This window comes from Arachis stenosperma, chromosome 1 (assembly GCF_014773155.1).
Source record: "Arachis stenosperma cultivar V10309 chromosome 1, arast.V10309.gnm1.PFL2, whole genome shotgun sequence".
Lineage (NCBI taxonomy): Eukaryota > Viridiplantae > Streptophyta > Magnoliopsida > Fabales > Fabaceae > Arachis > Arachis stenosperma.
In genome coordinates, this window is record NC_080377.1 from 11114933 (window position 1) to 11172207 (window position 57275).

Below are 57275 nucleotides of genomic sequence, written 5' to 3' on the forward strand. Positions count from 1 at the left end.
TTCTGCTTATCCACTACTTGTTCTACTTGCTGTAAATGCTTCTCTATCTATGCTTTCCTTGCTTGAACTGTATGTGTATGTTTTCTAAGAAACCCCTCTTGACAGAGGTGTGAAGAGGGTTGTCCTACGGGAGATTCAGAGGATTAGAAGCGACAGAAAGTAGAATGTTAGGTTGAATTTAGATTCAGAACTTGAATACCTTAGATAACTTACCTAATTCTGGTTTAGTTGAATCATTAAAATGAAGTCTGAGTGTCGAAGTTCTAGGAATGCCTCTGGCTTTCCCGGGACCTTTTATATTAACTATGCGGGCACCTTTACCATACTGAGAACCTTCGGTTCTCATCCCATACTATGTTGTTGTTTTTCAGATGCAGGTCGAGAGACACCTCGTTGAGCGTATGGGTATCCTCGTTACGAGCGAAGAACTACTTTTTGGACTGTCATATTTTGTTTTAGGCTATCTATATATGTTTATAGAATCTCCGCATGTATATTTTGTGTTTTGTCCCTTCTAGAGGTCGACTTGGAGATACAGGGGTTTATTTTGTGGTTTGAGTTTTATTTTGGATTGTATATATACATAATTATATACTTTGGCCGGCCTTAGCTTCGCAGGTCGAGTCTGGAGCTTGCTATCTAAGTTTTGGAACTCTGATATGTATATATGTTTTCAGCTTCCTTTTGATTTTTCCTGTCCGTTTTATAAATATCCATGCGAGTGTGACACGATTTTTCTGTTTATCGTTTTTGATTAGCTTATCCTTCAAGGCTCCTAGATATGATTTCATCCAACTATATCTATGTACATATCCTTTTCTTTTAGAGGTCGTAATACCTTGCCACCTCTGCTTTACGACTTAAGCGTAAGGCTCTGTGTGGTAGGGGTGTTCGCGGTGCGGTTTGGATCGGTTTTGAGTCAAAAACTCATCCGATCCGAACACTAATTTTACTTGCGGTGCGGTTTGGATTGGATGATGTTTTAACAAAAATCCGATCCGATCCGATCCAATTTCAAGCGGTTTGGATTGGATTGGATTTGCGGTTTTGTAAATTAAAAAAATTAAATACATATAACAAGTCTTAACATCAAATTTTAAATAATTAACAATGACATAATAAGTCTCAACAATATCTTAAAAAACTAACGATAACATAACATAAAAATAAAATTATAGGTTAGTTAAAATAAATAATAAATAACATTTTGAACATAAACTATTTATTAAATAATAATAATACATGAATAATATAAAAATATATAATAAATTAAACATGTTATAAGTATAATTATAAATATAATAATAAAATAATAATATTATAACACATTGTGCGGTTTGGATTGGATTGGATCGGTTTTAAAAAGTAGATCCGAAATCCGATCCGATCCAGCGGTTTGTAAAAAATAAAATCCAATCAGATCCAAATTAGTGCGGTTTTAATCGGTTTCGGTTTGGATTGGATTGGATGAGCGGTTTTATTTGGATCGGTTTGGATTTGAACACCCCTACTGTGTGGTAGGGTGTTACAAGAACCGTCACCGGAAATTTGTTTATTTAGATTTTTTTAAATAAAATTATTATTGTTATTATGTGTACTTATTGATAATCTTTTTTAAAAATAAAAGAGTAGTATTATTATAATAAGAATAAAATGTAACTACAATTTAAAATTACTTAAGGAATAAAAAATTGTTTAAAGATCATATTTGAATAGAATAAAGTTCTACATTCAAGCAAAATATTTAATCAAATCTAATCAAGTTGTTATAACCGCTTTTCAAATCACGCGTCTTCTCCTTCTCTTTCTCCTTTTCCTCCTATTTTTTCTTTTTCTTCTTCTTCTTTCAAATTCGCACACGCATGTTCTTCTTCTTCTCCTCCCCCGATATTGCGTCATCTTTTCTTGTTTTTTTTTTTCGTTATCTTTCCATTTCGTTATCGTCATGACCAATAACATCAACATTTTGCAAACATCTTTATTGATTTTGATTTTCTTTGATGCTATCATTAAATAATTTCAATTCATTTCTTAGTTTATTTCGGTTCATTTGTGTATTAATTAAGGTTCACTTGATACTACTGATAAGTATTGACCAAATTTTTTATTCATTAAGTAATTTCGGTTCATTTCTTAGTTTAATCGAGGTTCATTTGGATCCAAAAATGAATTCGATGTGTTTTTGTTAATGATTGAGTCTTTTTGACTATTTGTTCAATTCTGAACTAATTTTAGTTCATTTGTGTGTTAATTGAGATTCAATTGATGCAGCTAATAACTATTTATTCAATTGCATTAGATTCCACTCCATTCTATTCATTTAGTTCAGTTTTGAACAAGCAGTAAAAAAACTCAATCATCAACAAAAATACATCGAATTTATTTCTGGATCCAAATAAACTAAGGAATGAACCAAAATTACTTAAAGAATAAAAAATTTGGTCAATACTTAATAGCAGTATCAAGTGAACTTTAATTAATTCACAAATGAACCAAAATTAGTTCAGTTTTGAACAAGCAGTAAAAAAGACTCAATTATCAATAAAAATATATCCAATTCATTTCTGGATCCAAATGAACATCAATTAAACTAAGAAATGAACCGAAATTACTTAAGGAATAAAAAATTTGGTCAATCTTATCAGTGAATCTCAATTAACACACAAATGAACTAAAATTAGTTCAGTTTTGAACAAACAGTCAAAAAGACTCAATCATCAATAAAAACACATACAATTTATTTATAGGTCTCAATTAAACTAAGAAATTAACCAAAATTACTTAAGGAATAAAAAATTTGATCAGTACTTATCAGTAGCATTAAGTGAACCTCAATTAATTCACAAATGAACCGAAATTAGTTCAATTTTGAACAAGTAGTCAAAAAGATTCAATCATCAACAAAAACACATCGAATCCATTTCTGAATCTAAATGAACCTCAATTAAACGGAGAAAAAGAAAAAAATGCAACACCAACGGCAACAATAAAAAAATACCGATTGAGAGAAAACATGTGAAGTAAAAGAAGGAACGCGAAGAAGAAAAAGGAGGAAAGCAAAGAAGAAGAAGGAGAAAAGCAAAGAAGAAGGAAGAACGCGAAGAAGAAGGAACGCGAGAACGAAAAAAGATATGTTTGCGTCATTGAAGCGCGTGTGTACATGCTAGTATAATTAAGTAATTTTTGTTGAATTTGGGCCAACTTAGTTTGATTTTGTTATAAAAAAAATTAAATGTGTAGTTGGACTAATTTAAATATTTTCTGTCACATACAAAAGTACAAAATCAGTGAATACATAACAACATGCACAGAAAACAAATAGAGTTAGCTAGAAGAGTATATAATGTAAGAAATCACAATTATTAAGCTTACATCTTCTTATTCTGACAGGTATAAGGCTGTAGATTCAAATCAAATTTGTAATAGACATGTTTATCAATCTTTTTAGCAGTATTGTTTGTTTGGTCATTCTTAATCATTTGTCACATTTAACCTCAATCATTTCTAACTGGTGAATGAATCAAGTGCAAGCCCATCTGTTTCCACATCTTCTATCTCTAAATTCATGTCAATTAGCTGTTTGTATGTATTAGAAATATAATCACACTTATAACACAGCTGAAAGACAAGCATAACAATCACCAAAACAATGCGTTAAGATTTATTCACAATTATAAAAGGATAAAAATAATTACTTTTATCATACAAAAGTGTAATTTTAACATACCTTACTAACAGTTTTTTCCTCCAAAGATTCTGTGTACAAGATTAACATCTTCATTTGATAAACACTTTCTAATCTTAGCAAGGGTAGCATGTATGTTACTTAAATTATTTTTTTATTAATTTAATATTAATAGTAATTAATTATAATAGGAGTACAGAAAGAATACATAAGGTTAATTACATTTTTTTTAATTTTTTGTTTTTATTTATTTAAAATTTTTAAAATGAGAAAAACTAATATTTTTCAAAAAAAAAATAATAAAATAAAATATTTTATAGTTAATTTTACGTACTCTTTATACTTCTATTATTATTAATTATCATTAATATTAAACTAACAAAAAATAATATAAATAACAATGCATAAATTTATTAGTATCAGTCTGCTTGCCCTTCTCAAAATCAAGTGAAAAACTGTAAATAAAATAGTGATGGATTCACAAACATACCCAAAGAGTTATTTAACTAATCAACAATATAATGGATGATAAAATATAGTATGCTAGTTTCACAATCATTAAATTTTAATGAAAAATAATGAATAAAAATTAAAAAAATAAAAAGGATACAGCTCAATTTGTCAAAAACCTTGTTCTGTGAGTATGTAACGGAGAATCGATGTTTTCGTGCAGTGCACAAATAGCACGGTAGCTATTCTTTGAATAATAATCACTACCTAAAATAATCCTAGTGGAGGATGGGAGATTGAGGATGAAAAAAAGAATTAATTTTTGTTGAGTTTTGACCAATTTAATTTGATTTTATTATAAAAAAATTAAATGCGTAGTTGGACTAATTTAAATATTTTCTGTCACATAAAAAGGTACAAAATCAGTGAGTACATAACAATATGCACAGAAAACAAATAGAATTAGTTAGAAAAGTATATAATGTAAGAAATCACAATTATTAAGCTTACATCTTCTACTGCAGATTTAAATCAAATTTGTAATAGACATGTTTATCAATCTTTCTGGCAGTATTGCTTGTTTGGTCATTCTTAATCATTTGTCACATTTAACCTCAATCATTTTTAACCTGGTGAATGAATTAAGTGCAAGTCCATGTGTTTCCACATCTTCTATTTCTAAATTCAGGTCAAATAGCTGTTTGTATGTATTAGAAACATAATCACACTTATAACACTGCAGCTGAAAGACAAGCATAACAATCACTGAAACAATGCATTAAGATTTCTTCACAATCATAAAAGAGTAAAAAATAATTACTTTCATCATACAAAAATGTAATTTTAACATACCTTATTAACTTTTTTTTTTTCCTTCAAAGATTCTGTGTACAAGATTAGCATCTTCATTTAATAAACACTTTCTAATCTTAGCAAAGATAGCATGTATATTACTTAGATTATTTTTTATTAATTTAATATTGATAGTAATTAATTATAATAGGAGTACAGAAAGAGTACATAAGGTTAATTACATTTTTTTAATTTTTAATTTTTATTTATTTGAAATGTTTAAAATGAGAAAAACTAATATTTCTCAAAAAAAAATAATAAAATAAAATATTTTATAGATATTTTTATTATAATTAATTATCATTAATATTAAACTAATAAAAATATAATATAAATAACAATACATGAATTTATTAGTATCGGTCTGGTTGTCCTTTTCAAAATCAAGTGAAAAAACTCTAAATAAAATAGTGTTGGATTCACAAACATGCCCAAGGAGTAATTTAACTAATCAACAACTCAGTGGATGATAAAATATAATATGCTAGTTTCACAATCATTAAATTTCAATGAAAAAGAATGAATAAAGATTGAAAAAATAAAAAAGATACAACTCAATTTGTCAAAAACTTTGTTCTAAGAGTATGTAACATAGAATTGATGTTCTCGTTCAGTGCACAAATAGCACGGTAGCTACTCTCTGAATACTAACCACTGCCTAAAATAATTCTAGTGGAGGATGGGAGATTGAAGATGAAAAAAAAAAATTAAAGTTGGAATATGTTATATTAGGTTAAAGAGTAATTTAAAAATTTTTAATAAATTTTTAAAATTTGGGTAGTTTTTATTAAAAAAAAAAACTTATCTTTGTTTTATTTATTTTTTTGGTCATGGTCCCAGGGTCTATTGATTAAGATGAGAATGTCAACGTGGATCAGTATTTTTTTATCAGGTTCTCATTCTATTTTTTTGGGCTTAAGGTTCGTAGTCTTTTTTTCAACAACCAATGTATTTAAGCGATGCAGGAAATTTGGGACAAAACAGGCATAGGCCCAATTATAAGAGACAAATGATTGACAAAAACTATGTTTTCTTAAGAAGATTTTTTTTTTGAAAATCATCTATTCTTGTGTTATATTAAAGACCCAAAAAAAAAGAACTACACAAAAGACTCAAAAAAATTACATTTACAGCAAATTTAAAATTAATAAAATTTTTTATTTAACTAAGTTGGGTTGATTTGTTATTAGCTCATTAGTCCGCTTAAGCAAGTGTCGGAGGTTCGAATTTCACCTTGTACATACAACTCATTGATTTGCAACAAAATCTTAAATGAAGTTTTGATCCGCGACGAATTAGTCATCGACCCGTTAAATTAGAAAATACCGTAAAAAATCAACAAAAAAATTTATTTAAATAATAAAAAAGCCTCGGACATTATCCACGTGGCATGTTCGCATGTGAGTATAAACTAAAATAGTAAAATTATCCAGCGTCCCCCCAAAAAAAAAAACTAAAACTATATAGTTTTTCATTAGTTTATCCTATAAAGCTTAATTTGTATTTATCAGTTTAATGGTTGATTATAAAAAAATATTTGTCAGTTTAATTGTGCCTCTTTTAAAAAACAATTGAAATCCATACCCTAAAAATTCCCAACATAATTGCCCTTTAAGTATAGAGAGATAACTTTGCCAATAAATAAATGTATCAATAATGTTTGAAAAATAATAAAAAATCATGCAAACAGTCTAAAGTTATTTTATTTAATATTTATATTAATTATCGTTAGAATAATTATATAATTTAGATATAATAAATATATAATTATAAATATTATATATATAAAATTATAGATGTTATATAATGTAATTTTAGATATTATCTTTCTAGTATTATCGTAAATAATAAATACAGAGAAATAAATAGTTTCTGACCAAAAAATAATTTTTTTTACCAAACTAGTAAATACAAAAAAAAAAACTTTTTTCGATAGACAACAAAAGTTCCTATGCTAAAACTGAGTTTTATATAGATTTTAATATTTTGAGATGAGTTTAGTAAATTTATTACTTTCTTATATATTTAAACTTTGAATATTTTGATGATTTTAGTAATAAATTTTTAATTTTTTATTTATATTTTTTATTTTCTTCACGTAGAAACTAGAAAGATAGCCTTTCATATCTGAAAAATAAAAGGACATAATTATACAAGTTTTAAATCCAAAAGACGTATAACTAATGAAAGGTTTAATATAAACGTAATATTTTCTTTCTCATTCCATCAATCATGTTATATTATCCATTCACCCAAAAAAGAAGTAAATAAATAATAAAAAGGGACTAATATAAAATATATAATTGATATTACAATGCAAGGAAGGAAAACATATCAATCACATTGGTATATTGGTTCATCAGAAAATAACATAATAGGTTACATGTAGATATAAAAGGTAATATTTTGTTCTCATTATTAACATGCAAATAAAACAATAATGTGCACTTTTGTTTAAAGAGGTAGATTGTTCATTTTCCAGTTGCCATTTGATGCAAGCAAAGCCAAAGATAAATGTGTGTTAAACCTATATATTTTAGAAAATACTAATGTATATAATAATTAGAAATTCTAATTACATATTTTTCACATATACACATAATTAATTAGTAAGAAACAATTTTTGTATCTCACAAATATTCAACTCAAATTAAATTATCATTATTAATACCAACATCACAAAGAATGTTCATGAGAAGTATAACTTGAAAGCACTAAATTGGACTACAACCATTTTATTTGTGTTCAACCCATTTAATATTTTAATTATATATAGTTATAAAATATGTGTGCATATGTATAAGTGAAATAAAAAAAAAAACAAAGAAATTAAAAATATACATTAATTCTTATCAAATGATCCCATATTGAATTTACTTAAACTTATACCTATGTTTTTTTTTCTTCCTTTTATTTACTTGTTTAGTGGTAATGTATCAATGATGAAAATAACACTACATCTAAACACACATCTCAACCTTGAAATGTTTTTCACAATACATAATGGCATATAAATAACAACCCAATTCTCCTAACCAAACCATGTCCTAGCTTACACAAACAACAACAATGTTGTCAATATTTTGGGCATTGGCATTGTCATTATTAGCATGCCAAAGCTACCACCCTATAACCTTAACCAATGCCCAAGCACCTTCAAAGTTACCAACTTCAACTTCAACTCCAAAATCACCAAATGGACCTTCTAAATCACCAATTACAAACACACACACACATCCAAATGGACCTTCTAATAATTCACCAATTACAAACACATATTCAAATGGTGCACCTTCTAAATTGCCAAGTGCAACTTCTCCAACTTCTTCTTCTAATACACCAAAGGTGGTAGCATCATCCCCATCTACTAGCAAAACACCAATCACAACCACATCTTCATCACCAACCAAATTGCCAAATTCACCACTTCCTAAGGCCAATTCTCCAACAACTTCTACTACTATTACCACTTCTTCCCCCTTCAAACAACCACAACCAATTCATAATCCCAAGCCCACATCACCAACCTCTTCTACTACTACTTCTTCCCCTTTGAAACAACCTCAACAACCAATTCCCAAGGCTACTTCTTCTCCTTTGAAACAACCTCAACAACAAATTCCTAAGGCCACTTCCCCTTTGCTTCAACCCCAACCAATTCCAAAGGCCACTTCACCAATCTCTTCACCAACTCCTAAGGTAATACCCACACGTCCAACATCTTCTGCTCCTATCAAACCGCCCCTGGTTCCTTTTGTTCCGGTTAAACCACGACCAATCCCTATTGCTCCAATTAAACCACTACTACCAGTACCCATTGCTCCTATTAAACCCCCACCAATTCCCATTGCCCCGATTAAACCACCTCCGATTAAACCGCCTCCGATTCCTGTCGCACCGGTTGAACCACCCCCAATTCCAATTGCCCCAATTAAACCACCACCTATTAAACCTCCACCAATTCCAATTGCTCCAATTAAGCCACCACCAATTAAACCACCACCAGTTAAACCACCACCAATTCCTATTGCACCCGTTGAACCGCCACCAATTCCAATTGCTCCAATTAAACCAATTTCAATTACGCCAATTAAACCACCACCGGTTAAACCACCACCAATTAAACCACCACCGGTTCCAATTGCTCCAATTAAACCACCACCAATTCCAATTGCTCCTACTAAACCACCAGCAATAGCACCAAAAGCACCCGCACCAAAGATCCCACCACCACATCCACCTAAAAAAGCACCAATTGTACCACCACCACTGCCACTTCCACCAACACCATTATCAACAGCACCAGCACCAGCACCACCTAAACACAAGAAGAAGGTACCAGTAGTATCACCGGTGCCTTCTCCAGCAAGTAACACTCCTACACCTTCACCATTGCCATACACCCCAGCACCTTCCCCTGATGACTATGCTCCTCAACCTCCACCACCACACAGGCATAGAAGAAGGAGACACAAGCACAAACACATCAAGCATCACCATCCACAATCTTCTTCTTCCTTTGATCTTGCTCCAGAACCATCATCATCATCAATCATTAGAAAGAGTCCACCCGCACCATTAGTTGATGATACTACTCCCATTGATACTCAAGACACACCATCCCCTGCTCCAAGTGCAAATGGGGTAATCTTTATCTTTCAAATAACCAACATCTTTAAATAAATAAGGCTCTTTTAACTTTGATAAAAAATTTAAGAATATCTCTGACATTTATTTATTTTAATTTTGTTTTAAAAAATTTTTATTTAGATCAAATATATTCTTAACAACTTATTTTTTAAAAAATTTAAAATTAATTCAGCAACAATTTTAAAAAAGCAACCTTTAACATAAGTCAGACGTAATTGTTATACATTATTACTGGATTGATCCTAAATTTTTAAAAAATTTAACTGTTAGGATATAGTTGATGTAAATCGAAAACTTTAAAGACAAAATTAAAACAAAAGAAAATTTAGGGATATTTTTGACAAACTGCAGAAACAAAAAATATATTTTATTCAATAAATAAATAAACAAATAAAAATACTAATTTCTTTTTTTCCCTTTGTTTTGACATGTAGAACGGTGAATCATCATACAATGATCAAGTGAGAAAGATGTTGGCAAGTGTTGGATTTGCTATTGTCATTTTGTTTTGTCTCAATTGATAATATGTTGCTTCAATCTCTAAGGAGCTCCATCTTTGCTTTGCAAATTAAATATAAAAAGAATGAAAATGATTTGCTATATGTATGATACTCAATAATATGAAGCTATACATATAATTTATTTATTTTTCTTTGTTCTTTGATTTATGTATTGTCATATTTTTCTCACAATTATTACTGAATATATGAGCCTCTTTTATCAAATAAGCACTCTTTTACTAGTATCAAAATATTAAAAATTCATTATATTATTATATTTTTTGGCAATTAATTATTATATAATTAATATAATGAAAGGCCTAACAATTTTAAAATTTTCCTAAGACCCAAAATAATGGCCCATCCCTGATTTCCAAATTGTTTGGTGACAAACTATTGATCTTATTTGGGCCTCTTCTGGCCCATCTAGGGCCAAAAACCTCAATCTTATTTGTGTTTTTCAGACCCAACAGCATAATAATAAACAAACAAAAAAGAATATTCTAACCAAAATAAAATAAAATAAAATAAAAAATACCATTGAATGAAATTTTAATCTGCAACGAATTAATTTTTATCTTTTCAAGTTGGGGATACATTGAGAAACCACTAAATAATAAAGAATAATTTCATCCATAGATTAGGAATCATGGTCTTTAGATTCATTGATCATGGTCATTGGATACATATATGGACTATTGATGTATAAAATATTTGGTATTATACTTATATATGTACACAGTACTATTGATCTACAATATTATTCATAAATATAGTTTATTTATTAAATTATTTCTTTATCGTTAAAGGTCAATTTTTTCATCAAAAAATGTGTAAATTTAAATAAACAAAATAGAAATGATAAGACAAGTACTAAAATAGCATTGCAATTGCACCTTTTTCTTTTCATTTAATTTCTATTTCTTGTTAATGAAAAATTGTGTATACAATTGATGATGATGATGATGATGTCCCTACAATCCACATTAAAAAAAAAAATTCTGATCAAGTTGATCAAATCATACATCAACTTGAATGAGGATAACTAATATGCACCACTGAAAATTATTATTAATTATTTCTCTTATGCTAGCATAACCCTACAATAATAATACATCAATCCAAAATATGCCAATTGGCATGCATTATTAGTAGTACTAGTCTTCCTCATCCACTTCATGAAAAGGAAGTGGTATTATTTTCACTGCTCTAAACTTGCCAGCATTATTTAGATGCTCATTCTCCAATCTGAAAATCAATAAAAAAATATATTTATTAAATCAGTTCAAAGGTATCTGTCACATAATATATGCCTTAGTTAACAAGTTCTTTTTCTTTTTCTTAAAAAAAAAAAAGCAGACTTCATATACTTGCATAAGTTTTCAAAAATAATCAGGTATTTAAAAAAAATTAATTATACAAAATATTTAAGCTTAAATACCTCTAAAATACATGTTCTTTTTTTTTAATTCCTCTAAAATTTTATATCATTAGTTTGTTCCGTTAAATTATGACATGTCAGATTAAATGCTGAGAAAATTAATAGCAAAAATTAAAATAAAGACCTTTAAAATTTTACTGGACAAAAACGAAAAGAAAAATTTCATAGGAATTAAAAAAAATTATTATTTTATACGGATAAAAGACTTATTAAATCCAAAATTTAATTTCATTTTTTTTAATAAAAATTGAAACAAATATTAACCAATTTACCTGTAGAAATTCCACATTCCTCTTCTAATAACTTCAAGTGCTGCTAAAAATATGCTTGTTACTCTGTAATCAACATGTTCAAAGCTTGAATGAAGAACTGTTTGCAACCATGCAAGCCTCAGAGTAAAATTTAATCCCTGCACAAACAAACAATTTTCCATGGTAAGAACATGTCATTTCATATTATGATTTCTTTTGTTAAACATTAGCAAATTATATTCTTTGATGTGAACTTAATTAGCCTCTTCGAATTAGATTAGGAATCTATCTTTCAAGTTGTATAATAATGATGGCCTTATCAGAATTTAGTTGGAGAATATATTTTATTCCCCACTTTGTAGCATTTTCCTAAGACATATTTTTTGGACTTCATATTGCATAGCTGCCATATCCACATTATATATACTAATAAATTAAAGGTTTAGTTTTTGTTCCAAACACACCTCAATTTAGTTGTTAAAATTTTAGTATTAATTATTTGTTTTTAAAATTATATTTATAGATTAATTTAGACCTACAGATATAATTGTTAACATGACATTTTAACAAAATGGTGAAAATTAATTAAAAGTTGAGTGGTTAAAAATTAAATTGACAAAAAATCTTATATAATAAAATTTTTAAGATTATGTCGAATTCTATTTCTGAAATAGAAATATAGAGACACAACGAAATAAAAATAGAGACGGATATTTTTATTTGCGAATTTATAGAAAATATATGAATTTTCTATGTTTCAAATAGAAAAATTGTGCCTCTATGACTATTTTCACAATTAAGTGAATTTTTGTATCGACTGAATACGTATTAGCTTTTAGGTTATTAAATTTAAAGAAAAAAAATAAATGAGTTCTTAACTTTTTAATTTAAAAACACATAAATTTTTAACTAACTGAAAATATAAAAATATTTTTTATTTTTTAAAATGTGAGACATTTAAATTTTTTTATCTAAAATATTTAAAGACAAATATATCCTTTAAAAAGACTTAAATATCTCACTTTTTAGAAAATAAAAAACGTTTTTATATTTTTAATTAATCAAAAATTTATTTATTTTTGAGATAAAAATTAAGGACTTATTTATTATTTTTTTTCTTGAATTTAAATAAAAAATTAAGAAGGATGTGATGTGTAATTATTACCATGGATATGTAGTAAATGGATTTCCTTGAAAGCATTAATTCATTCCTTAGCCAAGGGTTCTTAGAATTGACTTGAAGCAAACCCCAATCCTTAACAAAGTCCCAATACAATTGGTACATAGTTGCTGCACTTGACATGATCACAACAAGACATAGCCATCCAACGCTCCCATCTTTCTCATATGCAACCTTGGTGCCTGCTGCCAACATTGCTGAAACATACTTTCCTAGGTTTAGAAGGTGTCCGGTGTCGCCTTCGTCGAACCATCGTCTCGCACACTGAAAACCGGTTAAAATCAAATCAGTTACTTACATTTTAAGTCATCACAGTTAAAAAAAAAACTTAAATAAGTTTTTAATTTCCATAAATTTTATTCTAAAAATTTTCGATTTGCATCAAATATATTTTCAGTTTGGTGAAAACTCAGGTGCAGTTAATTTCACATGAAGTTGATAATTGAAAGCCGTTAAATGATTTGACTAAATTTTCATCTAACGTCTCTCAATTATCAACTTCACATGAAGTTGACTGCACCTGAGTTTCCACCTTTCGGTTTACTTACTTGCATTGCTCTCCAATAATAGGGTAGAAATGAAACTGCATAAGCAAGATCTCTGTAGTGAGTTGTTCTCATGCAATAACCATAGTCTTGTGTTTTGTAGCTCCCAGTTATATAGTAACATGCTACATACTCAAGATTCCTTAGCATTGGCACCTACATATAAAATTTAATCATCATATAAATAATTCTTAAAATCTCACATTCTTCTTTTTTGGGCATTAAGAAAAAACTATATATACCTGACTGCAAAGTTGATCAGCCATAAAAAAGTCCAACATGACAACCTAAGAAGAAGAGAGAATCCAGTAAGATTAAGGTTCTTAATTAGTATATAAAATTTTAATTAAATCCCTAGAGTTTTAAATATTTCTATTCAGTACCTTGTAAAGGGGTGACAAAATTATGTTCCTTATGACACAAAGGAAACGGTAACGGCTTGACCGGTATATAATGTTGAAGGGGCACACAAGTATTAGTAAGAAGGCCTGCACATCAAATTAAAACTTTAGCTTATGCCTAATATATAAGTTTTAAACACAAGAAAAATGAGAAAAAAAATAAAATAAAGAAAAATACCCTAAATTAGTCTCTAATATTTTTAATAAAATAAATTAATCTCTAACAAAAAAATTGACAAATTAATCTCTAATTTTATTATGATGATTTAATTATATATTTTATTGGTTCACCAAATTTACAACTAGGTCTTTCTATTTTTTTTTTCAATTGAACTTCTATACTGTTTTAATTTTGTAATTAGGTCATTTTTATGTCAAGAATATTAATATTAATAGAATATTTTACCCAAAAAATATGTGATCAAAGATCTAATTAAGTTTTTAATTATGGATATTTTCAATTTGTGGAGAAATATTCAGTTAATTCTAATATTTTTTTACATTAAAAAAAATCTAATTACAAAGGATAAAAATAGTGTAGGAACTCAATTAAAAAAAATATATGATAAAAATATAAAAACCAACAGAATCATTAAACCTTTTATAATATTAAAAAAAATGAGTTCCTAAAACATAAATAAAAAAATTAGTTCTCCCTTGTTTTAAAATTTTTATACAATTTAATTCCGAGTCATATTATATTTTAGAAAAATTAAGAACTAATTTATCTAATATTATAAAAAAAAGAGATTAATTTATCTAATAAAAAATCATTAAATGATAATTTAGGAAATTATTCAAAAATAAAAAATATACCAGAAAAAGAAGGCCAGGAATGGCTTGAACTTGGGAATAAGAATAGCCTTTAGTGAGGAGAGTCAAATGAAGGAACATGACACCAACCACAGAAGCCATGGCCATTGAACAGATCAAGAAGACATCTCTGTATTTCAGCTCCTTCGTCGGCGCCAGCTCGAAGATGAAGCCATAGTTTATACGAGTCTTTCTCCATGCAAAAATGTTGCATCCATAAAGGAAGAAATGCAGAAACATGAGGCTGAACATGCTGCAGAAATAACAATAATTCAACCAATAATTTTTTTTCAATAAACACCCTCTAGTTTCAAATTTTTGCTATCAAGTCCCTATACCGTTAAGTATAAGAATTTAATTAAAAATTAAATAAAAATATAGATAATTTATTCTAATATAAATATAATACGAGGGTAAAAAAGTAATTAACTTACCTAAGAAGTAAGAACAGAGTAAACAGTTTTTTTTTCAATAATAACAATAATTCAACCAACAATTTTTTTTCAAAAAACCCTCTAATTTCAAAATTTTGCTATCTAGTCCCTATAATTTATACTGTAAAATTATAAGGATTTAATTGGAAATTAAGTAAAATTACAATAATTTACCCTAATATAATAGAATGTGAGGGTAAAAAAGTAAATAACTTACCTCAGGACAGGGTAAACAGTTTCCATATAAACTGAATTTTGTTGTCCAACTTTGTAAAGTCCAGAAACATGAGCCATAATCACATATCCAGCAAATAGTGCCACAAAGCATCCAGTGAATAGTCCTGAGTTCATTTGAAATATTCAAGTTATTTTATAGTTGAATTATAAAAATTCGAAATATTTTTTAACTTTTTCTCCACAAGTCGTCTGGTTAAACGGGGCCACGAAATGTTTTTATGTCTAAAATAAAATTTAAAATCGAACTTCTAAGTTAAGACGTCAGATAATGAGATATTCTGATATTTTTGTAATTTTTTTATCGAATTTTTAAAATTTTTTTATAAATTTTTACATAGAAATCCATTTGGACTTCAATTTTAACAATTTTTTTAAAAATCTTCCTTTAAAAAAATGGTTTTTTTATTACTATTTAGGGTTGGGATTGACTTTCCTATATGAATCATCTTGTGTAGACATATAAGGAAACACAACATGTAAAGGTTTAAGTAAACATTATAACAGCAACAAATTAAAGGGTGAAACAAATATGTAGAAACAAGCCAATAAAACCCTAGTGATGCATCTCTTATTGGTTTGTGATTGCCCTTTAAGGTTCATTATATGATTTTGTTGGAACATGATACATAATAAAGAGTACTAATGGGACAATGTACTTTGCTTCCACCTAAAAAAATATTGAACCCAATTGTTTTTTTTTTCTTTTCTTTTCTAGCAGTATCTCTCAACTCGACAGGTCAATAACTAATTCGTCGCAAATCGGAACTCCATTTAATAGTTTGCTGCTGACCAATAGATTGCTACATGCATATGGCGAGATTCGAATCCTCCGACACTTATTTAAACAGACTAATGAACTAAGTACTAGACCAACCCAACTTGATTACCCAGTTGTTTTTTTATTCTTATGATAACTTAGTGGCTTAAAAGTGTCCATGTTGTGTTCTCTTTAGATAGATATGATCACAAATCAAATTAAAAATTTATTTTTTTAATATAAAAATCTTAAAGGCCCTTTTTACGGAAATGATTGAAAATAAAATAGGTAAAGTGAAAAAAAAAAAAGAAGAAAATAATTGTTGGCCTGAAAAGTTGCTTACCAATGAAGAAAGTTACAGCATGAGATTCTTTTCTCTGACTTGGTCTAAGGTATTTCATGGCTTTTCTCCTATCATCTTTGGCAAAGTTTTTAACAAATAGTTCCTCAACTTCATCCATGAATTTCACAACCTGTCTCATTGTAAAAGTGAAATCAAAATAATATAACATTATTTTTCATATTATATTAATCAATTTTTAATTAATGTAGAATCTTTCCTAAAACAGATCCAAGTATAAGCTATTTGGGACATGTTCTTCCACTAAAATATGGAATTTATTCATAAGTATATGTATATTTACATATTTTCTCCTATTTTTACCCTTAATAAAAAATATTTATTATATTTATAATTTTCACTGTTATTAATTTATTTTATTATGACTGTGAGTCCATGTTGTGGGTGCAGACATGAATTATGAGGATTATTGGCCACTTTAGATTGTCTCTTTTAACACTTTTTTTCTTTTCTGGTATGCAAAGATAACTAGGTGGCCAATGTGTTCTTAAAATGATTTCATATATTTTCATCAAAGTTGGATATTTTTGTTTTCAATTTTGAATTTGTGGCTGGTGTTTTTAGTTATTACCTTGTCTGAACTGTTGAAATATGAGCTTTCAACAACTTTGAGATATATTGGAAGAATTTGCTTCTCAGTAACCTGAAATTTAGAGGAAAAAATATAAACAAAATTAAGATTTTTTTTTTAACTACAAATTTTAATTAATATTTGGAGCCTCTAAGCTACTTTACCTTGTCAAATTTTTTCAAGATCTTCATAAATGCAAGCATGTTCAAGTTCCTGAAAATTAATATAGTAAAAAAAATGGTAAGAAAATTTACACGAATATTAGATACAATACAGTCCAGTATGTAAATATATCTTTCTTTTTTATAGAAAATCGTCGCAAATTTAAAAAGTTTAATGTAACAATGTTTACATTATAGTCTAAATAACTTGAGAAAATTGATATTTTACCTATAAACTTTGAGATAACCTAATCCCTTATGGAGTTCAATGAAGCCTCTTTTGATCATCTTTTCAGCATGGTGCAACTTTGTTTTGTTAAGATGAAGCTTATTATTATTATTAGCACCACCTTCTTGGCTACATTTTCTTGAAGATTGGTTTAACAAATCTTCCTTGACAAGGTAACTGATCGCCGAGAAGGTCCGAGCCGGCGTTGTTAGAGGAATGTTAATCCTTACATTCTTCCCTCGGAAGCTTCCGAGGCGGCCGGAAGGCGTATCTTCTCCTCCTCCTCCTTTCATCCGCGACGGTTTTTCAGCTGCTTCATTTGATTGAGGAGAATCTGGAAATGAAACCTCATTTTTTTCCATGTCCTCATTGTTGCAATTGTCTTGCATTTCTTCATGTTGTTCTCTGCTCCTAACAGAGTCTTCCTCTGTTTCCAAAAAACAGAGTATTCTTTAGATACACATAGTTTATAATCTTTAGTTATCCTTACTAATGCATCTAGTTTATTTTCCACAATAATGTGAAAACACAGAAGTGAACATATAATATAGATTATAATTCTAGTTATAATGCATGAATAATATAAAAGTAACATTCATGTATAAAGTATGATAACCTTTTTTTTTTAACAAAAATTATTCGGTTGTCTTTTATCGATCATATTAAACTTTTGATTAAATAGTCTAAAATTCGATATTTGTTACTTCTATTATTTTAAATAAAATATATTAAATTCCACTAAGAGATAAATGGATTATGCATTATCTAAACTTTTAAAAAGTTAATATTATAACAAGAGAAATAAAATAAGAGATTATCATGCAACTAATCCTAATTTTCACTAGCATTATTGTCTAATTATTTAAATAAGAAATATTAAATAAAACAAAGATGATAGCATACCACTAGAGAATGTGCAAGAGATAGATTGGTCCTCCTTGGATTCTTGTGAAGAGTTGCATCTACCTTGTTGCTTCTCCATGAATGCAAATTTGAGCTCAACAAGTATATCCATTTGCTTCTTCAATGAGTCTCCTCTTTCAAGAAACTCTTTCTCCTTTGTCCTATAAAACTTGTTAACCTTGTTGAGTTGTTGATCAAGGCATGCAAAGAACTCTTTGGTAGCATCAGTGTCAGCAAATTGTTCTAGCAACTCTGTCTCATACATGTCCCCTTTACAAGTTGATGAAGCAAGTTTCTTATGAACCTATTAAGAAAATAATAATAAATAATTAAATATTAATTAAAAACAAAAATAACAACAAAATCTTATCCCATTTGGTGGGTCGGCTTTACGGATTAGATAGTGCCATAATGCCCTATCATAGATCAAGTTAAAAAAATAAATACACATGACGACAACAACGATAATAACAGTAGCAGTCATATCCTACTAAGTGGGATCGACTACATGTAGGTAAAAAACAAATACACAAAAATTGTATCCCACTAAATAGGGTCGGCTGCATGGATAAAAAATGCGATAAATTTTGTTATATGCTGAGTGAGAAAAACAAAAAGAACTCATGATATTTACTTGAATTGGTCCATGCTCTCTATGTTGATGGGAAAACAAAGAGAAATTTCTTAGTGACGAAAAGAAGGACATGTTCTTAGGTGGTGAATTGTTATTGGTATTGGTAGTGTTATTAAGAAGGTTGATTCTTTTGAGTTCCTTCTTGAGTTGCCAATAATCAACAAAGGCTTCTTTCCATTCAGGTATGAGTTGGCCTTCAAATTGCTTAGAGAATTTCACCATCTTCTCTTCTCTTCTTCTTTGTTGTTGTTCTTCTTCTATGAACTCAAAGGAACAACAATAAGGATTGGTATGTGTATTGTTGTTGTTGTTGTTGCTTCTTGGTGAGTAATCAATGGAACTCCAAGATGACATTATATATTGTGATGAAGATGTTGGACAAGGAATATGAATCTGATTGATATGCTAGAACTTATGCTTTTGAAGCACATTCTATAATATACTTAGATCCTATGCTTTTCTCCACTACATATATAAAGCCTACTACTACTACTACTACTACTACTTAATTAGTGGCGGTTTGTCTTTTCCGCAGGAAAGTGATCGAACCCGGCTGCCGGATTATGATCACTTCACGGCCAACAATCCAACATGTTCTTGTGGAGGAAGATTTTGCAAATGGGTGTGGAATTTAAAGGTGGATTTTGGAAGTGGGGACAAAAAAAAATGTACTATTCAAAATGCATGTTAGGGTAAAGGGGTGTGTGTGGTGTGGCCATGTTCTTTGTCATGTAGGAGAAGATTGGATTAAAGTGTTATTAATTGAGACTAATAATAATAATTTCACATTAAACATTTTGAGCTAAATAAAAGATGGGTATTAATGAAAGAGATCAATCAATGGTATTTTATTATATAGATTGTACATTTGATAGTGTCCTATAAGTTTAGTCAAGAATTTGCTCATTTAAGCAAAGTGATGAAAAAGTTTATTGGCTTAACTCTTTGCTACCCTCACAAATATGAATTCTAATTAGCCCAACCTGATTTCCACTAACTGATGATAACTATTAACTAAAAAGTGATGTGTTATTTGTATTTATTTGATTTATTATTATTATTATTATTATTATTATTATTATTATTATTATTAATTACTCTGTTGGTCCCTATAGTTTCGTGAAATTTTCAACTAGGTTCCTATACTTTTTTTCTTTTTAATTGAGTCCCTGCACTAAATTTTTTTTTTCAATTAAGTCCTTTTTAGTAGTAATTGGCTTAATTTTATAGGGACTTAACTAAAAAAAAAGAATTGGTATAGGGACCTAAATACAAAAAAGTGTAGGGACCCAATTTAAAAAAAAATTGGTGCAAGGACTCAATTAAAAAGAAAAAAGTATAGGGATCTAATTAAAAATTTCGCGAAACTATAAGGACCAACAGAGTAATAATTAAAACTTATTATTATTATTATTATTATTATTATTATTATTATTATTATTATTATTATTATTATTATTATTACAAGAGAAATATTTTTATGTTTTTAAGGTATATTTAACATGTATTTTAAGAATATTTATGATTAATTTATTTTTCTTTATATAATTTTTAAGCATTATTATACATAAAATAAGTAATTTTAGATGTTTTTAGAACATATAGTATTTATTTATTTTCTATTTTTAGTCATTATTTATATTAGAAAAAGAGTATGTGTTTGTTTGATATACGAAATAAATACACCAAATATTTCTCCAACTAAAAAAAGCTTTCAATTACTTTGACAAGAGCCACTTTCTTCATCAATCAAGCAACTCTTTTTTAAAAAATAAATTAATAAACATACAACTTTTTTGCAAATTTAAAGTAGAGCCCCATTGCAGACGTACATAATAAAAGTATCATAAGTATTCATTTTATAAGTTTAATTAATATTTTTTGTGTTTCAGTTAATGATTAACGATTTCTTATTGGAAAGTTTTGACAAGACAAATTTGTATCTTTGTAACAACAAATCTTGAACATCCCATTCCCCCTTTTTTATGACAATAATTAATAATTAATTATTACATTAGTGGAAATTGCAAAGTTGCAACATCATTTGTATAAATGTATTCATTATTTTAAAATTATTATTGCATCCAATAAAGCGTCGGTATTAATAACTAATTTTACCGACGACATTGGAACGTCGGTAAAATTAGTCGAAATTTATTAATAGAACTTTTATCAATGTATATTTATTGACGGTTTAATTATCGATGTCTTAACTATCAATAAAATTCGATATTTTTATAGTGATTTTTTATTAGGTATATAAAAAAAATTGTTATTTATAACACTCAAACCAAATACTCTTTCATCATTTATAATTAAATTTCTGCATATAATATATTTGATTTTTTTATTTTGAAACTTTTTTTTTATACTTACATAATTAAAGTATGTTGATACATAATAGGGTTATATTAGACAAAAGTTTCAAGTTTAATTTGGTAGAATATTTATGCATGAGAAGGAAAGCACATTAGGCTCCCTACCCCAACCAACTTTGATACGATTTCATATATATAGAATTAATTCTTGCATGTAGAATAATAATAATAATAATAATAATAATAATAATAATAATAATAATAATAATAATAATAATAATAATAATAATAATAATAATGGTGTGTATATTAATTAAACTAGTAGCATATATTAATATAACAATATAGTGGCAGTATTCCATGTTCTATTCCTTAGTTCAAATCCCACTACTCCATTGCCAACTTGTGAAAATTATATGATTTGATGGGATTGAGACATAGCATATAAAAAAATAATAATAATAAATAAAAAATGATCATTTCAAAATCTATCTTCTGCTCTTTCAGACACAAACACATAATGATACACTCACAAAGTGTGTCATGTTTCGCCATTTCTTCTTAGACATGGTTCTTTAATATCCATTATAACTGATCAATTTTTTTTATATATTTATTACAATGGATATTTGTCTATATTAATTTAATTTTTTTAATTAATTTTGAAATTTTATTGGCTATACATTATATAAAAAAGTTTCACAGCATTATATATTTATATATATGGTTTTTTCAACAGTACTAAAGATTATTGGTGTGTCTCCAAGCATATCATAGGTAATCTGATTCACACAGAGAAGAACTGTCTTCTCTAAAATTGGAAATCTTAAAAGTTATTACTGCACCAACATGTTTAGAACATGATTTTACGTCTCAACACTTTATAATTTAATTTAATTTAATTTAATTTCTTTATAAGTATGCATAATTAATTATGATAAATGCTGAATTATTAATTGTAATAAATCATTATATAATTTTATAATTTTGACAATACTTTTTAATATTATCAAAATTAAAGTCATATATTTTACATTTTCAAAATATCTTTTATTTTTTAGATATTTAAAATATTAATTTAATTTTAATAATATTTTTTATTATTACTAAAGTAATGTATATAATTATTGTAATTAACATATAATGATAATCGCTGTAACATATATATAATTATTTAACTTAATGGAATATGCTAAAGTATATTCACTCGTTAGTGAGGTGAGATGGATGAAACTTTTTTTTTGTAATATACTTACTATTAAAATGGATTTAATTATCAATTAAAATTAGTATAAAAACCAATTAAAAACTTTTAAAAGGTAAAAATTAATTATATATTTTTGTAAAATTAAATAATTAACAGAATAGTTTATCATATTAAATTTATATGGTGGCTCATAAAGAGAGATTAATGTAGTAATTAAAAAAGCTGCTATATAAAACAAATCCAACTTAACATTTAACAAGTACACTTGTCAATCAATTATTAACTAATAAACAACTTAAATTATTATGACATGATTCTAAGTAACTTTTTTTATATAATTAATTGCACCATATCTTAATCCCCAAAATATTGATTGGCATCTATATACATGTATGGCAAGGCCAATATCTCGTTGATATATATGAATGGAAGCTTATACATATTAGTTTAATAATTACACTACTAGCTAGAATGATAATATAACGATAACGATATTATTTCGATATATATAGGCTTGTAGATAGGATTAGAATCTAGTTTTAGGCTAATGTTTTGTTATCTTATAAATTATTTTTGTAACTGCTTTAAACTATGCAATTAACTATTTGATGTGACTCATATTTAAATTTTTAACCAATTTTAATTCAAATTGTTGTCATCGAATTAGAGTATTTTATGACTAGTGTCAAATTTGACATCAAAATATTTATTATTAGTATTTTTACCTATAATAATATTATGAAAATAAAAATATTTTTAAATTATATTAATTTTTTTATGATATTATAAATTATAGTACAAAAAATTTTACAGAATTAAATTATTTTTATAAAAAAATTATAGGAGACAAAAGTCTCCATCAATTAAGAAGATCATAATTTTCGTAGATAAAAAAATTAAATAATATAATTTTTAGTTATTATTTTCATATAAAAGAGTTTAATTTTTACTAATAATTACTTTTAACAATTATTGTCTAAAATTTAAAAGAATTTAACATGTATACTTTTATATTTGATTAGATATTAAGTCTGTTGCATAAATAAAAATAATTAATTTTTATGATTGCTATTTAAAAGTAATATTTTTTTCTCTCTGTATATAAAAATATAATTAAATATTAGCATAAAAAAATTATATTAATAATTATAAAATTAACTCAAAAATATTTTTTTAAATAATTGAATCTTATTCCAACTTTTAATCACAATATTATATTTTCTCCAAATTATATATAATAAATATTTGAAGGAAGATAAGTGAAAATATATAATAAAAAAATATGCGATAAAAATTTAAAACTAAATAAAAAATATGCATATAATAAAAATAATTTTTATTTGAATTATATTATTTTATTAATTTTTTTGTAAAACATAAAGATAGAGAAAAATAGAGAATGAACGAAAAGAGAGAGAAAGATAAAGAAGAATGAGAGAGAGTTTGCTCATTTCAGAAAGAAAAATTTTATTTTAATTATAATAAAAAATATTCGGTGATACATCTTGATTTGTCAAATTATTAATATAAAATATAAATTATAAATTATACATAGAGTAGAAAGAGTAGAAAGAGTAGAAAGAAATATAGAAAAAGAGAGAGTAGATAAGACAACTTAAAAAGAGGGTTTATTAATTTAAAAAAAATATTTTCTCTCATTTAATAAGGGAGTGTTATTTGACATATTTTCGTTATTAAATTAGTTAGTAATATATAATATAGAATATTTTAATTTTAATTTTAATATTTTAATTTAATTTAAATGCAATTAGAAAATATTATGTTGCATATTTTGTTTGTCAAATTTATAATTAGTCATTGATAATGATATATAAGAAAGATAAAAGAAAAAAAAGAAAAGATGGGAGAACTCTTTGATTTTAGAAGAAAATATTTAATTTTAGTTAGAATGTAAAAGTAACATGTGACACATTTTAGTAGTTATATAATTAGTAATATATAATAAATTTTACTATATTTTTTAATAAAAAAAAGTCTAAAATTTCTTATTATTTATGATCTTCGTAGAGAAATACCACAGTAATATATATTAGACATAAAACATAGATTTGTATAACAATTTTTTTCTTTCAAACTTTTTAATATTCTAATTTTTATTTTCATTACCTTTATTATAAAAAATTCCCTCTTTATTAGGACAAATATTGATTTTTAATGACAAATGTGTTTATATTTTATAATTAGTATTTTAACAACCAAATAAATTACATATATATTTGTATTTCTGGATATATATGTCTTTATTATATCTTGAGACAGTAACAAACATATAATTATCTATGTATATTATTCTATTTACTTAAATTTTAAAAAAATAATATTATTATATATTTTCAGAACTTCTATAATTTACAATATAAAATTTTAGATAAAATAATTTCATCATAACAAATAACTCTAAATAAAGTAGATAAAAAAATGCCAAACGAGCTATAATTCAAATAGTATAGTCTTTTCATATTCATTTAGAAATTGTGGATTCGAGTCTCATTTTTAATTAAAAAAAATTGGATAGAAAAACAAAAAAAATAAAGGTTAGAGAGGAAATATGTGGCTTTATATTAGGTATATAATGGAGCCAATTAGAAAGCATGAAAATGAAGTGTGAGTAGGAAAGCATAATGAATATTTGGTGCGCCCTAGCAGGCCATGGTGTCCTCTATTTCTTTCTTATTATTTCAATCTTCATATCATTATTCACACACTCACTTAAATGCTTATTTATATTCTACTACGTTTTTTCACACACACGACCCCACATGCCCTATCTATCATATCTTGACCTTTATTTGTTTCAACATAGTTTGGCCCATTATTATTTCCTCTAAAAGATTTCATCTTTTTCTTCTTCAGGTTTTATTTCTACCAAAATTCAGTGGGAATTAAGTCAGATACTATATGTCTCGCAACACAGTTACAACTACATATTATATATATATATATATATATATATATATATATATATATATATATATATATATATATATATATGCTCAAATTAAACACTCTAGTCTCTAACATATATTTTGGAAATTAATGAATAGATAATACTTTTAAAATGTGGGGATTTCTTTAGGTATGTAATATTCTTATAAAGTTGATTGTGCTTTTTGAATTGGAAGTTACTTGAATTTAAGTTTGAATTATATTTGAATATTAGATAAAGTATTATTTTGCTCGATAATATTTAGGTTAAATTTTAATTTAATTTTTAATATTTAAAATATATTATTTCAGTCTCAGCAAATTTTAAACATTCTATTTTAATATTAAAAAAGTTTAAACGGTTTAATATTGTTCCACACACCATTAAATTTGGCATCAACAATTAACATATTAAAGAATCAATAATGTTTGATTTCAACATATAAGTAACATACATTGATCAGATGATTATCGATATAAAATTTTTTTCTTTAATTTTATTTCGAGCGTTGATGATTGATTGCTAAAATTTGGAGTTTCTACAAAAAGGAAATCAAGAAAAAGAATTGTTACAAAAAATTTTTAATTATGTTTTTGTAACACATGAACGAAGATATAACTTGACTAATAATATTGTTAACGACGATGTTACTCATTCGGTTAATTATCCATGTCATATTTAACGTTATATAGGATAATATTAAACATATTTAAAATTTTTTAGGACAAAAATAAAACGTTTAAAATATTAAAAATCAAATTAAATTTGATACAAACATTGAAGACCAAAATATTAATTTATCCTAGAATATTTATCATCATTACAAATGTTATGTACATAAATATTTTTATGTTAACTCTTTCCTATTTTGTTCTTTTTTTCTTTTTAACATTCTATTTTCTTTTCTTTTTTTTTTTTCATACATTCTAATCTATATAGATAGTTAAAAAATCTGTCCAAACGAGTATCTGTAACAAAGCTAAATATAAATTCACAAAATTTTTACAAAAATTGAAATCTGTTCTCGTGAATAAATAAACTACTCTTAATTTATATATAAACATTAATCAAATTGTTAGGATTTAGAAATCCTACTTTCTTATCTCCAATCCTTCTTCTGTACTTTTATACACAGTGACACAAATCTCATTTTCAACCACCATTTTAAATTGTTATTTTTTTATAATGAATATGTTATAAATTTTTAGTGTGCAAGTTAAATTATGTTAAATTGTGTTAGATTATATTAAAATAATTTATTTTATTATTGTTCATTATGTTATATTATTTTTATCTTTTTTTTTTAAAATCAATTCAAAAGTAGATATCTATAGATATCTATATTTTTTTGTTTTGATACCATGTTATGAAATCACTTATCCAAAAATTTAAGTTGATAAGAGAAAATAACACTAATGATTATATCTTTAACAAATTGGATAAGTACCTATAAAGGTACTTAATTAGCTTCGAAATATAAAAAATATATTAGAATAATTGAATAATTCAGAATTAAAAACTTAATTACTTTAATTTTGAGAGATAGATAATGACTCGTCAACGAGTTATAACTCAAATGGTATAATTTTTTTATACTCATCTAGAGTTTGAGTCTTCCTATTTTTTTTAAAAAAAAATAGATAATAAATTATATAAAGATTGGATTATATATGGCATTAATATCATGACCGTTTAGTTATTAAGTTAGAAATTATAAAAGAGAACAAAGATAAAAATTGTAAATATTTATTAGAAACAGAATTAAGTAAATGATAGTTTGATTAGTTACACTTGCATTCTGACTTAGACTGTTTGATTAGTTATTACTGATTAGTTACTAGCTCTTAATCTTTATCTTTGCTCCTTTTTATAGTAACAATAATGATTAAACTTATTGATTATAAATTCAGAACTAAAGCAAATAAAGACGAGTTATTATTTTATGTACAATAAAAATCAAATTATTCTCATTCTGAGTAACGGATCAAACTAAGTTATAGCTCATATTGAATAATGAATCATATCTAACACTACGCAATAATTATTTTCATTGATAATTAAGTATTGAAATAATTTAACTCATGACATAATCACTTAATCTTATTAGCATATATTATTACGCATCATATACGCGTCACACGCATTAGCACAATCTTATTAAACCCTAAGATCGAAGTATAAAATATAATTAATTAAATATAATAATATTAGTACAAATATAAGCACTTCACTATACTAAGCTGGTAGTATAATTAATAAAAAAGACAAACATATGTCAATCCTAGATTTTAATTTTTTACTTATTAATTATATTATTAATTATATATAGATTCTCATAATCACCTTTAGTGAGTTTGGTTTAAGAAAATTCAAGAAAAGGTGAACTAAAACATATTCAATTAACAATCACATTTTTATGCTTCCGAGGCCAATACTACGCATCACACATGCATTGGGATCAATTCTGGAAACAAATCTGGAATATGATACCATTCTTTATGTTCTAGATAATAGACACTATTTTTCTCTATAAACCTAACTATAACTATTTCTTTTTCTTTTTTTTTTTTGTTTGAGAGAGAGATATTATTGATTATTATATTCCAATTAGGATTAGATAATATACAGATCAGATTATGTATTATTATTGTTATTCAATAGTCATATATATAATAATTAAACATTATTCATATATATATGATTTTATATTATTGTGCTATATATAGAAAATATTTAACTTTTAAAAATTAATTTTAAAATGATATGTATAGTTAAAAACTTATAATATCTAATTGATTCACAGCATAAAAAAGTTTTTGATTATTATTATTATTATTATTATTATTATTATTATTATTATTATTATTATTATTATTATTATTATACACACCAATAAAAAAAATCACTGCTGGAAAATTAAGTATGAAATAAGAATATCCCACTTTAATAAATAGTAGTATGATTCTATCCACACCTTGCATATATGTGCATTAACGTAATCCATTAGTCAGGCATATACTCATTTCCAGTAAACAATTATTTCTCTTAGGAACAGACTTAGGAGTATATGCTTTCATTTATCCTTTATTTTTCATTATTTTAATGTATTAATAATTATATATATAACACTTTCTTCTCTCAGTGTGATTAATGAGTAGGTGGTTCTGATTCTTCTAAAACCATTGAATTATTCTTGAAGGAATTGTACCTAATTGATAGGGTGATATTGACATGTAATGTCAAAAGGAATGATATATATTTGTCACAATAATTTTATTAAGTGGCATTTATATTATTAAAAATAAGTAATACAAGAAATTTTATAATAAGATATTATATTTAAACTTATCAAGTAGCTGGTAAAAAAATAGATTAATATGAGAATATATTTAATTCCCAATAATACAAAATTTATATAAGGTAATATTTAATATTTATTAAAGGTTTCACCTAAAAACAAATTTATATAATTAGTATATTAAAATATAACCGATATAAAAACAATGGACAAGAAATCATTTTCATATAACCAAAGTGCATTTGTTTTATACTTTATTTAAAGTTAGTAATAATCTTATTGAATTAGAAAGTAAAGCTTAATTCTAGCTTAGGCAAATATTTCAACTCATAATTCATTTATGTCTTGTATTCACATGAGGTATAGAAAATATATAAAATTTGTGCAAAAAGTTCCAAAGTTTAATTAATTTACTGACAGATAGATTAGAGAAACCAAAAGTGGATTTTCTTGGCTTGTAGCATATTTACTAAAAGTGATAAACAACTAGCTAGGAATATATATAGCTAGCGAAATTGGCTTAACTCTTAACTCTTATTTATTTTTTGATCTTAGTATTGACACATCAATCATTTTAGATAGATGATAGAAATTAAATAATGTACAAATAACTAGGGACCTTTTTATATTATTAGGGTTTGCATCCAACCCATATATAGTGCAATTATTATTATTACTACTACTTTTAGTATCTTAATTGACATAAATAATGCTAAGCTACATTATTTTGGATACTAATTTATAATTTAGTTATAAAAAATACATACGCATTTCAAGTATATGAACGTTCATATAATGAGTTATAAGACTTAGAAGAATTATCACCACAAAAAATTAACTATTATGGTAAAAAAGTCCAAAGTCTTATAAGATTCTTTTTTATACTTTTATCTCTCGATGTGCAATTTTTTATTTAAGTCACTACAAAAAAAATTGACAGATAACGTCGAACATTTAGCAGCATTTTTAAAAATAGCCGTTAAATAAAATCTGGCAGCAATTAGCGCGACGAATTTAAAAGAAGCTACTAAAAGCATCACACTTTATTCCGATAATTTTTTATTTTGTAACACTTCACTCACTGTCACTTTATTCGACGTTATTTGTTTTATAACCATATATATGATGAATTGGTGATATTATTTGACGGCAGTTTTTTGAAACCGTCATTAAAAAATCGTCTCTGCCGTTTTTTTATGTAGTGAATAATGATGGTAAATTATTTCTTTGACATACATGGTAGTGGTTTTTTCATAGACTTAAAATGTTTCTTTAGTTTAAATTCTAAGGCTGAGAGGTAGTTATCTATTCCAATATATATATATATATATGATGTTTTTGTATATTTTTTCTTAATTTATTGTAAAAAATCACACATTCCAAAAAAAAGAGACAAGATAAAAAGGGAAAATTAACAAGTAGCCACCTAAAATAATAGTTATCATATTCGAACAATAGTATAGCATCTTAGCTTGGATAGTATAAATCCTGTTCCATGTACTGAGGAAAAGAATTGTAAAATATAGAAGAGACATAAAATAAAATTTAAAAAAAGAGGAAGACATATTGTATCTGTCACATGCATGTAGTAGTGATGAGATTATGCAAGAATAATATATATAATGTCATTTTTTTTATCTTTGAAAGAATCAAAATCATCTTTTAAAGATTTTGAGAATTTTTATGACTCTTAGGGCATCCATAGCATTTTGGATTTCTTTGGTTTATTCTATTATTTTCCTTTATCTCTTTTCATAAGTACAAATATACTATGAAAATTAGGAACAAAAATGGATGCCAGGTGTATCATATGCAATATAAGTAAGATATATGTTACATCAATCACTTATTACTAAATTAAAAAATTATAACTATGAGTGAGATTAATATTTAATTAATTAGATAAGACTGTATTTCTTTTTAAAAAAATTAAAGTCGTATATAAAAATTTAATTTCGGTACAATATCAATGTAAATAGTTTTATATCTGTATTTAATTATATAATATTATATTAAAAAATAATTATTTTTATATTAATTATTAAATAATTATCTAAAAATATATATATAATTAAATCATTATATATGAAAACTGCTCTAACCCCATAACAAAAATATAATGGATTATATACTAGAAATGTTAGATCAATTAAATTTTAGAAGTGATGGTTACTTAATAAATAAAGTCAAAAAATAAGATCTTGTAGACTTTCATGCATGACTTTGCATTTGGATAAGAATTTTATCGTACATATATATTTACACATGGCATGCATTAAAATTAGTTTTTGGTTTCTTTTATCCTTTTTAGGGGTATAACGAATAAAAATAGCTTCTACACAATTTGGCACTTGTTGGGTTCCATCACTTAAACATATTTATATTACTTTTTCTAGTGATGGGATTCTATTTTAAAAATAAAATGAAACCTTCAATTATTTAAACTCTTTTTTGTTTCTGCTAAAATATTAAAAATAAGAATAAATGTTCTCGATGTGTCTGATTCACCACACACAAAAATAAATAAATAAATAAATAATCCAAACTTAAATTTGAATGTCGGTTACTCGGAATCAAGCCTAAGAAAGAAAATGAAAAAAACCAATAAAATTGAAATCCAATTCTATCACATTTTAGTAAAGGAAAAATTTGAAGTGTATTAATATATTGATATTTTAATAATTTTTAATCGTTAATCTTAATTATAAAAAATATATATAATATATAATCAAAATTAACAGTTAAAATTTACTAAAACATTAATATACAAGTATACTTAAAAATTTTTCATTAGTATATTGAAGGTTTTTTTTTTCTCTATTATTACTTCATTCGCCACCTTATTAAATTGTTAAGTTTATTTAGACTTGTTAAGACATAAATAAATATACAAATAATTTTTCATAATTAAAAATATTATTATTTTTATTTTATTATAAATATTTTATATTTTAAATACTATAAAAATTTAGATATTTATAGACATTAAATTTGTTATGTCGCATATATTTTTTTAATTAAGAATAGTTTTATTTTTTTTAAATATCAAAAATTTAATTTTAATAAACTATAGACTAGACTATAGACTTTACTAACAAACTAGATTTGATACTTGAAAAATAGTCTATTAAGAGTGAAATTTGATTTGTTTTCACTCCTAATAGTAATGAACATTTTCATTTATATATATTTTGTTTTCTTTTCCAACAAGAATTATTTTTTACTAACTTCTAATTAAAAAACAAACAAAAAATTATATTATTTTATCACTACTAAATTAATAGCCATAAAGAAATAAAGAAAAACAATTTTGTCTTATACATTTATATATTCATCCAACTATCTAAAAAATAAAGAAAAACAATTTTATCTTATAAATTTTAAGTTTAATTATTTTGTTGGTCTTCATAATTTTATCAAATTTTTAATTAGATCTTTATATATTTTTTTAATTGAGTCTCTAGACTACTTTTAATTTTACAATTAAATCTTTTTTATATCAAAAATATTAAAATTAATAAAATATTTCTCTCAAAAAATATATAAACAAAAATTTAATTAAATTTTTAATTGTGAATATGTATCTTCAATTTGCGAATATATATATATATATATATATATATATATATATATATATTCAATTAATTCTAATATTTTTTATACTAAAAATAATCTAATTATAAAATTAAAAAATAATATAAAAATTTAATAAAATTATAGAGACTAATAAAATAATTAAACCTAAATTTTAAAAGGTTCAACATATCCAAAACCCACAAATCGGGCGCCATTTATCTTATCCTTGTTGAAAAAGATGTATATCAACATGCTATGTCGCAATAATTATTATTTCCATGTTATCAAATAATTTGATTAATGAAAAGATAAATATGTAAATTTGATCATCATTTATTATGCACACAAACACAATAAGCCGCAAATCTAGATTCTGCTTTCAAGCACTTTAATAATTTGGTGATATATCTTGTATACTCTGGCATGTTGATTCCTCAACCAATAAAAATATTAAAACATATAGTGCTAATGATTTTGAGCTAATAATAATAATAATGTTTATTTGAGTTTTATAAAGTGGTATATGTATATTTTTCATATGTTGCACAAATTGTGGGATTGACTTTTAATAATACTAATGTTCATTATTCATGTTTTGATACGATTTAATTTTTGCCATGTTGAATTATGAACTTGTAATTAAGATTTTGAGGCTCAACCATTTATATATTTATATATATATATATATATATATATATATACTTGAATTTTTTTATTTTTTATTTACTTTATTTTCATCAATACTATTTAAAATTTTGATATTATGTCATAAAATTATTCTATTTATATAATAATTTGTAAAGGTAGAATATATATATATATATATATATATATATATATATATATATATATATATATATATATATATATATAATATTTTGAAACCATAAATTATTCAAAGCACAAGGAGGTAAAAAATAAAAATAAAAAATAATTAGAAAAAGTGATAATTAAATATCTCTTATGTAATAAAGCAACAAGGTGCAATTAAAGCCAGTCCAAATAAAAAGGCCAAATCAAATGTATTTTTTTCAAAAATATATATATATATATATATATATATATATATATAATAAGGCTAAAAAAAATATTTTTTTAGAAATATATATATTCATCATCACTCTATGAATAACTTTTGATGAAAATATATATATTGTGGTGAAAATGAACAAGTTGCCCCACTTTAATACTTTATGATCTTTTCATATATGAAACTTTATTATTATAAGGTAGGAAGCTAAGAAACAAACAAATGTGTATTATGTATTTGTATGAAGCAAAAGTCTCTATCAACCAAAACTAAAATCATTTTGAATTCCATTTGGTTCCCAAAAAGTAGAAGCAAATCTCACTTGATATATAAGAGTGGCACCACATGTGATCATGAATATATGAACTTTAAGTTATCCGTGCTTATATTTATATATATTATGAAATTTATTATTTCTTTGTCATAAAATTAAATAAAATATACACAAAAATATGATCCTGTGCATGTGTTTATTTATTTATTTATTTTTTGCTGTATATTATTTTCTGTATGTTATAAAAATTGATTCGTCTATTATAATTCGACTATTATTTTTATGAAAAAATATAGATAAATAATGAAACGAATAAACAATATGAACAACAGAGTAAAAAAATTAAAATTATTAATTAATAATTTTTAATTTAAAATTTTAAAATTTAATAAATAAAGATTACCACACCCAATTTAAATTTAATCTCCCTCCTCTATTTGTTATTTTCGGCCTGTAGAGGCACCCCTGGTACCGCTTCACTTTTCTCTCTCTCCGATATGATACCGCCAACCTCCAGTCAACGCTGTCTAGCCTCCAGTCGATGCCCCCATTCGCTCGCCGACGCCGCTCAAGTATTTCCGCGAACATCCGATCGCTTAGTGTGTCATTTTTTGTGCTGTCTATCTGCGTGCCAACCGTGCACCCTCCGTAACCCCACATTTACTATTACAGCTCAATACCACTGTTGATAACAACGACAATTACCTCGACGCCAACATATTGTTCAAAGTCATGTAGAATTTTCATTCCGTTCTCGCCTCCTACGACATCGACTGTAAGATTTTATGGCGGTTCTCGCTTCTTCTTCCGCCATCTTCGTCATGAATCTCACAACAACATGCTGCAGGCGCAGTGAGAAGATATGCAGTAGAAGTTTTATATAACACATGTGGATGTTTTTTAATTTTCATGCAAATAAGTTTATTCTTAAAGTAAATGGGTTCTTTATATAAATGAGATGTTTGTTTTGAATGTAAATGAAATGTTAAAATAGGATGTTTATTCTTAATACAATACTCGCCAATTGGTGAAGACGAAAGATGGCGACATTGGTGAGGGATTTGGATCAGAAACAAGTGTAATTAGAGTTAAAAGGGGGAGATAGTTAAAATTTTGAATGGTAGAATTACAAAAAAAAATTTTAACTTGATTTGGGGTGATTTTTTTAATCTTCAGTAGGCTAAAAAATCAGTCCATTATTTACATTGTTCAAATTTTTTAATATCTACTTAACGGAATCCTATTTTTATTATTCGGACTTCATGATGTTATATTTTCTCTAGTCCTTTTAATAAATAAAAAAAGCCATAGCTTTGCTAGGAATTTATTAAAATAAATCCAAATAATTTAGTTATTAAAATTAAACTCTAACAAAGATAATTAAATAATACTACATATATTATTTAGATTTTTATAATTTTTTGGTGTTCATAAATTTTTTTTTGGTATGCTTGTGGGTAGGGTAGGATAGAGTATATCCTAAATTCGTATCCTATCATACCCACATCCCATATATAATATATTATAAAAATTAGGTATATAGTAAAGAAGGTGAAAGTTAAATTTATAACCTCCCTTATATAATAACTTGCAATAAGTGAGCAACCACTAAATTAGTTAGTTAATTTAGTAATTTAGAGTATTTGTATATTTATAATAATATGTATGTTTGTAATTTTATGTTGGATTTCTTCAAGATTTTGTTGTTTTTAATTTTAATTTAAATTTAGTTTTTTATTTTTTATTTTATTAATATATATGAAATTTGGAATGATTGAATTTTATATTTACTTTTAAAAAAATGATATTTTTGCAGATAGGGTAGGGTAGACTGGTAGAGTTTAGAACTTTACGGTGCGGGTAGGGTTAAGGTCGAGAGATTCTCAACCCGCGGAGAAAATATGGTAGAGTTTTAATTAAATTTTCAATCCACAGGTAGGATTAGGATAGAATCCAAACCCTACTCAACCCTTTCCATTGCCAGTCCTAATTGCAGATTTGAGCTCTATTTAAGAGTTTATCGCTGGCTAATAGATTGTTGTATGTACAAGGCAGAATTCGAACCCTTAATAATTGTTTAAACGGATGAGTGAGCTGATCAATTAATTGTAATTTTTTAGTTTATAAATCATAGATCGCAGTATAATTTTGCGATTTATGGACAAATTTTAGCTTTAAGAGGTGATGAGATTAATTAATTATATTTTTGCGGTGGTTTAAAGTGATTTTAAAAATATTAAGTTGTTCTTTTCCGATGGGATTTATATGTATATATATTGGTAAATTGTTGTGCCTCACTGTAATTTAATCTAAATAAAAACAAACATATGCGTAAATCATGTTGGATCCAGGAAATTAATTCATTAGTTATTTTTGTAGTTATTTTATTCACATAAAAAAAAAACCATAAAATAATAAGGTTTTTCATTTCTAATAATTTCAACCAATAATATTAAAAGGTCCAGGTAATTATCTCTCTGATTAATCCATTAGTAAATAGTCTTTCATTTAAGTCCTATATATGGAAAAATCAATTTTAAGAGAACAATATATATATACTTCAATATTAAAAAAATACTTGCTTCATCTAAAAAATATATAATATATATAATTTTAAGAGGAAAAAAGCTCACATGCATTGTCTAGCTTTTATAGTTTTGAAGTGAATATTTTTCATATGATTATTCAACTTTTTTTTTTTTTTTGCCATATTTCTTGATTATAATTGAGTACTTTGTACCAGAACAAAGTAGAGAGAATCTAAAAGAAATTATTGAAACAATTAATCACTTAAATAATAATAACTAGCTGTTGTTTCTACTTTTTAAGTCCACATCCTTAAACTTTCATTAAACATCTAATAAACCTAATAGTGTAGACAATCTTTTGACTGCTTTAATTATATTTAGATAGATTAATTAATTAAGAAAATCATCCAAAACTAATAAAGTTAAATTTCTAAAACTCAACCGTTAATGAAATAGCTTTGTACTTGTATACTTACACTTTACAACTTAACAATCTTTTGACTGAAAAAGGCATTTGTTTGCATGCATGGAAGGAAGATTTTAATTATATATATATATATATGGTCATATATTATTTTTCCTATGCGACATGGTAGTGTGTAACATAAAAGAATGAGTCAAGAGATGTATTTTTTAATGATATAGGAGAAACAAAATTGGTGCCTCCGATTTCTTGTTTAGTTGCACAACAATTTCTAAAAGCTGTACTTAATGATTTATGTTGTTTAACTTTTTAAAAAAGAATTACAAATAGAATCGTTTGATTTACATTTTTGAAACTTAAAAAAATTTAGCATTGAAATTAAATTTTTCAATTTTTGTTTTCAAAAATAAAAAAATTTAAAAGTACAAATCCAACGTTTTGATTTGATTCATATCAATTAAAAAAATAATTCTATATCAAACAAAAACACCAAAACTTCGAATAATAACGTATTACACATATTTAATCATTATAAAAAAATTGGCCCTTTCAAGCAGGGGCAGAGCTACATACTAGAAAAGGGAATAATGGCCCCCTAAAAATTTTATTTTCGTCTTATTTTATTGTATAAATATTTTTGGCAGTCTCTAATATTTTATCTAGCTCCACCCCTAATTTTAGGTAGGTAAAGTTTGGTTTTTCATACACTTTAATTTATGAAGAAAAAAATGTGAAGCACTCGTTAATTTCATTTTCAAGACATTGTTATGAACCATCTCTTCTAAATTCTTATAGTATGGTAATGTATATACAATGTTATGCATATACATTGTTTAAGGTTTTTATATCTCCTCTTGTTCACAAGTTTAAAATATGTAAGGAAGATGGATTTGAAAAGCTTATTATATATTTTTACAATTTTATTCTTTATTGCATTAGCAATAAAAACTTAAATGGTAAATAATTGTATACTAATAATTTATATATTAGAGATAAAAATTTAAATTAAATTAAAAATTAAAAAAAATCGAATTTGGAAAACTTGAAAATGAAGAGTGTTACGGTGGGTAACCAGAGATCAATAGACTGGACTGTATTTGGTCGGCCCAATCGTCTACGGATGGTAGCCTCCGAGCAGGTTTGCACGCTGGAACCTCCTTCCGACTTGTGTACGTGAGTGAATGGGGGGTGGTACCTGCAAAGACACTCCGATGCCTAAGTTAGCAAGGGTGTGAGCAGGTTTAGAATGTATTGGGCTTAGAGATATCTGAAGAGTGTCAGTGTATTTATAGTGGTGAGCCCATAACCACCGCTGCAGTAGTGTCACCCTTTTAGGGTGATAACCGTCCCTTTATCTTAGGGAGGTTAAGATATGGCTCCCGGAAGTGGTTAGAGAGATTTTAGGGGCAGTTACTCATTTGGATTGATGTTAATCTGCCAACTATTCTCTGTCCCGACTTCTTTAGAGCAAATCGTAGTCAAGACCGACTTCTTAGTACAAAGGTCGGTGCTCAGCAAGGCTCAATCCTCTGGACTAGGCCTTTCGTTTGGACCTGGTCCTTTATTATTGGGCCAGGGTATGAACAGTGCCCCTACTTGAGCCCAAGATCTCTTTAAGACTTAGGTTCGAGTATTTTACTCGGGTTCGTAGCCGACTTTCTTGGAGGAGACGCGGGTTAAACCGACGTGATTTTTGCGACCTTTTGTTTCTGACAGTTACGTCTATTCAGGCGTCTGTCCGTTAGGGATGCACCTAGGGATTGATGGCTTTGGTAACGGTGCACTCTTATTAATGACTGCCCCGTTTTTACCATTATGCCCCTAGAGTATTTATAAATACTTTTTCCTCTCTTTCATTATCTTCTTTCTGCGATTTTTCTAATTTTTTCCTCGTTCGTTCTTCATTCGTTCGTGCCACCTTTCTGTGTCTCGAAGCTTTTACTTCCTGCAACCTTCGTCTTCAGAGAGAGGTTAGTTTCTTTTTCGTATGCCTTTATTTTGTAGATAAGTAGGTTTGTAGACTTTTGCTTGGTTCCTTTTTCTCCCCTCTAGAGACCTTTGTTTTTTATTTTTTCTTTTCTTTTTCCCTTTGTAGGTTTCCTCATCTTCTTTAGGAAAAGAAAATGGCCTCCGTAGATTGGGTTGATGTTACTGTCCTAGGGGAGGAGCCGTTGGTTGATGTTGAGTTTATTACCCATCTTCGTACTCACCACCGGCTCTGTACCTCGGATGAGGACGAGCCTAAGTATGAATTGCTTATCCCAAGTTCAGAGGACCGAGTTTGCCATGGGAGGGCCAACGGAACGGCCCCTCATTTCTTCTTTATGTATGAATGCATGATCACCCGTCTGGGCATTTTTCTACCTTTTTCAGATTTTGAGATGTCTGTTTTGCAGCACTGCCGGGTTGCCCCTACCCAGCTTCACCCCAACTCTTGGGGTTTTTTAAAAATTTATCAATTTATTAGTCATGCTTTGGAGTTCCCGACCTCTCTGAAAATCTTTTTCCATCTTTTCCATATGACCAAGCCCTTCAGTGGGCTAAACAATAAACAACAATGGGTTTCCTTCCGAGCCATACAAGGTCGGAGAATCTTCACCCTTTTTGACGAATCCTTCCACGACTTTAAAAATTATTTTTTCAAAGTGCAAGCTGTAGAGGGTCACCACCCCTTTTTCCTGGATGATAATTCTTCTCCTCACTTTCCTTTATACTGGCTGGAGGCCTCTCCTTGTGAAAAATATGGTCTGGATGACCTAGATGAAGTAGAGGCCGCCATTGTGGGGTTCCTCCAAGAAGTGTGGGGGAGGGCCCCGTATTTGGACACTAAAAAGTTTCTCCAAGGGTCTCCGACCTTTATCCAAGCACAGCTAGGTAGCTTTCATTTGTTTGTTAGATTCCTGACTCGTTAACTGAACTTTCCGACTTGTTTAATTCCTTAGCTATTGTTTTATTTTTCAGAAATGGCGAAGACGAATGCTCAGGAATCTTATCAGAGAGTCCAGGAGGCCAAAGCAAAGTCTCGCGCTAGGACTGGTGGTACCAGGGTTATCTCTCCTCCTCCTCCTCCTCGGAACGTTGGGACTCTTTCCAATCCCATTGTGATTTCTTCTTCAGCTTCCTCTCAACCGCCCCCCGTCGTCTGACCCTCCCCTGAGCCAAAAAAGCGCAAGACCTTAGAGTCTGGCTCTTCCGGTGAGGTTAAGGCGGATGCTCTTGCGTTCATCCGAAAGAATATCTACCCCCATGCTCGTATAAGCATGGATGATATGTCCGTTCGGAGCCACCTTACCACTATGATTGAGGAGAGTCTCAAGGCGGCGGGGGTTTGCGGCAAACTCTTGGATATTTTTGAGAAGGCTCCTCTCAACTCTTTAGGGATGACCTCAAGGGTCGAGGAGCTGGAAGGAAGGCTTCGCTCATACCAAGAGCATGAGAGGGAGTTGAAGGAGGAAGTCGCCAAGCTGAAGGAGGAGAGAGATGCCCTCCGGGAGAAGGGGAAGGTTTTGCAAGCCCAATGCAACATGGAAATGGATTTGAGGAAAACAGCGCAGGCCAGCTATCAAAGTTTATTCAATGATCTTGTGTCTGTGAAGAATGATCTGCTGAATTCTCGGAAGGCATACGATGAGTTGGAGGACTCTATTGCTGATGGCGCCGAGGAGTCTTGGAGGATCTTCCTGGAGCAAGTCAGAGTTATTGCTCCCGACTTGGATCTTTCTCCTTTACATCCTGACAAAGTTGTTATTGACGGGGCCATAGTTGATCACCCTGTCCCTGTGATCGTTTCTGAATCAGAGTTGAAGACTCGAGGGCAGAGGATCATTGAGTCTCCTCCTCATGGAAAGGATGCTCCGAGTTCTTCAGCAGTTCCTCCTATTTCCTCTTCATCTCCTATGGATGCCTCTCTTCGTGGTCCTGGTGGCGCTCCTCCTGACTCCGGTGGTGGTGATCCGTCTACTCCTCTTCCTAAAAAATGATTTGTGGGCTATTTGGGGGCCCGGCCTGTGGGTCCCCCATTTTTAAACTCTTTTATTTACTTTTGGTTGGTGGTGTTTGTTGAACAATTTCTTTTGGCCTTTCAAGACCGTAAACAAAATATTAAAAAATACCCTTTTTAGTAAGGGTTTTAAATTAACAAAATAAATACCCTTTTTTGGATAAGGGTTTAGGTTACCTTATGCGTGTATGCTTTTCTGATTTTGATTTTTCGAAGTCCCCTTGATCTTTTTCTGAAAACCTTTCCCTTTGGCTTGTCTGTTTTTCTGAGCCTTTTGTTTAAGGACTTTAGGACAGCCTTTAAACTTTTTCCTAGGTTTTTCAATCTCTTTTTTATTATTCCTTGTACTCAACTTTGTTTTAGTGAGTTCTTATGACTTAGGTTATTCTTGCGATGCATTTTTCTTCTACTCGGTTCTTCACTTCGATTCACGGGTCGTAGTGTTTCCGAGCTTTTCTACTCGGATTTTCATTTCGACTTATGAGTCGGATTGTTCCCGAGTTTTTACGATCAACTCATATAACCTCTTTACACCGACTTGTAACTCGTCGTTTTATCCTGACGACCATCTAGATCGGTTCATGGGATTTTCACGTTTTGTCGAGCTTAAGTCGGCGCGTTTCGTAGAAAGATTTAGAAAATAGAAAGGAGTTTATAAGAGATATTGTGAACGAAAAAAGATCTTTTATTGATGGGGGAGGTACCTTCTTGCTCCTAAGGGTTTTTAATAGCCTTTTTTCCCTTAGCCTCTACTATGATGCCTCGTTAAAAACCCTTCTCCAGAAAAAACCCTTTGATTTTGGGAAAAAATCATGAAGTTGGGAAAAGAGTACATCAGGGAGTAGAGTTCGCTTTTAACTGTAGTACCTTTTCATATTACAAGCATGCCACGACCTTGGGAACTCAGTGCCGTTCAGGTTGGTTACTTTATAATAACCTTTTCCTAAAACTTCATTGACTTTGTATGGTCCCTTCCAATTAGCAGCAAGTTTTCCTTCCCCTGATTTGTTGACTCCAATATCGTTTCTGATTAAGACCAAGTCATTCGGGGCAAATGTTCTTCGAATGACTTTTTTGTTGTACCTTGTAGTCATCCTTTGCTTCAACGCTGCTTCTCTTATCTGGGCATCTTCTCGGACTTCGGGGAGCAAGTCGTGCTCCTCTTTGTGCCTCTGTATGTTTCCGATCTCGTCATGGAGAATTACCCTTGGGCTTTGTTCATTGATTTCAATTGGTATCATTGCTTCTACGCCATAGACTAGTCGGAAGGGTGTTTCTCCAGTGGCGGATTAGGGTGTTGTCCTGTAAGCCTATAGCACATGGGGGAGCTCTTCAGCCCAAGCTCCTTTTGCTTCTTGTAATCTTTTCTTTAGCCCTGCCAGTATGACTTTGTTGGCTGCCTCGGCTTGCCCATTGGCTTGCGGGTGCTCTACCGAGGTGAACTGGTGTTTGATTCTCATACTGGCTACTAAGCTTCTGAAGGTAGAGTCGGTGAATTGGGTTCTATTATCTGTAGTGATGGAATAAGGTATCCCATATCTTGTGATGATGTTTTTGTAGAGGAACTTCCGACTTCTTTGAGCGGTGATGGTGGCTAACGGTTCTGCTTCTATCCACTTTGTGAAGTAATCTATTCCCACGATCAGGTATTTGACTTGTCCTGGCGCTTGGGGAAAAGGACCTAACAGATCCATTCCCCATTTTGCAAAGGGCCATGGAGAAGTGATACTGATGAGCTCTTCTGGTGGAGCCACGTGAAAATTTGCATGCATCTGACATGGTTGACATTTTTTCACAAATTCTGTGGTATCTTTCTGCAAGGTCGGCCAGTAGAATCCAGCTCGGATTACTTTCCTGGCTAGTGACCTTGCTCCGAGATGGTTTCCGCAGATCCCACTATGTATTTCCTCTAATACCTCGGCGGTTCTTGAGGTCGGTACACACTTTAATAGTGGTGTTGATATCCCTCTTCTGTAGAGAATATTTCTCACCAAGGTGTAGTGTTGTGCTTCCCTTCGGATCTTTTTAGCCTCTTTCTCCTCTTTAGGGAGGATGTCGAATTTCATGTATTCGACCAAGGGGTTCATCCATCCGAGGTTTAAACCGACTACCTCAAGTACTTCTGGTTTGTCTTCTATTTTTACTACTGAGGGTTTCTTGGATCAGGCTTCTGTTGTTCCCTCCCGGTTTGGTGCTTGCTAACTTGGATAGGGCGTCCGCTCTGCTGTTTAGATCCCGAGTTATGTGTTTAACCTCGGTTTCTGCAAAGCGCCCAAGGTGCTCCAGAGTTTTCTCCAAGTACCTCTTCATATTTGGGTCCTTTGCCTGATACTCTCCACTTATCTGGGAGGTCACCACTTGTGAGTCGCTGTATATCATCACCTTTGTAGCACTGACTTCTTCTGCCAGCTTTAATCCAGCAATCAAGGCTTCATACTCTGCCTGATTATTTGAAGCTGGAAATTCAAATTTTAGGGAAATCTCTATCTGGGTTCCTTTTTCATCTACCAATATTATGCCTGCGCCGCTTCCTGTTTTGTTGGAGGATCCGTCTACATAGAGTTCCCATGTAGTTGGTTTTTCCTCCTGATCCCCTGCGTATTCTGCAACGAAGTCGGTGAGGCATTGGGCTTTGATCGCCGTCCGAGTTTCATATCTTAAGTCGAACTCGGAGAGCTCTATTGCCCATTGAACTATTCTCCCTGCAACATCCGTCTTTTGGAGGATTTTCTTCATGGGTTGGTTCGTACGGACTCTTATTGTGTGAGCCTGAAAGTAAGGTCGTAGCCTTCGTGAGGCTATTACTAAGGAGTAGGCAAACTTCTCTAGTTTGTGGTATCTCAGCTCAGGGCCTTGTAGAACTTTACTGATGAAATAAACTGGATGTTGTCCGACCTCATCTTCTCTTATCAGGGCTGATGAGACAGCCTTGTCCGCTACGGATAAGTACAGGACGAGGTCTTTTCCAGATACTGGTCGGGTCAGAATAGGAGGTTGGCTTAAAAACTTTTTGAACTCCTGGAACGCCTCCTCGCATTCAGGAGTCCATTCGAACAGGCATCCCTTTCTTAATAAGGAGAATAGTGGAAGGGATTTTAGTGCCGATCCTGCCAAAAATCTGGAGAGGGCTGCAAGTCGGCCATTCAGCTGCTGGACTTCTCTCAAACAAGTCGGACTTTTCATTTCTAGGATGGCTCTACACTTATCGGGATTGGCTTCGATCCCTCTTTGTGTTAGCATAAATCCTAGAAATTTCTCTGCTTCCACCGCGAAGGTGCACTTTGCGGGATTTAGTCTCATCCCGTGCAGCCTTATGGTGTCAAAGACTTGTGAGAGGTCTGACAAGAGGTCGACTTCCTTCTTGGTCTTTACCAGCATATCGTCGACGTATACTTCCATTAGACTCCCCAGGTGAGGGGAAAACACTTTATTCATCAACCTTTGATATGTGGCTCCTGCATTCTTCAATCCGAATGGCATGACCACGTAGCAGAAATTAGCTCTGGGTGTGATGAATGATGTTTTCTCCTGGTCTGGCTCATACATTGGGATTTGATTATATCCCGAGTAGGCGTCCATAAATGATAAGTATTGATACCCCGAGCTGGAGTCCACTAGGGTGTCAATACTTGGCAGTGGATAAGGGTCCTTGGGACATGCCTTATTTAAGTCGGTATAGTCGACACACATTCTCCATTTGCCATTCTGTTTTTTGACTAGCACTACATTAGCTAGCCATGTTGGGTACTTGACTTCTCTGATGAAGCCAGCTTCCAGGAGCGCCTGCACTTGTTCTTCTACTATTAGGGCTCGTTCTGGGCCAAGCTTGCGTCTTCTTTGTTGTACAGGTCGGGATCCCGGATAAACCGAGAGCTTGTGGGACATGAGCTCGAGGTCTATCCCAGGCATGTCAGAGGCCTTCCAGGCGAAGAGGTCGGAGTTATCTTTTAGGAGCTTAGTCAATTCTTGTTTTAGGGTCTCCCCTAGGTTGGCTCCTATGTGAGTATTTTTCCCTTCCTCTTTGCCGACCTGTATCTCCTCGGTTTTTCCTCCCGGTTGTGGTCGCAGCTCTTCTCTGGCCCTTGCACCACCGAGCTCTATTGTGTGAACTTCTCTGCCCTTTCCTCTCAGATTTAGGCTTTCATTGTAGCATTTCCTCGCCAATTTTTGGTCTCCCCTTACCGTTGCTATTCCCGCTGAGGTCGGGAATTTCATGCAGAGGTGGGGAGTTGATACCACTGCTCCGAGTCGATTAAGGGTAGCTCTGCCGATTAAAGCATTATATGCTGACCCGACATCAATGACTATGAAGTCTATACTCAGAGTATTTGATTTTTCCCCTTTTCCAAAAGTGGTGTGGAGGGGCAAAAATCCCAGTGGTTTTATTGGCGTGTCCCCTAATCCGTATAGGGTGTCGGGGTAAGCTCTTAATTCTTTCTCATCCAACCCTAGCTTGTCAAAAGCGGGCTTAAAAAGGATGTCCGCTGAGCTTCCTTGGTCTACTAGGGTTCTGTGGAGATGGGCGTTGGCTAGGATCATAGTTATTACTACTGGATCATCATGTCCAGGGGTTATTCCTTGCCCATCTTCTTTAGTGAATAAGATGGTGGGGAGATCGGATGACTCTCCTCCGACCTGATAGACTCTCTTGAGGTGCCTTTTGCGAGAGGATTTTGTGAGTCCCCCTCCCGCGAACCCTCCTGAGATCATATGGATATGTCTCTCAGGAGTCGACGGTGGTGGGTCTCTTCTGTCGATATCATCTCGCTTCCTCTTCCCATGACTGTTCGACCTTTCTATGAGATATCTGTCAAGCCGACCTTCTCTAGCCAACTTTTCTATCACATTTTTAAGGTCGTAACAATCGTTCGCGGAGTGACCATATATTTTATGGTACTCACAGTAGTCGCTGCGGCTTCCCCCTTTTTATTTTTGATGGGTCTGGGGGGTGGCAGCCTTTCAGTGTTGCAAATTTCTCTGTACACATCCACTATTGAAACTTTTAGAGGAGTATAAGAGTGGTACTTTCTTAGTCTGTCGAGACCGAGTTCTTCCTTCTTCTTGGTCTCCCTCTCCCTCTCTTTTATTGAGGGAGGGTGCCCAGGTCGCCAACTTAGGTCTCTCAGCTTAGCATTTTCCTCCATGTTGATGTACTTTTCAGCTCTTTTCTGCACATCACTCAAGGAGATGGGGTGTCTTTTGGATATGGACTGCGAGAAGGGACATTCTCTAAGCCCATTGACTAACCCCATTATTACTGCCTCGGTGGGCAGGTCTTGAATCTCCAAACATGCTTTGTTGAACCTTTCCATATAGGCTCGTAAAGATTCTCCGACCTCCTGTTTTATTCCCAGGAGGCTCGGTGCATGTTTCACTTTGTCTTTCTGGATAGAGAACCTCATCAAAAACTTCCTTGAGAGGTCTTCAAAGCTGGTAACCGACCTCGGGGGGAGGCTATCGAACCACTTCATCGCTGCTTTCGATAGAGTGGTCGGGAAGGCTTTGCATCGCGTAGCGTCGGAAGCATCAGCTAGGTACATCCGACTTTTAAAGTTGCTCAGGTGATGCTTTGGATCCGTGGTTCCGTCATAGAGGTCCATATCAGGGCTTTTGAAGTTCCTCGGAACCTTTGCCCTCATTATGTCTTCGCTGAAAGGATCCTCCCCACCTAAGGGCGGCTCTTCCTTTTCGTCACGGGAGTTGCGACCTTTGAGGGAGGATTCTAACTTTAAGAGTTTTCTCTCTAACTCTTTTCGTCGTTCCATCTCCTCTTTTAGGCTCTTTTCGGTTTTCTTTTGTCGCTCCCGTTCTTATTCTAACTGTTCCAGGCGACTGTGGACTAATCCCATAAGTTCAGTTACATGGGATCGTCCCTCTTTTTCTGATTCGCGCCCTTCTGAGGAGTTTACCTTCGGGTTTTTTACTCCGGAGGTACCTTCCCTGTGTTGATTATCAATTTCCTGGTGAAGGGTGAAGTCCGCATCGTTATTACCTGTGTCCAGATTCTCTTGCTCAGAATCTGTCTCCACATGACCTTCTTCGTGGGATCTGTCCGCCATCGGTGGCTGATCTCTCGGGTCCCCGGCAACGGCGCCAATGTTACGGTGGGTAACCGGAGATCAATAGACTAGAGTGTATTTGGCCGGCCCAATCGTCTGCGGATGGTAGCCTCCGAGCAGGTTTGCACACTGGAACCTCCTTCCGACTTGTGTACGTGAGTGAATGGGGGGTGGTACCTGCAAAGACACTCCGATGCCTAAGTTAGCAAGGGTGTGAGCAGGTTTAGAATGTATTGGGCTTAGAGATACCTGAAGAGTGTCAGTGTATTTATAGTGGTGAGCCCATAACCACCGCTGCAGTAGTGCCACCCTTTTAGGGTGATAACCGTCCCTTTATCTTAGAGAGGTTAAGATATGGCTCCCGGAAGTGGTTAGAGAGATTTTAGGGGTAGTTACTCATTTGGATTGATGTTAATCTGCCAACTATTCTCCGTCCCGACTTCTTTAGAGCAAATCGTAGTCAAGACCGACTTCTTAGTACAAAGGTCGGTGCTCAGCAAGGCTCAATCCTCTGGACTAGGCCTTTCATTTGGACTTGGGCCTTTATTATTGGGTCAGGGTATGAACAAAGAGTTTGGAAGATCTTGTAATGTTGACAAAATTCCCCAAATAATAAAACTCATGAATGAGATTTAACCTTTCAAAATCTTTCTCTTTCCTTTGAACTAGCTCTTTTTAACCTAATTCATAACATATTCTCAATGTTATAATTATTTTTCTTATATTAGGAATTCTTCTAACTTAAGTTGTAGCATTTTAAAGTGTTACGGTGTTATCAATTGTAAGAAGTAAAAGTACCAAATTAGTTGCCTAAATTACTTTATATATTTGACTATGAAATATGCTTTCATATCACATTTTATGTGGCTCCAGATGTAACCCTAACTCCCCAAGTTTGATGAGAATGATTAATCAAAATCATACACAACTTAATTAGATTTCCCCCCCCCCCCCCCCCCCCCCACCTTTTTCTAGGTTAAATATATAACCACCAATGCATGATCATGGAAGAGTTATGCCACTAGTAGCAATTAGTGCTTACAAAAAAGATAATAAAGCATTTGAGTCAAAGTCAATGATTGATCTCTTTCGGCAGACGCTAAAAACAATACTTGAGTGTGTGACAATGATCTTTATATATGTAAATATATCCTTTCTCTTTTTCCTTTTCTTCTTTTTTCTTTTTTGGCTAAAATTTTTCTAATCTTTATATATATTGTACGATTTAGAGATGGGAATTCTTTTTTTCATAGAACGAATTTCCTACATAGCTTTGAAATTTTATTTTATTTTTTCTTGTATAAGCTAAAATGAGAACATAATTATTTATTTAATTTTGATCCATTTATATTCATCAAGTGCCATAGTATTAAAAAGCAAAATTTAGTTGGAGAATTGGTTAAAAACCACTTGTATGTCTTGCATTACTTGAATTTTAAATATTGACTTGATGGATATTGATGGAACAAAATATTAAAATGTTTAATCACTACTTAGATACAACAAAGATAAATAATATTTGACAAAAGAATTAAGTAAATCACATTACAAATTTTTAGCTTATATATTCCTAAGAATTTTATGGAAAATTTATTGTACACTCATCAACAGAGAGTGATTCTTCCTTCGCAAGGAATAATGACCATAAAAAATGTGGGTGAAACCTACATAATACTCAGAAATTATGTGGGGAAAAAGAAAGGGTGTAACAATTGCTCTTCCATGGTTACTAACAACAAAAAATTACTCCGAAAATGGAGATACATTTAGGCAGACCATGACCCAAACTAGCCAACTCGTCCACGTGCGTGTTAGCTTCCCGGCATAAGGTTTGCATCCACCTACAACTCTCCATCGTCGGCTAATTCCCTTTATAGTCAGACGAGACACTGTGTAGCCCTAGATTGCTCGCGGCGTCACCACAAGACCTATGGTCCATGTTTCTACAAAAATACACAAACCCTAATAAATACTCCACAGCTTTGCTTTGTTTACCAAACAAGATCCTAAATTTACATCCAAGCCAAAATGAAACTTCCCTTGTGATATCTAACATAGTCCTTAGCCAAAGATATGACCCTGCAGTGCAATTTTACGAAGAGGACTAGTAATTTGGTATTATTCTCGACGACGACAGCACGCAAGAGAGAAAATAAGGTTCCTACCGTGTCTAGCCGTGGTTTAAAATCTCCTTGGTAAAATAATCCTTAAGGTGCTCAAGCTTCGAGCGCTCAAATCTTGTCTTAGCTGACTAGAGACATTACCAGAAAAAGAAAATGCAAGACTGACTTTGAATTAATTTTCTTAATAGAATCATTGCAGAACAATCTCTAGCATACTTTTGATAATGTTAACTTGCTCATAAGTGACAATGACAAACATAATAATATCATTTGAAAAGCACATGTGAGGTAAATTAGGATCATTCCTACTGATCTTAATTGGTTTCCACGTGTTGTGTTCAATATAGGTATTGATAAGGTGAGCCAATCTTTCCATTTCACACAGAACAAAAAGCACTTTTGAAAATGCAGCATGTACATGTACATTACATACCTGATAATCCAGCGAAATCAGTAACTATAGCAACAAATGGTCTTGGACCATTGTTTTAAGGAAAATACAACACAAGCCTGCAAAAGAAAATAACAAAGTATCGAAATAGGACAAATTTTAAATATGGTAATTAATGGCTTTTTGGTAGTAAGCAATAATATTTTGTACAATGATCCAGATGATTTTATGGTTTTTGGTCATGTCAAGAGATCCAACAAAATGTTTACATTAACTTTCATTTTAATACTCCATTAAACAACATAAAGTTAGGCTACTCATTTTAGATATTTTTGAAATTGATAGCTTAATTTGGTTAGGAGTTTGAACTTTGAACTGTGTTTGCATGGGATTCAAACTTCAATATTAAAGCAAGGAACGAAAAGCATGGGAAGCTATTACTGACAAACACATATCTATAGATCTATAGATACGAGTGTAATCACAAACATCCTTACTAGCACTTTAAACTCGGTAGACCCAAATGCCATATGAAGAAAAGGTGTCTCCTTTTCATACAGTTGATTAAAATTACACAAAGAACTCATCCAAGGGAAAATTTGTTATCATAAAAATTAGCATGTGATAATGGGTGAGAGATAATGTTGACTGCAGCTAAGCCGTTAATTGATGAGCCTTTTTAGTTAGATGCTATAATAGTTTGCTAGTAACAAAAGAATAAAAACAAGGTGTTAGATAGGGTGCACAAGGAATCTCTAATTGACAAAGAAAAAAGAGTAGAGATATAATGAAATTAGATAATGCACTAATCTTCATAGTTCCTATTGAGAAAGCTCAACTTTGGCTTTACACTTAATAATAGCACCAGATACAAGGGGCCAAACAACTTCTTGAGGTAAACATAAAATTTTGGAAGTGCAGATGAAAGTTGCCAAGGACTAAACAAGTTAAATGCAATTTTCTTTTCTTTTTTCTTGAAGATTTATATATTCCTAATTCTTTCCAATAATCTTGGGTGGAGTGGTAAAGTTTTTGTCTAGATCACAAGTTCAAATATCAAAACAGCCTCTCTACGTATGGAGCAAAGTCCATAGTCAATTTATTGTAAAAAAGTAGTACAAAATTCTGTGGTCACTGTAGTTTCGGTTATTAAAGGAGAAACCTTATACTCCCAAATGAAAAGTAGACTAATCAATTACCTGAAGAAACATATTTGCATTAGTCTTCACCTGATTCAACTTTGACTGCAACTTTCTTAAGAATTTTCCGTGAACGATGTACTGCACAAAACACTGTGTCAATTGTTTCATAATTACATGTCATTCTAACTCATATACTGTAGATCCATACCTATGCACAACAACTTCCTAGTAATCAAATCAAAAGGATTTTCTCTTTCAAACCTGTATAAGCAAACACAATCTCTTGGTCAATAATCAAACAACTATAATTCAGTAAGTCTTCACAAATTACTTAACAGCATATTGGACTTTACTTCACCTTTGGGTATTTACTTGATATACTTTAAGACTTCGGACAAACGGAAGCTCAAACCGTCTATACTGATTGATTACTTTCGAAATTGAACCTTTCTAGCTTTCACAATACCACGTTTAAAAGCCGAGATGAGATCAGATCCTGGTGTCATTCCTTTGGAAGACATTTCCTTAAGCAGTGTATGAGCTTTCTCCATGTGCCCTCGGATACAAAAGCCAGAAATCATAGCACTATATGTTACAGTATCTGGTTGTAATCCTCTGTCAACCATTTCATCGAAGAGGCTAATAGCATCTTGAAAGTTAGCCGCCCTTATTTGACCATCAATCAACACAGTGTAACTAACAACATCTGGAGTTATTTCCATTTTCTGCATCTCCGTCCAGAGAGAAGAAACGTCCCCTGTTCTTTTTCCACTTGGAGACAAGAAATGCCTTCTTAAATTTGCTTTCAAGTTCCCATCAAGTAGAACTGTATACGTAAGGACATCAGGTTTTATCCCTTTTCTCTTCATATCCTCAAAGAGTTCATGGGCCTCTTTCAAGTAGTTCATCCTACAATATGTATTTATCATAATTGTGTAAGTTATTACATCAGGCATAAATCCTTTCTTGATGAAAAAATCAAACAAAGAACGAGCATATTCCAATTTCCCATCATGGCACATAGCAGCTATTACTTTAGAATACATTATTTTGCTAGGTTCCACGTCAAGAGCCAACATTGTATCTAGCAGCATAATAGCTTTGTGGATGTCACCTGCCATGCAGAGTTTATCAAGTAGCTTAAAACAGGAACCTTCTTTAGAAATATCTCCTTGGTTTGACAGATTAAGGAATAGTTCATAGGATTTTCCGATAAGGTTTGCTTCACAGTAGCCATTCACCATGGCAGAATAGACTTCAATGCTCCTATCTTCCAAGCTGTTAAAATATGCCTCGGCTTCCACTACCTTCCCCGCTGAACATAAACCTTCGATGATCATCTTGTGTGTAATGGAGTTTGGCTTCACACCTTGAGTCTCCATATAGTCCAAAAGGTCAATTGCATCATGAGCCTGGCCGTTTCTAGACAAACCAGCAGCAATTACATTATATGTGACAATATCAGGCTTCAAACCTTTCTCTTTCATTTCTTTGAACATAGCAAAGGCATCAACAAGTTTACCCCGAAGGAAGTATCCATTTATAAGGGTTGTATAGTGCTTAATATCTAAAACCATACGCTTAGCTTTCATGTCTTCCACCATGTCCACTGCATCGTCCACTTTCTCCAACTTACACAAAGCGCTGAATACAATGTTGTAGGCCACCCCATCAAGAAACATGCCTGATTCCTTCAATTCTTTGAACAGCTCAACCACCTCCATAGTAAGGCCCATCTCAACCAAGCACTGGAGGAGGTAGCTAACAATCACACAATTTGTTTTTATACCTCTTGAAAGCATGGCTTCATGTAGGGCTAAAGCTTTAAGCAGATTATGACTTTTACAGTACCCATAGATCAATGGTGAATAAACATCCACCTGACAAACCAACCCCTTCTTTTCCATATCTAAATACACCCTCTCGGCTTCATCCAACTTCATCTCACTACAAAAACCCCGGACAACGACTATGTAAGCATAAAGGTCTACAGGCACATTCTCCCTTCTACATGCTTGGAGAACTTCATATCCCAAATCAGACCTCATATTCTTGCAAAGCCCCTCAATATAAGCCGTGTAACAATACGAATGAGGCCTTACCCCGGCTTTTTCCATCTCCTTGAACACATAAGCTGCCTCTTTCAGTTCACACTTCTTACAGAATGCCTTTATCACAATACCGTAAGTGTAATGATTAGGACACAAACCAAGTCTCTTGAGTTGCCTATAAATTGCCAACGCCATATCAACCTTACCATTCTCAACCATCCTATTTATAAGAAAGTTACAAGTAAGGATATTCGGCACAACACCGTGCCTCCTAGTTCGGAACAAGAAATCAATGGCCTTGTCAAACATTTTAAGAACAACACAAGCTTTAAGATACACATCAATTGCTCTAAGCATGTAATTGTGATTCCCACCATTAACACCACCATCATCCACTAGTAACTCAAACAAGTCATGGATTTCAAATGAAGGGTGCTGTTTAGACAGTGCAATAAGATCATGGAACACGGAATCCAACCTTCTATTCAAGCCCCAGTAGCAGAAAATCCTGATGATTGCTGCATAGGTTGAAATGTTCTCAGGGAACCCCACAAATTGTTGTTGCTTCAGTTGAGTGAAGAGTGAAAAAGCAAGAGAAGGATCGTTCTGCAAACTTTTCACAATGTGAAAACTTTCTTCTTTTATGTTGTCGTTGGTGATGTTATTGCTGCTACAATAAGAAGAAGATGATGAGGAAGAAGAATCCTCACTTTCACTGAAATTGGTGTGTGAAACATTGAAGTGTGCAAGTGCAGCAGTTGAAGCAAACTTGAATTTGAACTTGGAGCTGTGAGTGAACTTGATGATGGGGAACTTGAAGCTAAGCCACATGGAAGATTAATATTGAGCAACGCCAACAACAAAACTCCGTTTTGATCGCACAAACAAAACTGTGGCAGAGAGAGAGAGAGAGAGAGAGACAAAGCACCAGGTATTAAGAGTAGCTGGTTAGGGAAACCTAGCTTCCAAAAACTGGACTAGACACTAGATGTCAAACATGGCAAGAAGAAATAAATATCAAATTGCACACTGCAAGTTAAAGATATTCTGGTATGTAGTATTAGTTCTAATACAGCAATCTAACAGCAAAACTTGATCATACTCAATTGCCATAACACCATCTATAGAATGAATCAAAAGTTTGTACAACCTCAATTTTTGGCTTTACACCATAAAACGTGCTTCAACGATAATCATACAATACAAAATCCTATGCTGACACTAAGCTAGTGCAAAATAATCCAATGATTTTTTGTTTCTTTTCTTGCCTAATGTTCCAAATATACTACTTCTTGGCTCTATTATCAATGCCTAATCCAATTTTCTTTAACAAGCATACATAGTTTAACCTTTAGAACAAGTTCAGATTCATAGGAATTGGTATAAATAAAAATTATCAGCAGCAGCAGCAACAATAAATAACTAAATTAGAAGCAACAACAACACTTATAGCAGCTATAATTCAATAATGCACTGCAAAGATTCACTTATAGCAGAAGCAACAACAAATTCATTATCAGCTAAAAGCTAAGTAGCAAAAAAGAGGAAGCAGAGCAGCGTACGGAAGTGGAAGAACGGAAGCAGCACAGAAACAGATTCGAATCTTGCATATAGAACAGAAGAACGAGAAACGAGCGCGGCAGCGGATGCGGCGGCAAACCGGAGAGGCGGCGGCGGTGACGGCGACAGCTGGGACTAGTTGTGAGAGGCTTTAACGGGTTTTTTCGCAAGGTTAGGGAAAACGGACCCCTTCATTACAAATTAATTTATTAATTAATTAAAATATGTGAAATTCTAATATTATCCTAACTAATAACTTGAGTTTACTTCTTTACACTTCCTAAAGAAACTAATGCCTCTGTTTCCTTTTTTGTTAAGAAAGCAAAAGTTTTTTTTGTTCGGTAAAAGAAAGCAAAAATTTTGAGATGCAGTCTATTTACATGAAATTAATAGTCGAGAGCTGTTAATTGTACCTGAGTTTCGATCAAGTTTTGATAGGCACAACACTAAATTTTAAACAATTAATAATCACAAAGCCTCCTGACCAAAAACGTCATGAGGCCCATTTTGAATGACCCAAAAAAAGGCCGAATTCATAGTGTTAATGCTTCTACTTGAATTATTGATACGTCAAAAAAAGAAAAATATTGATAAGAGCTAACATGTCTTTACTCTTTAATTTGTGTTTTCATTTTGAAACTATTAAATGAAGAAAAAAAAATACTCTTTTCGTCTCTTAAATATTTATTTCTACGATACTAATTAGTTTTTTTTATTAATATTTTTTTATATTAATAAAATAAATTTAAATAACATATTAAACTGTTAATTTATTTATTAAAAGTCAATTATAATTAATAATTTTTTTATTAAAAGTCTCTGTTATCTTTTAAAGATAATTGTCAAAATCGTTTAATTTTTTGTTGTTATCTTTTTTAAATATATTAACTAAAAATTAATAAATATTAGTAATTTTTAAATTATTTTTATTTATAAAAATTAAATAAATAATTTATTAATGATTAACATATCACATAAGTATGTTTAATAATTGATAAAAGGACTAATTAGTCTCACAAAATTAAATATTAAAAGACAAAATAGATATTTTTTCTTAGAAATCTCATAGTCATTCAAAAAATTATCAAAGATCGAAATGAATATTCATTCATAAATATTTTATCTCTTAGTTAATACCTTTAAAATTAAATTATTATATTAAAATAATTATGTTACGTGTAAAAAATTTTATAAAATCAATTGTTTGTATAAATTACATAAAATATAAAATATATATTAAAATTATATTAAATAATATATATTTATACACAAATAACTGATTTAGTAAATAATTTTTTGTTTATATATAATTTTATATTAAGATTAATTAAAAAATCGTATATATATAAATTAATTATTAATATATTTATATATAAATATATATATTATTTAATTATTTTTTAATATATATTTTATATTTTAATAAATATTTTATATAAATAACTGATTTAATAGTTATTTTTTAATAATTATTAACATGAACGTAAAATTATATAGATAGATAAAATCAAGGGTGAGGCCTAATAGAAGCAAAAAACAAATAAGCAATTCCAGCTTGCAAACTGCTATGGATCAATCATCAATGCACAGACAGATGCATGCTCCCATAAGCAATGGCCAAGCTGTATTTTATCCATACATGTTTCTTGCAAGTATGTTAAAAATTATTATTGGATATCTAAGTCTATTTATAAATTATTTAATATTTTAATCATGCTACTAAAGCGTATGGGCGAAGGACTTTGAAATAAATGTTCACTTCTTGCACGGAAAAAAAATTGTTCACTTAAATGATAAAATATTATACAAAATAATTTATATCATTTAAGTTCTCAAACTTAATGTTTCATAATAATAATAGTATGAAGTTATATCTATACTCACTTGATAAGAGTAATAAAAAGCACAAATTTATCAATATAATAAGAAGCTTTTAAGTAAAAAATTGAAACAATGTCATCAACTAATGCAAACATCATATAAATTGATATTTGTGTAATTTTTTAGAATTTCCAATACATCCTATTTTACAATTTCTAGAATATTAAAGGGGCTCATTAATTTAAATATGAAAAACATTTTGGTGTATTGGTTTAAAATAGAGTAATTGGGTGTATTACAAATAGATAGACGTGTCAGATAAAGGGGTAACACGCAGGGGGCGTGGTGCCTTCAACACGTGGGGGCGTGGAGGCTAGGTGGCATGCTGTGGTTGAGCCACCTAAGCAGCACGCAGGGGGCATGCTGAGTCAGCACGCAGAGGGCGTGCTGACATGTCAGAATTTGGTTGGCCAGGAGGTGCAGCACGTGGGGGCGTGATGAATCAGCACGTGGGGGGCGTGCTGACATGGCGAGGAGTGATTGGTCCAAGTATGCAATACGTGGGGGACGTGATGACTCAGCACGCAAGGGCGTTCTGACACGTGTCAAAGTGTGATTGGTTGAGGCAGGCAGCACGTGGGGGGCGTGTTAAGTGCACTGCTCTATATAAGGTAGAGCTCGAGAATGTTTTCCATATTGAGTGAGATTTGAGTGTGTTGTGAGGATTCTTTGAGGCTGTTGTTGGTGTAATGGAGGGCACCGCAAATTTGGTGGTGTATCGCAACGGTGAGATAATACGTAATACTCATGAGGGAGTGAGGTTTGTGTCCCAGAATCCGTTTTCGTTTGTGGTTCCATGCACGATGACATTAATGGAGCTGCAGAACGGCCTCTGTCAAAGCATGGAGAATGGTACGTTAATGAGAGTGAGCAAAATTCTGTACCGGAATCCGGTTGTGGTTTTTGGTGGTCTAATACAGTTTGATGCCATGCCGATCACTGATGAAGCGAGTATGCAGAAGATGTTTCAAATTCACCGGCAGACTCAGATGCGACACCCACAGATTGAGGTGTACATTGATTTTGAAACTGTAAAGGCAGTGGCGGTTCAGAATGATATAGATATACATGATGATAGAGCTACAGTGTACCAAGGAATGAATAGTGACAGCGAAGATGACTTCGAAGCCACTTATGAGGCCGGCGACGAAGATGAAGATGGTAATGTGGGAGTTGAGGCAGCAGCAGAGAATGTAGTGATGGGTCCGTCGAGTAGTCAACCGATGGACGTTCCACCTTTTATGCGTGAGTTGGATCTCGAGGCTATGCATGCCCCCCGAGTTTCCGGAATATACAAACATAGGTATGTGGTGACTAAATAATAATTTTTTGTTTGTTTATGAGTTCCAATGAGTAATAAACAGTGTTGTCTTAATCGGACTGGACCGGCCGGTTCGATCGGAAAACCGGT

The 57275-nt window shown here is 30.5% G+C and overlaps 4 protein-coding genes across 8 annotated transcripts in view; 2 read left to right on the forward strand and 2 right to left on the reverse strand.

The window, feature by feature from the left end:
* The first annotated feature begins 8044 nt into the window (after positions 1 to 8044).
* On the forward strand, positions 8045 to 10345 carry LOC130937676 (proline-rich extensin-like protein EPR1). The gene is made up of 2 exons (XM_057867097.1): positions 8045 to 9631; positions 10072 to 10345. Exons 1-2 carry the CDS (start codon positions 8057 to 8059, stop codon positions 10156 to 10158), a joined length of 1662 nt encoding a protein of 553 aa, XP_057723080.1. The 5' UTR covers positions 8045 to 8056; the 3' UTR covers positions 10159 to 10345.
* Positions 10346 to 11068: 723 nt separating this feature from the next.
* LOC130944705 (phosphate transporter PHO1 homolog 1-like) lies at positions 11069 to 19844 on the reverse strand. The gene is made up of 14 exons (XM_057873176.1): positions 19056 to 19844; positions 18422 to 18725; positions 17519 to 17945; positions 17293 to 17341; positions 17129 to 17200; positions 16540 to 16669; positions 15420 to 15543; positions 14772 to 15021; positions 13938 to 14042; positions 13797 to 13841; positions 13558 to 13710; positions 12995 to 13273; positions 11851 to 11987; positions 11069 to 11385 (listed from the first exon to the last, which is right to left on the reverse strand). The coding sequence occupies exons 1-14, from the start codon at positions 19407 to 19409 to the stop codon at positions 11295 to 11297; spliced, it is 2520 nt and encodes an 839-aa protein (XP_057729159.1). The 5' UTR covers positions 19410 to 19844; the 3' UTR covers positions 11069 to 11294.
* Positions 19845 to 48209: 28365 nt separating this feature from the next.
* Positions 48210 to 54206, reverse strand: LOC130940054 (pentatricopeptide repeat-containing protein At2g26790, mitochondrial). 5 transcript variants are annotated; one of them, XM_057868127.1, is made up of 7 exons: positions 53986 to 54206; positions 50731 to 53313; positions 50581 to 50633; positions 50430 to 50510; positions 49273 to 49349; positions 48882 to 48967; positions 48213 to 48659 (listed from the first exon to the last, which is right to left on the reverse strand). In XM_057868127.1, exon 2 carries the CDS (start codon positions 53252 to 53254, stop codon positions 50801 to 50803), a length of 2454 nt encoding a protein of 817 aa, XP_057724110.1. In that variant the 5' UTR covers positions 53255 to 53313; positions 53986 to 54206; the 3' UTR covers positions 48213 to 48659; positions 48882 to 48967; positions 49273 to 49349; positions 50430 to 50510; positions 50581 to 50633; positions 50731 to 50800. The 5 variants fall into 5 exon arrangements, with proteins under 5 accessions (XP_057724103.1, XP_057724088.1, XP_057724110.1 ...); XM_057868108.1 differs by having other exon boundaries at positions 48214 to 48795; XM_057868113.1 differs by lacking the exon at positions 48882 to 48967 and having other exon boundaries at positions 48214 to 48659.
* A 2347-nt stretch (positions 54207 to 56553) lies between these two features.
* LOC130975200 (uncharacterized) overlaps positions 56554 to 57275 on the forward strand; it is a 1187-nt gene continuing 465 nt past the window's right edge. The window contains exon 1 of the mRNA XM_057900024.1: positions 56554 to 57167. Within this exon, the coding sequence (XP_057756007.1) occupies positions 56554 to 57167 (614 nt within the window). The remainder of the gene's footprint in view (positions 57168 to 57275) is intronic.

Bases quoted from the DNA above. Each gene is read 5' to 3' on its own strand.
- LOC130944705 (XM_057873176.1), bottom strand. From the start codon at position 19,409: ATGTCATCTTGGAGTTCCATTGATTACTCACCAAGAAGCAACAACAAC. The intron at 17,201-17,292 runs GTAAAGTAGCTT...TCTAAATTTCAG, and splicing joins TCTTGAAAAAATTTGACAAG to GTTACTGAGAAGCAAATTCT. The intron at 13,274-13,557 runs GTAAGTAAACCG...ACCGGTTTTCAG, and splicing joins ATTATTGGAGAGCAATGCAA to TGTGCGAGACGATGGTTCGA.
- LOC130937676 (XM_057867097.1), top strand. From the start codon at position 8,057: ATGTTGTCAATATTTTGGGCATTGGCATTGTCATTATTAGCATGCCAA. The intron at 9,632-10,071 runs GTAATCTTTATC...TTTGACATGTAG, and splicing joins CTGCTCCAAGTGCAAATGGG to AACGGTGAATCATCATACAA.
- LOC130940054 (XM_057868120.1), bottom strand. From the start codon at position 53,254: ATGTGGCTTAGCTTCAAGTTCCCCATCATCAAGTTCACTCACAGCTCC.